The sequence below is a fragment of the Triticum urartu genome, chromosome 7 (genome assembly GCF_003073215.2).
Source record: "Triticum urartu cultivar G1812 chromosome 7, Tu2.1, whole genome shotgun sequence".
NCBI lineage: Eukaryota > Viridiplantae > Streptophyta > Magnoliopsida > Poales > Poaceae > Triticum > Triticum urartu.
In genome coordinates, this window is record NC_053028.1 from 125,007,352 (window position 1) to 125,079,005 (window position 71,654).

Genomic DNA, 71,654 nt, shown 5'->3' on the forward strand with positions numbered 1-71,654 from the left:
TAAACCCTCCGGTTTATATAGACACCAGAGGGGGCTAGGGTTACACAGAGTCGGTTATAAAGAAGAAGATCTACATATTCGTATTGCCAAGCTTGCCTTCCACGCCAAGGAGAGTCCCATCCGTACACAGGATGAAGTATTCAATCTTGTACCTTCATAGTCCAATAGTCCGGCCGTCCGGAGACCGCCTAATCTAGGACTCCCTCAGTAGCCCCTGAACCAGGCTTCAATGACGATGAGTCCGGCGCGCAGATTTGTCTTCGGCATTGCAAGGCGGGTTCTTTCTCTGAATACTCCATGGAAGATTTTGAACACAAGGATAGTGTCCGGCTCTGCAAAACAAGTTCCACATACCACCATAGAGAGAATAATATTTCCACAAATCTAATCTGCTGACACGTTTTGCAACATGACATCATGCCATGGCCCGGTCATTATTCGAACCGTTTTTCTCGACCAGCACTGCACATATCGCGAGGCGGTTTTCTTGACACGTCTTGTCGAAGCAGAGATCATGTCCCCTTATCACGGGATTCTCATCAATACGGGTATGGGTAACCCAACCGTGCCATCAATTACGGCGTTCAGGGAATAAGCGATTTTACCAGGTAAGTGGGGAGGCGCATGTTGGGGAACGTTGCAGAAAACAAAAATTTTCCTACTCGTTTCACCAAGATCATCTAGGAGTTCATCTAGCAACGAGTCATCTAATGCATCTACATACCTTTGTAGATTGCGCACGGAAGCGTTCAAAAGAACGGTGATGATGTAGTCGTACTCGACGTGATCCAAATCACCGATGACCAGCGCCGAACGGACGGCACCTCCGCGTTCAACACACGTACGGGACGGGAGACGTCTCCTCCTTCTTGATCCAGCAAGGGGGGAGGAGAGGTTGACGAAGATCCAGCAGCACGACGGCGTGGTGGTGGATGCAGGGCGTCACAGAAGCAGGGCTTCGCCAAGACTACGAGGGAGAGACGTAACGGGGGAGATGGAGGCGCCAGGGGCTGGTGTGAAATCTCTCCTCTCCCCCCACTATATATAGGGGTGCCATGGGGGGGGCGCCGGCCCTAGTAGATGAGATCTACTAAGGGGGGTGGCGGCCAAGGGGAGGTTTCCCTCCCCCCCAAGGCACCTAGGGGTGCCTTCCACCACATGGACTCTTCCATGGTGGAAACCCTAGGCGCATGGGCCTATAGGGGCTCGCGCCCCAGCCCACTATGGGCTGGGTTCCCTTCTATTTCAGCCCATGGGGCCCTCCGGGATAGGTGGCCCCACCCGGTGGACCCCCGGGACCCTTCCGGTGGTCCCGGTACAATACCGATAACCCCGAAACTTGTCCCGATGCCCGAAACAGCACTTCCTATATATAATTCTTTACCTCCGGACCATTCCGGAACTCCTCGTGACGTCCGGAATCTCATCCGGGACTCCGAACAACATTCGGGTTTCTGCATATACATATCTTCACAACCCTAGCGTCACCGAACCTTAAGTGTGTAGACCCTACGGGTTCGGGAGACAAGCAGACATGACCGAGACGACTCTCCAGTCAATAACCAACAGCGGGATCTGGATACCCATGTTGGCTCCCACATGCTCCACGATGATCTCATCGGATGAACCACGATGTCGAGGATTCAATCAACCACGTATGCAATTCCCTTTGTCAATCGATATGTTACTTGCCCGAGATTCGATCGTCGGTATCCCAATACCTCGTTCAATCTCGTTACCGGCAAGTCACTTTACTCATACCGTAATGCATGATCCCGTGACCAAACACTTGGTCACTTTGAGCTCATTATGATGATGCATTACCGAGTGGGCCCAGCGATACCTCTCCGTCATACGGAGTGACAAATCCCAGTCTCGATCCATGTCAACCCAACAGACACTTTCGGAGATACCCGTAGTCTACCTTTATAGTCACCCAGTTACGTTGTGACGTTTGGTATACCCAAAGCACTCCTACGGTATCCGGGAGTTACACGATCTCATGGTCTAAGGAAAAGATACTTTGACATTGGAAAACTCTAGCAAACGAACTATACGATCTTGTGCTATGTTTAGGTTTGGGTCTTGTCCATCACATCATTCTCCTAATGATGTGATCTCGTTACCAATGACATCCAATGTCCATAGTCAGGAAACCATGACTATCTGTTGATCAACGAGCTAGTCAACTAGAGGCTCACTAGGGACATGTTGATGTCTGTTATTCACACATGTATTACGATTTCCGGATAACACAATTATAGCATGAATAAAGAAAATTATCATGAACAAGGAAATATAATAATAATGCTTTTATTATTGCCTCTAGGGCATATTTCCAACAGCGCATCGCCTCCTCCGCCCTTATAAAGGGACAAAGATTCACCCTTTTTACCCACGCCTTCTTCCTCCTTGCTTATCCATTCTCGCGCACTCGAGCTCCAGCGCCCAAGTTCGCGTCTTTCTTCTCAAACCACTCCAAGCATGTCCGAAGTGGGAGGCAAGTGGATGGTCTCCTCCGTCACGGAGGAGCACATCGCAAAGCTATGGGAAGCCAGATATCTGGCCGCGGACATCGCGCGCCGGCTACCGGATGCGGGGCAGGTCATCCCTACGCCCGCATCCCATGAGAGGGTAGTTTTCCTTACCCACTTTGTCCGCAGACTGGGATTTCCCCTTCACTCGTTTGTCCGCGGGCTCATGTTCTACTACGGGCTATATTTTCATGACCTGGCCCCCAATTTCATCCTCAACATCTCGGTGTTTATCGTCGTGTGCGAGGCCTTCCCCCGCATCAGGCCCCACTTCGGCCTGTGGCTGAAGACCTTCAATGTTAAACCGAAGGTGGTGGTCGGCCAGCAAGCGGAGTGCGGAGGTGCCATGGTGGGAAAAATACCTAACGTCACCTGGCTCGAAGGCTCCTATGTGGAGACCATAAAGGGGTGACAATCGGGGTGGTTCTACATCACCGAGCTGCGCGACACCAACTGGGTGGCGGCCCCCAAATTTCGATCCAGAATCCCCACGCGGCTCACCTCCTGGAAAGAGAAGGGCCTGTCCTGGGGTTCCCCGATAGAGCTGACCGGACTCCAGACCTGCATCAAGAACATGATGAGCAAGAAAATCAAGCTCGTCAACGTGGTCCAGGTCATGCTCTTCCGCCGGATCCTCCCGTGTCAACGACGGGCATTCAATTTGTGGGAGTTCGACCCGGCCAAGCACCAGACGCTGCGAGAGCTCTTCGACACGACGCACAAGGACATCTAGAAGGTGTTGTTCAAGGGCGCCGAGGTACCTCCTCCCCTTACCGAGGACCGTGGACTCAGCGCAAAGTGCCGTGCCAATCTGGTAAGTTTTTATATCTCACAGGATATATATTTGCCCCAGTTCAATCATGTGCGGGATCTAAGCTTCCATGCCATTAACAGGACTAGGTAGAGACAGCGGAGCAACTCAATTGCCCAGCCCCTCTGCCTGAAGATCCTGCAGATGCTCTCCTAACGGAGATGCTGGTTCCGGAGCCTTATGAGGTGCCGGTGAAGAAGGCCCAGAAGAAGGCCCAGGGACCCGGAAGGGTCTCCGGCGCAAGGTTATATCGAACTCATCGTCCGATAACTCCGACGCGCACTCCTCCCACGAAAACGAGGAGGAGGAAGAGGAAAGTTCCCCTCCCCTAGCCGGGGGAGATAAGAAAAGGAAGGCCGCCCTAACCGGGGAGGCCGAAGGGTCCAAGAAGGGAAGGACCCTCCTTCTGGACTGCTCCACGACGGCCGCTTGCAGCGGCGACGAGTGGTTACCCAGGGAGAAGCCCCTGGAGAAGTCGTAAGTATCTGGATACCATAGTAATTCATGGTATGTTTTATTGCACTGCTTCTCCTTATGCCGAATATGATTATGCAGTCTGTACCGAGCCCATCTTGACGTATCTTCGTCGGACGGTTCTTTGGACTCGTCGGATATGAATAGCGATTCACTTCCGACCGCCTCCACCCCTTGCCCTAAGAACAACGTCAAGGTGTTATCTAGAAAGGCACCGAGCCAAGGGGAGGTAGTCCTGGGGGCTCCTCGAGGCGACCTTCCGGACCCTGGGCGCAAAGGGAGCAAGACCCCCGCGGGCTTCAAGTTCGGCCCCCAGCCGAACACTGCGCTGGAACCTTCAGTGGTTCCGGACTCCGCCAAGCGATCCCCCGTTAAGGGGGGCAAGCCGCCCGTGCCGGTGGCTTCTGTCTATCCAGAGGCACCGGACAACTTGCTGGAAGCGCTTCACGGCGCTTCCATCGACGAAGAGCACCGCACTATCATGAGTGCGGTGATCGAGAAATTTCAGTTCGCCAAAAACGGACTAACTGAAGCTTGTGCCAGCCTCCTAACAGGCTTTGAGGTAAGCAATCAAAATATAGGAAAATATCACCGCATAGACAGTAGCCCCTGATGCTCTGTTTGGCGTTCGCAAAGAAAGGCCGAATAGAGGATCAAATAATGACTCGGGAGTCTAATCAGAATATGTCTATGTGCATATGCAGGCTTCACTGCTGGCCGCCGCCGCGCGTACTGCAGAGGTCGCTGTACTGAAGCAGGACCTTGAGCGGTCCGAAGAAGAGCTCGGCCTTACCAAGAGGCAGCTCGAGGAGAGCAAAGGTAAGCAATACCTTGTCTATATATTAAAAAGAAATTTGGTCGTAAAGTAATAGGATCAATGAATTTGCCAGGGGCCACAACCGAGGTGGCGACCCTGAAGAAGGCGTTGTCCGAGGCCGAAGACAAAGCGGCCAAGGAGCGCATTGAGCGGGAAAAGCAAGAAGCCCGGGTAGGCGAGGTGCAGCAAGAGCTCGAGGCTCTTGCCAAAAAACATGAGTCCTTGGAGCTTGACTCTAAGACGCGAGAGTCCAAACTTGCGAAGGCGCTCGAAAGCGCACGGAGCGCCAAGGCTGAAGCCCACAAGGCCATCCAGGAAATGGATGCGGTGAAGAAGATAGCAGCGGGTAAGGCATTCATTATGCAAAGCAAGCATGTGAAGGAAACTTTCCCTTTACTTACCCGAGTTCGGAGCTCTCCAAGAGCGTTCACAGATCTTCCCCGTAGTGTACTGGATGCCGCGGAGTTTTACCGAGCTGAGGAGGCGAGCTCAACGGAAAATTTGTTCTGGTCTCAGTATACTAGGACCGAACACCCAATGCCCTTGAGCGACCAGCTGAAGCAACTGGTCGAGCTTCACAAGGCGGCCGAACAGGCCATGACGGGTCTGATAGTCCGGATGTGGCCTGGCGATCCCCTGCCTAGCAGCTACTTCGGTCTGGTGAGGCGGCTTGTGGACGCCTGCCCACGGCTTGACGTCATAAAGCGGTCCGTCTGCATCGAGGGTGCACGCAGGGCTTTTGCCCAGGCGAAGGTGCACTGGGCGAAGCTGGACGCCGTGAAGCTGGTAAAGGAGGGGTCGTCGGAGGGCAAGGAGCATCGCTGCCCCAAAATGTATTATGACAGTGTCCTGAAGGGTTCCCGCCTTGTGGCGGAGGAATGTGCCAGAGATGTAATTTTTGAATGAACATGCTCATGTGATCCTATAATGTGAAACGAGTTCATTTGCTCTATGCAACGCTTTTTGAATTTAAAATATTACCTTTTGTGCGGCCGTTTATAAAATCTGAGAGTTGGCCAGTCGTCGGCTTCTGCCCCCATGTAACTAGTACTGGGGTGTTCGGGATAAACCTGAGCACTCTTTATCCCAATTTTGGGTCCTTCGAGGGAGGTGTTCAGCACAATGAACTAGGCAATCGGACTATAAGGCTTTATCACTCTCACTTAGCCATAGAAGTCTACAATTTTAAATTTTGGCGAAGCCCCTAGTATTCGGAAAGCCAAATTTGGGGCGCTATATACGCCTAAGTCGGGCAAGGCCGACTCCTCGCCCGAAGCGGAAAAAGTCTTTAAGGACTTCAGACCTCTCGAACAGCCACTAGCTCTCGCCTTATCATGACAGTCAGTTTTTGGCTTTCTCTACTAAGGTGCTCGTCCGGAAGAACCGGGACACAATCGTAGTAGTTCTCCCCGCGCTACCTTAGCCGATATTGCGGAACGTAAGGTACCAAAACATGGGAGCCGGGCAAACCCAACTATTGACCCAAGACATGATTCGGAGCTGATGCATATAATGCTATAAGTTCGGGGTGCCGCACTGTCGAAAGTGTTCGGCCTTCTCACGCCGTATTATGGGGTAAATGAAAGCCCCTGGCGTACTGACCGTACCAGAATGTACTGGTGCAAGTTGTTGTAAATGAACATATTAGAAAAAAGGGATGGATAATGCAATAATAGACTAATGCTATGCATTGTTATTTAAATAATACGTCGAAGCTTACTGATACAAGTAGTGCAATAAGCGAAAAATAGGACTATTTGACATGTCCTATCCAAGGCCAAGCTGCGTAAGGATAGTAAAAAGCGGGTATATCGATTATTATGAGAGACCACCTGGGGGTTCCCTTGTACGTCTTAGTTTCTTGCCTCCTTGGTTGTTCCTTCCTGTAATGTGTCCGTCAATCGTACTGTCGGAAAGGCTTTCAGAGAGTAAGGTCCTGAAAGAGAAAAAATGATAAAGGTATGCAGCCCCTAGGGAGGTTAAGCCGCGTTGCGGGACGTGCCCTGATCATGCCCCAGACTATGCCCATGGTATTTTCAGTGCGTAATTATGTACGCGCGGCACAGATTTCGTCGCCTGACTGGGACTGGGACGGGGGCCGAATTGCTAGGCGAGCTCTGAATGTGCCAGGCGATCCTGTTGCAGTTTAATCCGGATTCACTTGACGGTGTCCAGGGGCTGTATCGCCAAATTGGCGGTTTGCCTTAAAAGGCTACTTTGTGCTTCTGCTGCGAGGGCCGCAGTGTGCTCTTCCGTGCGGAGCGAGCGTTCTGTGTTTCCATTGACTGTTATGACCCCCCTAGGTCCTGGCATCTTTGAGCTTGAGGTATGCGTAATGCGGTACCGCATTGAATTTTGCAAATGCGGTTCGCCCGAGCAGTGCGTGATAGCCACTGCAGAACGGGACGATATCGAAGATTAACTCCTCGCTTCGGAAGTTGTCCGGAGATCCGAAGACCACTTCCAGTGCGATTGAGCCCGTGCAATGGGCCTCTACACCTGGGATGACGCCCTTAAAGGTGGTTTTGGTGGGTTCGATCCTCGAGGGATCTATACCCATTTTGCGTATTGTATCCTGATAGAGCAGGTTCAGGCTGCTGCCGCCGTCCATAAGGACTCGAGTGAGCTGAAATCTGTCGATGATTGGGTCTAGGACCAATGCGGCGGATCCGCCATGACGGATACTAGTGGGGTGGTCCCTGCGATTGAAGGTGATCTGACAAGCGGACCATGGGTTGAACTTTGGGGCGACGGGCTCTATCGCATAGACGTCCCTTAGTGCACGCTTCCGTTCCCTCTTGGGAATGTGGGTTGTGTATATCATGTTCACTGTCTTTACTTGTGGGAGGAACCTCTTCTGTCCTCCCGTGTTCGGCGGTTGGGGCTCCTCCTCGTCATCACTATGCAGCCCCTTGTCCTTGTTTTCGGAATTCAACTTGCCAGCCTGCTTGAACACTCAGCATTCTCTGTTGGTGTGATTGGCTGGCTTATCGGGGGTGCCGTGGATTTGAAATGAGCGATCAAGTATGCGATCCAAACTGGACAGGCCCGGAGTACTTCTTTTGAATGGCTTTTTCCGCTGACCGGATCTAGAGCCTCTGAATCCGGCATTGACCACCGTATCATCGGTGTTATCACCGTTGTTGAAGCGCTTTTGTCTGTTACGACATGGTCTGTCGTTGGCATCTTTGGTATCCGGAGTGCCCGGATTCCTTGATGTGTTGTTGCTGCGAGCCAGCTAGCTATCCTCGCCCGCGCAAAAGCGGGTCATGAGTGTCGTGAGGGCTGCCATAGACTTCGGCTTCTCCTGGCCGAGGTGCCGAGTGAGCCACTCGTCACGGATATTATGCTTGAATGCCATTAAGGCCTCTCCATCCGGACAGTCGACAATTTGATTTTTCTTAGTTAGGAACTGTGTCCAGAATTGTCTGGCCGATTCCCCTGGCTGCTGAGTTATATGGCTCAAGTCATCAGCATCCGGTGGTCACACATAAGTGCCCTAGAAGTTGTCAAGGAATGCGTCTTCCAAATCCTCCCAACTGCCGACGGAGTCTGCTGGCAAGCTATTCAGCCAATGTCGAGCTGGTCCTTTGAGTTTTAGTGGGAGGTACTTGATGGCATGCAGATCATCACCGCGAGCCATGTGGATGTGAAGGAGGAAATCCTCAATCCATACAGCGGGATCTGTTGTACCATCATACGATTCGATATTTACGGGTTTAAAACCCTCCGGGAATTCGTGATCCATAACTTCATCAGTGAAGCATAGGGGGGGGGTGCGGCGCCTCTGTGCCGGGCTATATCACGACGCAGTTCATATGAGTCTTGTCTGCTATATTCGGCCCGGCTGAATTTACTTTTAGTGTATCTAGCGCGACGGTCATCGTCCCGCATTGGCGCGCGCCCCCGTGACCCGTATATCGACCTTGCATGTTTTGCCCTGCTGTCCAATACGTCTCGCAGGTCCCGTGTGTTCCCCCGGGCCTTGGTATTTTTGTTCGAGTGGCGGCAGGGTGCAGGCTGAACTTCAGGCTGAAACACCTCTCTGGCTCGGCCACTAGGTGGCCGGTCAGCCGCATCGTACACTGGTGATGTAGGTTCCAATGCTTCCTACTCGAGGTGAGGTAGCAACCTGTGCTTTGGGTAACTCTTGGAGGGGCGCTCGAGTTCGTATTCCTCGGTCGCAAGGACTTCGGTCCATCTGTCTGCTAGCAGATCTTGATCAGCTTGAAGCTGTTGTTGCTTTTTCTTCAAACTATTTGTTGTGGCCATAAGCCGGCGCTTGAAGCGCTCCTGTTCGACGGGATCGTTAGGCACGATAAATTCTTCGTCGCCGAGGCTCACCTCATCTTCGGAGAGAGGAATGTAATTGTCCTTCTCCGATTCTCCAACTGTTGCCCGCTCTGGGGGGCTAGCTTGTTCGTCCTCCCGATCTAAATCGTGCTGGAGGGAATTATTGTTGTCTTCAGCACTATCCGGAGTGTTATTGTCTCTTGTGCCGATATCACTACTTTTGCTATGGCGGAACTTAGAGCGGCGCCGCTGACGTCGGCGCTTGGGTTGCTTCTTGGAGGGGTCATCCTCCGTTGTCTCGTCGCCATTGCCTTCTTTGGGGGTGTCCACCATGTATATATCATATGATGAGGTGGAGGTCCAGCGCCCTATGGGCGGTGGTTCCTGTTCGTCTCCTGCATCGTCGTCCATACCGTCGATGTCTTCGGAGTCGAAATCGAGCATGTCGGTTAAATCGTCGACAGTGGCTACTAAGTGGGTGGTGGGTGGTGCTACCTCTTGAGCACTGCGTTGGTTTTCCCGAAGAGGAAGGGATGATGCAGCAAAGTAGCGTAACTATTTCCCTAAGTTTTTTAGAACCAAGGTATCAATCCAGTAGGAGGCTACGCGCGAGTCCCTCGTACCTGCACAAAACAAATAAATCCTCGCAACCAACGCAAATAGGGGTTGTCAATCCCTATAAGGCCACTTACGAGAGTGAGATATGATAGATATGATAAGATAATATTTTTGGTGTTTTTGTGATAAAGATGCAAAGTAAAATAAAGGCGAAGTAAAAGCAAAAGGAAATAACTAAGTAGTAGGAGATTAATATGATAAAGATAGACCCGGGGACCATAGGTTTGACTAGTGGCTTCTCTCGAGAGCATAAGTATTCTACGGTGGGTGAACAAATTACTGTTGAGCAATTGACAGAATTGAGCATAGTTTTGAGAATACCTAGGTATGATCATGTATATAGGCATCACGTCCGAGACAAGTAGACCGACTCCTGCCTGCATGTACTACTATTACTCCACTCATCGACCGCTATCCGGCATGCATCTAGAGTATTAACTTAAAAACAGAGTAACGCCTTAAGCAAGATGACATGATGTAGAGGGATAGACTCATGCAATATGAAGAAAACCCCATCTTGTTATCCTCGATGGCAACAATACAATACGTGCCTTGCTGCCCCTACTGTCACTGGGAAAGGACACAGCAAGATTGAACCCAAAGCTAAGCACTTCTCCCATTGCAAGAAAGATCAATCTAGTAGGCCAAACCAAACTAATAATTCGAAGAGACTTGCAAAGATAACCAATCATACATAAAAGAATTCAGAGAAGATTCAAATATTATTCATAGATAGACTTGATCATAAACCCACAATTCATCGGTCTCAACAAACACACCGCAAAAAGAAGATTACATCGAATAGTTCTCCACAAGAGAGGGGGAGAACATTGTATTGGGATCCAAAAAGAGAGAAGAAGCCATCTAGCTACTAACTATGGACCCGTAGGTCTGAAGTAAACTACCCACACTTCATCGGAGGGGCTTGGATGATGATGTAGAAGCCCTCCGTGATCGATGGCCCCTCCGGCAGAGCTCCGGAATAGGCCCCAAGATGGGATCTCATGGATACAGAAAGTTACGGCGGTGGAATTAGGGTTTTGGCTCCGTATCTGATCGTTTGGGGGTACGTAGGTATATATAGGAGGAAGGAGTACGTCGGTGGAGCAACAGGGGGCCTACGAGGGTGGAGGGCGCGCCTGGGGAGGGGGGTAGGCGCGCCCCCTGCCTCGTGGCCTCCTCTTTTCTTTCTTGACATAGGGTCCAAGTCTCCCGGGTCTTGTTCGTTGAGAAAATCACGTTCCCGAAGGTTTCATTCCGTTTGGACTCCGTTTGATATTCCTTTTCTTCGAAACCCTAAAACAGGCAAAAAAACAGCAATTATGGGTTGGGCCTCCGGTTAATAGGTTAGTCCCAAAAATAATATAAAAGTGGATAATAAATCTCAATAATGTCTAAAACAGTAGATAATATAGCATGGAGCAATCAAAAATTATAGATACGTTGGAGACGTATCAAGCATCCCCAAGCTTAATTCCTGCTCGTCCTCGAGTAGGTAAATGATAAAAACAGAATTTTTGATGCGGAGTGCTACTTGGCATAATTTTAATGTAATTCTTCTTAATTGTGGTATGAATATTCAGATCCGAAAGATTCAAGACAAAAGTTCATATTGACATAAAAATAATAATACTTCAAGCATACTAACTAAGCAATTATGTCTTCTCAAAATAACATGGCCAAAGAAAGTTCATCCCTACAAAATCATATGGTTTAGTCATGTTTCATTTTCATCACACAAGAATGCTCTCATCATGCACAACCCCGATGACAAGCCAAGCAATTGTTTCATACTTTAGTAATCTCAAACCTATAAACTTTCACGCAATATATGAGCGCGAGCCATGGACATAGCACTATGGGTGGAATAGAATATAATGAGGGGGGTTATGTGGAGAAGACAAAAAAGGAGAAAGTCTCACATCAACGAGGCTAATCAATGGGCTATGGAGATGCCCACCGATTGATATTAATGCAAGGAGTAGGGATTGCCATGCAACGGATGCACTAGAGCTATAAATGTATGAAAGCTCAACAAAAGAAACTAGTGGGTGTGCATCCAACCTGCTTGCTCACGAAGACCTAGGGCACTTGAGGAGGCCCATTGTTGGAATATACAAGCCAAGTTCTATAATGAAAAATTCCCACTAGTATATGAAAGTGACAAAACAAGAGACTCTCTAACATGAAGATTAAGGTGCTACTTTGAAGCACAAGTGTGGCAAAGGATAGTAACATTGTCCCTTCTCTCTTTTTCTCTCATTATATTCTTTTTGGGCCTTCTCTTTTTTATGGCCTTTCTCTTTTTTTTCTTTTTTGGGCCTTCTCTTTTTTATGGCCTTTTCTCTCTCTTTCTTTTTTCCTCACTTGGGACAATGCTCTAGAAAATGATGATCGTCACACTTCTATTTATTTACAACTCAATGATTACAACTCGATACTAGAACAAAAGATGACTCTATATGAATGCCTCCGGCGGTGTACCGGGATATGCAATGGACCAAGAATGACATGTATGAAAGAATTATGAACGGTGGCTTTGCCACAAATACTATGTCAACTACATGATCATGCTAAGAAATATGACAATAATGAATGTGTCATGATGAACGGAATGATGGAAAGTTGCGTGGCAATATATCTCGGGATGGCTATGGAAATGCCATAATAGGTAGGTATGGTGGCTGTTTTGAGGAAGATATAAGGAGGTTTATGTGTGAAAGAGCGTATCATATCACGGGGTTGGGATGCACCGCGAAGTTCGCGCCAACTCTCAATGTGAGAAAGGGCAATGCACGGTACCGAAGAGGCTAGCAAGGATGGAAGGGTGAGAGTGTGTATAATCCATGGACTCAACATTAGTCATAAAGAACTCACATACTTATTGCAAAAATATACAAGTCATCAAAAACCTTGGTACTACGCGCATGCTCCTAGGGGGATAGATTGGTAGGAAAAGACCATCGCTCGTCCCCGACCGCCACTCATAAGGAAGACAATCAAATAACACCTCATGTTTCAAATTTGTTGCATAACGTTTACCATGCGTGCATGCTACGGGACTTGCAAATTTCAACACAAGTATTCCTCAATTTCACAACTACTCAACTAGCACGACTTTGATATTATTACCTCCATATCTCAAAACAATCATCAAGCATCAAACTTCTCTTAGTATTCAAAACACTCTTAAGAAGATTTTACTAACTTTGAATACCTAGCATATTAGGATTTTAAGAAAATTACCATGCTATTAAGACTCTCAAAATAATCTAAGTGAAGCATGAGAGATCAATAGTTTCTATAAAACAAATCCACCACCGTGCTCTAAAAGATATAAGTGAAGTACTAGAGCAAAAATTATATAACTCAAAAGATATAAGCGAAGCACATAGAGTATTCTAATAAATTTCAAATCATGTATGGCTCTCTCAAAAGGTGTGTACAGCAAGGATGATTGTGGTAAACTAACAAGCAAAGACTCAAATCATACAAGACTCTCCAAGCAAAACACATATCATGTGGCGAATAAAAATATAGCTCCAAGTAAAGTTACCGATAGAAGTAGACGAAAGAGGGGATGCCTTCCGGGGCATCCCCAAGCTTTGGCTTTTAGGTGTCCTTAGATTATCTTGGGAGTGCCATGGGCATCCCCAAGCTTAGGCTCTTGCCACTCCTTGTTCCATAATCCATCAAATCTTTACCCAAAACTTGAAAACTTCATAACACAAAACTTAAAGTAGAAAATCTCGTGAGCTCCGTTAGCGAAAGAAAATAAAAGACCACTTCAAGGTACTGTAATGAACTCATTATTTATTTATATTGGTGTTATACCTAATGTATTCCAACTTCTCTATGGTTTATAAACTATTTTACTAGCCATAGATTCATCAAAATAAGCAAACAACACACTAAAAACAGAATCTGTCAAAAAAAGAACAGTCTGTAGTAATCTGTAGCTAGCGCAAGATCTGGAACCCCAAAAATTCTAAAATAAATTGCTGGACGTGAGGAATTTATCTACTAATCATCTGCAAAAATAATTAACTAAATAGTACTTTCCAAATAAAAATGATAGCAGTTCTTGTGAGCGCTAAAGTTTCTGTTTTTTACAGCAAGTTCAACAAGACTTTCCCCAAGTCTTCCCAACGGTTCTACTTGACACAAACACTAATTAAACACAAAAAACACAACCAAAACAGAGGCTAGATAAATTATTTATTACTAAACAGGACCAAAAAGTAATAAATAAAAATAAAATTGGGTTGCCTCCCAACAAGCACTATCGTTTAACGCCCCTAGCTAGGCATAACAAGCAAGAATGGGTCTAGGTATTGCCATCTTTGGTAGGAAATTCTTCAATTAGGCATCTACCGTCTTCAGGAATTTCTTTCTTTTTATTAATTATCAAACTTTTAGGCACAAGATCGAAAAATTCATTTGTAGCAAATGGTTCCTTAATGGTAGCAAAAAGATTGGGATGAATACTTATAGATTTGGGATACGCATTTTCCTTACTAGAGGGTTCACCCTTATTTTTAGGAACGTACATAAGCTTGGCAACTTTAGTGGAAGGACTTGGAGTATTCTTTACGGAAGAAAAGGCGGTTCCCAAGTTGGTAATAATATCCTCAAGTTTATCGATCCTAGTAGAATCATGATTTATTTTCTCATTAACTATGGGTTCCTTTTCTTTCCGAGGCCAACTTTGGTTGGTTAATCCGATTAGTTCATCGATGGTCAGCAAGTATGATGGAATATTTTTCAAAGTAACTCCTACTTTAGATCCATATTGAGAGATTCGGTTGTGGATATTTTTATCCAAAATTTCAATTAACTCTACGGTAGCAACCTTATTTTCAATAATTTCAAGCATTTGCATTACATGCTCCAAAGTTAATACAGTTCCATTAACCAAGAGAGGGGGTGAGCCAAATAAATCTATCATAGCATTATAAGAATCAAAAGTATGGCTACCCAAGAAGTTCCCTCCGGTAATAGTATCAAGAACATATCTTTGCCAAGGAGTAATGCCTACATAAAAAATGCGAAGGAGAACGGAAGTACATTGCTTCCTAGTAGATCTATTTTGAGCATTGCAAATTCTATACCAAGCATCTTTTAGATTTTCTCCCTCCCTTTGCTTAAAATTTAGAATTTCATTCTGTGGAGACAACGGAGAAGATAAGGGGCTAGCCATAACGACAAGCAAACAAACTAACACACAAGAAAATAAAAAAGCAAGCGGGCAAAAAGAGGCAAATAGAGAAAGAGAGGGAGGATAGGGAGAGAGAGGGTAAATAAAACGGCAAGGGTGAAGTGGGGGAGAGGAAAACATGAGGCAAATGGCAAATAATGTAATGCGGGAGATAAAGGTATGTGATGGGTACTTGGTATGTTGACTTTTGCGTAGACCTCCACGGCAACGGCGCCAGAAATCCTTCTTACTACCTCTTGAGCACTGCGTTGGTTTTCCCCGAAGAGGAAGGAATGATGCAGCAAAGTAGCGTAAGTATTTCCCTCAGTTTTTGAGAACCAAGGTATCAATCCAGTAGGAGGCTACGCGCGAGTCCCTCATACCTGAACAAAACAAATAAATCCTCGCAACCAACGCAAATAGGGGTTGTCAATCCCTATAAGGCCACTTATGAGAGTGAGATCTGATAGATATGATAAGATAATATTTTTGGTATTTTTGTGATAAAGATGCAAAGTAAAATAAAAGCAAAGTAAAATCAAAAGGAAATAACTAAGTAGTTGGAGATTAATATGATAAAGATAGACCCGGGGGCCATAGGTTTCACTAGTGGCTTCTCTCGAGAGCATAAGTATTCTACGGTGGGTAAACAAATTACTGTTGAGCAATTGACAGAATTGAGCATAGTTATGAGAATATCTAGGTATGATCATGTATATAGGCATCATGTCCGAGACAAGTAGACCGACTCCTGCCTGCATCTACTACTATTACTCCACTCATCGACCGCTATCCAGCATGCATCTAGAGTATTAAGTTAAAAACAGAGTAACGCCTTAAGCAAGATGACATGATGTAGAGGGATAGACTCATGCAATATGAATAAAACCCCATCTTGTTATCCTCGATGGCAACAATACAATACGTGCCTTGCTGCCCCTACTGTCACTGGGAAAGGACACCGCAAGATTGAACCCAAAGCTAAGCACTTCTCCCATTGCAAGAAAGATCAATCTAGTAGGCCAAACCAAACTGATAATTCGAAGAGACTTGCAAAGATAACCAATCATACATAAAAGAATTCAGAGAAGATTCAAATATTATTCATAGATAGACTTGATCATAAACCCACAATTCATCGGTCTCAACAAACACACCGCAAAAAGAAGATTACATCGAATAGTTCTCCACAAGAGAGGGGGAGAACATTGTATTGAGATCCAAAAAGAGAGAAGAAGCCATGTAGCTACTAAATATGGACCCGTAGGTCTGAGGTAAACTACCCACACTTCATCGGAGGGGCTATGGTGTTAATGTAGAAGCCCTCCGTGATCGATGCCCCCTCCGGCGGAGCTCCGGAACAGTCCCCAAGATGGGATCTCATGGATACAGAAAGTTACGGCAGTGGAATTAGGGTTTTGGCTCCGTATCTAATCGTTTGGGGGTACGTAGGTATATATAGGAGGAAGGAGTACGTCGGTGGAGCAACAGGGGGCCCCCCATGGGGGGGGGCCCGCCTGGGGGGGGGGGGGTAGGCGCGCTCCCCTACCTCATGGCCTCCTCTTTTCTTTCTTGACGTAGGGTCCAAGTCTCCCGGGTCTTGTTCGTTGAGAAAATCACGTTCCCGAAGGTTTCATTCCGTTTGGACTCCGTTTGATATTCCTTTTCTTCGAAACCCTAAAACAGGCAAAAAACAACAATTCTGGGTTGGGCCTCCGGTTAATAGGTTAGTCCCAAAAATAATATAAAAGTGGATAATAAAGCCCAATAATGTCCAAAACAGTAGATAATATAGCATGGAGCAATCAAAAATTATAGATACGTTGGAGACGTATCAGGTGGGCGGCGAATTTCTTCGTCGTCCGCATCCCATTCTAGCCGAACATAGTTCGACCAAGGTTCTCCTGACAAGGACAGAGACCTTAACGAATTTAGCACGTCGCCGAAAGGTGAGTGCTGGAAGATATCCGTGGAGGTGAACTCCATGATCGGCGCCCAATCGGATTCGATAGGCATGGGCGTAGGCGGCTCGGAGTCCGTGGCCGGGGACGAATCCAGTGGTTCGGCAACACGGCTCTCATAAGGGGTGAAGTCAGTAGTCGGCTCTATCGCCACTGAGAGTGCAGTCACCATGACGGGGTCTATCCACTCGTCCTCGGATGGCGCACTTTACTCCGGATTGAGGGCCGGAGTAGTTGCAGATGCGATCTCCCGAACACTGTCCGACGGTAGAGCTAGATCATGCTCGTCGTGATCGTGCGGCGCACCAAACATGGGCTCGAATCCGTCGCGCTGGCAGTGTAGTTTAAGTTTCCAAACCTGACCTGACGGCCAGGGGCATAGCTCTTGATCTGCTCCAGATGGCCAAGCGAGTTGGCCCGCAGTGCGAAGCCGCCGAATACGAAGATCTGTCCGGGGAGGAAAACCTCACCCTGGACCGCATCGTTACCGATGATCGAAGGAGCCATCAAGCCTTACAGTGACGGCACAATGAAACTCTCAATGAAAGCACCAATGTCGGTGTCAAAACCGGCGGATCTCGGGTAGGGGGTCCCGAACTGTGCGTCTTAGGCGGATGGTAACAGGAGGCAGGGGACACAATGTTTACCCAGGTTTGGGCCCTCTTGATGGAGGTAATACCCTATGTCCTTCTTGATTGATCTTGATGATATGAGTATTACAAGAGTTGATCTACCACGAGATCGTAGAGGCTAAACCCTAAAAGCTAGCCTATGGTATGATTGTTGTTGTCCTACGGACTAAACCCTCCGGTTTATATAGACACCAGAGGGGGCTAGGGTTACACATAGTCAGTTACAAGAAAGAAGATATACATATCCGTATTGCCAAGCTTGCCTTCCACGCTAAGGAGAGTCCCATCCGAACACGGGGCGAAGTCTTCAATCTTGTACCTTCATAGTCCAACAGTCCGGCCAAAGGATATAGTCCGACCGTCCGGAGACCCCCTAATCCAGGACTCCGTCACCCACCATATACGTGAGATGAGAGTTTAGGAAGGAAGACTCGACAGACATAAAGTCAACCCGTTGCATATTGAGTAATAGTGATATGTGTGTTGAGTTTTCTGGTAGTTGCCTTCGATCGATTTTCAATTAATGTTTCAACTATGAACATAGGAAATGTCTGACGACGAAAAGGATTTTGGTATGTGTGAATACTGCAAAGATGAGCGCAGCCCGTGCGATAAAATTTCGGCCTATGCGGATACTGTAAAGAGAGTTCACTTGAGGACCGAACATGGTTATACTTTTGCCGCAAAATTATACAATGCAGACACATACACCTATTTTGAATGCAAAAACTGAAGAGCACTATGCAAGACATGCATTTGAGCCTGATATGCTTATCACCTTTGATATTCGTCCAGAAGATGATATTGAAGGTACTATCGACATCTGGGTCGATATACAGACACCTCCAGTTCTACCATTATGTGAGTTTCTCAACCATATTTATGTATTGGATATTGTTTATTCAAAAATAGTTGACAACTAATTTCTATTGACAGTTTATTTCCATTCAAGCAAACATGTCCGGCGCTGGGTAGACATGACCTACTACTGTCCCGGGGCTGAACTAAACTGTGAGGAGATAAGTCATTATGTTTTATGGCTTGACGATCTTGATACTGTCAAGACAAATTATTTTTCCGGACTTCAAAATCTTAGTACTCAAAACGTGCGACCACTAGCGTGCATATTGAACTATGGTCACATCTATTTAGGAAAGATGGTAAGATTTTTACTATTTGTGCACAGTGCATCTTTTGCATACATTATTTCTTAATCTAAACTTCATTGCTAAGTATGTTACTATGATGTTATTCAATAGGGACTTCCGATGGTAGTTGTGCTTCATTGGATCGAGGCTAAAGGTCGTATGAAAATAGTTAGCTTACGACCAAGACATCCTACATTGCACATGAGTGCATTCAGAATTTCTAAAAGCGGGCAAGTCTTAATAGTCAAAGACTGAAGCAAAATTGTGAAGGATTGCAGAGAAGTACTAGGGGGCAACAATCAGAAGCGCAGCCCACAATTAGGATACAGGTTCATCTGCATACTTCAATATGATGAATCAGGAGTGCTACACATTTTCTATGCTATTTTACCTGAGAGAAAGCATCAGGAGTGATTAGCTAGCTAGAATGAGTTCGAAGATGATGATGTGCTACACTATGACTATGATGATTAAATAGCTAGCGTTGATGGTAATGACTATGATGATTATTATTAACTAGTGTTGGTGGTGATTAGATAGCTACAATATGATGATTAAATAGTGTTGGTGATAAAGACTATGATGATTATTAGCTAGTGTTGTTGGTGATGGTATGATGCAAGAGTTTTTATATCAATAATATGATGATGATGAGTTATTATATCATTGGGTGAAAGAACCGCGGAACTAATCCGCGGTTCTTTTACCTAGTGATTTAATAACTCATTATAATGTAAAAACAATCTCTAAATTGATATTGTATGAAAACTTTTATAAAGTTGTATGAATACGACATAAAATAAAATAAACAGAATACGGAATAATAGTAATAACGTGGGCAGTGAGACGCGGTACTACTAAGTAGATATAGCAGTAGCGCGGGCTAACAAACGCTACTGATAACCTTTAGCTGTAGCGTGGTACCAGTACCCGCGCTATTGATAGACCAAAAATCCGCGCTACTGCTAGGCTTTTCCTTAGTAGTGTACATGGGTTAACGACCAATCGAATTCTAATCAACTAACTTGATACCTTTAATCCATTTCATCCCTTTGGGTACATCATCACACTCCTTGACGTGCCGAGATAGCTCCTCCTTGTTCACCGCCTTCCCCTGACACTTGACATCGGGCGTCATGTGGAAGCACGGCTCCATGGACACGGCGCGCGCGCACGACATCTCGGGCGCCTTGTGGTCCTCGGCGATCATGAGCATGGTGGGACGCAGCCCCGCGAGGCTGCTGCTCATGTAGCCGAACGTGGATACCCCCATGGTGAGCAGCACGTCGGAGAAGCTGAGCAGTGCAACCGCTGCCCCATTGTCTGCCGCTCCTCGTGGCTCGGCTGGAACACCCCCACCCTGCCGCCGCCCTCCGCCGCGTGCTCATAGTACGTCGACTTGATCCTCTCGTAGTACTCGCCCTGCAGCGACGCGGAGATGGCCTTCGATTTGTTGGAGCCGTCGGCCGCGGCGCTCGTCGTGTTCTCCTCGTCACTGTCGACGTCCGGCAGTATGTGCTCCTGTCGGGAGCACGCCATGATCTGGGTGTACATGTCGTTGACGGGGATGGACGCCCAAGAGAACATCCTGATCTGCACGCCGATCCTCTTCGCATGGGCGAGGTATGAGTGGTACTAGCGCGTGATCATGCCCCACACGGAGTTGGACGGGTGGAACAGGTACCGGCCGAGAAGGTGCAACACGCTCTCCATGGCGGGAACAGCGAGGACCCGCTCTAGTGACCGCAAGGGCAAAGGACCAACGAGGAAGTGATGAATTCTTTGATCATATAGTAATTGTACTTTAAATCTATGTTTAAACTTTGTATATTGGTCCAGATTAACATTAACTATGATGTATGCTCGACTCCTCCTTGCCAGTACTAAGTTGGAATGAAAGCTGTAAACTTGAGAGGAAATAGAAAACATCTACCAAAAAGGAAAATTAGCAAACAAGCAAAAACGAAAACAAAAAAAAAAGATAAGCAAACAAGCAAAAACAAAACCAAAAAAGAAATAATCAAATCAAACTTTTGGAGAACCAAATCAAAATCCATACCAAGGCTTTCAAGTTCAAATGAAATTCAAAGTAAACAAACGAAAGAAAACACAAAGAAGAAATTTAAATTTTATATTCAGAATCAGATGGTAAATCACGGGGATGCCCCACTGTCGTAACAGGCTTATTGGGGCGGGCACCCCTCTCGCATAATTAAGCGAGCCTGTACCACTCCTCATTTCCCTTCGCTGCCTGAAGGATCATGATTTTCCCAGTCGCGCGTCGTCCCTTCTTAAAGACCTCCCTTCAACACGCTCACTCCCTCCGGCCGAGGTGGGACTAATATGACCCTCCAACCTCGCTGAACCCTCCACGCTGTACAATTTTTGTGGAGGCCAATGGTTAAATCTGCACGGGCCATCAGGCGTACACAGGTGGGCTGTGGGCCGGTCATCATATGTTAAACATTGGCCCATGGAGGTTAGTCTTCGCGTCGCAGAAGTAGGACCGTGTCTAACTTTTGATTATGGGAATTTACACAGGAAATATGAGCAAGGGGATGTAGCTCAAATGGTAGAGCGCCCGCTTTGCATGCGGGAGGCACGGGGTTCGATCCCCCGCATCTCCATTTACCATATTTACGCAGCCATTAAGGTATTTTTCCCACCTATTCTGTCAATCTATCTCCATACTATGTTTTGCGCCATTATTAAGGTATTTTTCCTTACCTATTCTGTAGTGTCTTTGCATACCACCATTGATTTCTTTTTTCCTATATCCTCTTTATCCTATTTTTTTCATGCCGCTGTTCTATATCAGTTTTCAGTATATACACGTAGGAATTTCCTCCTTATGAGACATAAAATGGTCATTTAATACCACTTAGCTGTATCAAAAACAATAAACAATAAGGTGGTCATTTAATTACCATGGAATATATCAATTATGCATATTCACCTTAATATTACAACAAGCATTTAGAAAAAGCTTGCACGAATCTTAACGTAAAAATCAATGACATAAGACTTAGATGTGCAATAATTAGAGCATATCTAGATGTGCTACAGCAAAACCATTGATTCAAATGGCCGAAGCCATGCTTGATTATTATCCATTGTTTAGCGTGCATTTTTGACTTCCGGCACCAAGACAGTTGATATGCCAGGGAGGGGATTAGTGGCACGCAGGGTCGGGGCACGCAACCTTAATTTTTTTTGGCTTTCGATTTTTAAATTTTCATATCTTTTGAACCAAATCTAAATTAAGTTTCGTTTGTGTATCCGTGTTTATTTTGATGAGGGATTTTAAATAAGTTCTATTTTGAACATGTTTTGATGAATTTTTAAAACGTCGCTAAGTTTCAACTGCTGAAACTTGGTACGAGCAAACGACGAAAATTTAAGTTTCGAAACCTAAAATTTTAGATTAAATGTGCCCCTTCAGAATCCAATGACTTTATTGGTCGCCTTAGTCTATTTTGCCAAGTCTTTCATGTAACCCGAGTGTTTTTCGCCGAATAAGCCGAGTTTTTATATATAAGCCAAGTGTTTTTTGAGCGGGACTTGGTTTATATCTGGATAAGCCGAGTGACCTATGCAATCCGGGTGCTATTTTGCTGATACTCAGTTTACATTTATATTAGGAGTAATGCTAGAGCTACGTAAAAAATGTTACGTGATCTACGCAGTGAGTAACGTGGAAGGTTTTAACTGGATCAATAGAGAGGAAGGGGTCCACCCCCGTTAAAATCAGGGGGGCCGATAGGTTTAGATAGGAAATTTACGTAGGCCTTCGTAGCCTCTTTCGTAGGTGTAGGATTATGGGAGGGGCTACTTCTTTTTGGGTCAGTCGACTGAACCAAACTCGTTTCACGGCTATAGGTTAGTTGATTGACGTGTTTGCTGAATCCCAAGCCCAGCATGCTCCTGTGCGGGTGGACTCCCTGGCCCGTGTATTACCCATGAAGAAGAAAGAATATAAAAAAACGAACATTGACAATACCCTTTAAGAAGAAAGGCAATAAAAACCACGTAATGGCAAAATTTGCACGCAATTTACATAGAAATTGCGTTTTGTTATAATATACAAAAATAAAGGTATTACATTTAAAGAAAGAAAATGAAATAAAATTAAAATTAAATTAAAACAACATAATACATTTTTCTAGAGAAGAATAAAACCCTTTAAAAAGAAAGATGATAAAAATAAAAAATGAAAAAATGAAATGTTCTAGGGAAGATTGAAACCCTCTAAGAAGAAAGAAAATTAAAAAAACAAAAACAAAAACAAAAACAAAAACAAAAACAAAAACAAATAATAAAGTTTTCTAGGAAAGAATGAAACCCTTTAAGAGGAAAGAAGATAAAAAATAAAACAAATACAAAATAATGAAGTTTTCTATGGAAGAATGAAAGCCTTCAAGAAAACAAAATACAAAACTAAAACTAAAACAAAACAATGAAGTTTTCTATGTAAGAATAAAAAAGAAAATATAAAACAAAAACCAACACAAACTAATGAAGTTTGAGAAAATGAAAACCTTTAAGAAGAAATAAAATTCAAAAATAACTTGCACACAAGTATGCCCTAAAATTGCACTTTTCTAATATGCCAAAAATAGGCATATACAGTTTAATTTTTGCATCTACTATAATTTACACACATGGTGTATCGTACCTGCGTGTATACTTGCTTACAAACACACAAAAAATATCTTTCTAAGAAGAAATGAAGTATAGTGGCATTGGTACCCGAAAGTGCTCATGTGAGCCCGGGCTGCAGTGATCCCGAAATCAGTGCCGACAATTCACCTCGTGATAAGTGCACATGCAGGCATTCGCACAGGTACATTGATTCAGCTATATTCTTTTTTATGTGCTATGGCCCACAACTCAGTTGACGCCCTGGTATTTCCGTCAGTTACCATCAACATGGATCAGATTGAGATGGATGAGGTGGGCCGGTAATATGTAGATTCTGGACTAACGTCCACCGGCAAGCCCATTTCAGAGATGGCCGTCGAGTTAGCAGACGCTGGATCGTGATCCGCATGGCCCTCCTCTGCAACTGCATACTCCTGCAGTTGGATCCCATCATTCAGCTTGTTCGCTACCTCTGCGTCGCTACCATCACCTTCACTCATATCCTGAACACCACACAAACTGTTAACACGCAGGCCAAAATGGTTTTGTAATGGTCAGTTACCATGTGCGCACATAATCTGACAGTGAAGAAAGCACCGAGTGTGCACTCCCCGCCGGTTCAGGATCTGCTCGTTGATTGACTGACGCCTCCGAAGATGCAGCAGCCTGCAGTGTTCACCACATCAGTCTACGCGTACTTACAGTTAGCGAATGGATAATCCCTGGACTGGCAATGCATACCTGAATCAAGAAGTCGCTCCCATGTCTGTATTCTTCAGACTTGCTCACTGCAGATGCACCATGTGAGAACGAAGCTCAACCCATCCCAGACACCCTCTGAAGCCACTGATTGAAGCCACGCAGATGCATCTGCTGCATGTACTTGACACGTGGTAATTCAAATAAAAAAGATCATGCAGAATCTTAAATTTGGGCATGAAATCCCTCTGAACATTGCAACCCTGTAGTATCAATACACTCACACTGAACAAGTCTAATTTATGAATACTAGAGTCATTACCAACTATGCCATAGAATCCATTAAACATTATAAACTGTCAAAACAAGGTCTGATGGAAAGCAAATTATTTTATAAGCACATGTCCAACAAACAAGCTACAAATTCTAATTATACAAATAGACCACAAGTTCATGACATTCCCTGGTCACATAGTTCACACATTTACGTCCGTCTCAGCTCACCCGCCTTATGACAATTGTTTCGACGCCACAATTCTTGCATCTTGCCAGCTTTCGTGGTTGTTTCGGTACATCACCACGATCAGGACAAGTTGTTCTCTTGTGGCCTTGTCGCCGACAAATGCTGCAGAATCTGGTCCGTTTACTCAACCCTCCGTATGGTGCCTTATCCATACTTGTGGTAGGCCTCCCTATCTGCTTGCGCTTAGCTGGAGGTAATAAAACCTGCAAGCATATTTCCCAATTTATGTGTTGAATTGTTGCCACCGTTCTCCATATCAACATGTTCACCTACTATTGCAGCCAACACAACGCCTTCTGACTGAACCTGATTCAGAACATCTCCATTCTCAGCCAACCTGTCCTCCAGTCCTAGGCCGTCCCTCATTTCTGTGTATGGTTTCATTTCAGCCTCACAATGCTTGAACAGTTTTATCATGTGCTCATATGCTTCTACACTACTGTCTCGGTGTCTCCCATCTGCACAAGCTCCATTGCGTGCATATACATATTGAAATGCCTGAAACTAAACGGGTTCTCCTGAGCACGGCCGCCGTTGGTACTGAGTTAGGTGCGGCAATCCTGGGTCCATCTCTTAACTATATGCATGTACTTCCTCACGAACTATGCATTAGGCATTCAGGAGGCACATAATTCTTCAACATGTGGTTCGCACTTTCACTCCGCTATGTACTCGTCATTTTAGCACAGAATACACTTTGAAATAAGGCTTCGCCCACTTGTGTTGGATCTCATACAATTACTTCATGTAAGTGTAGTTCTTCAGGTTGTACTTCTCCACAAGATACTTCCAGGCTTCTTCAAATTCATCTATCGTCACCATGTGATTAATAACCTTATGAAATTCAGGAAGGGAGTCACTCTTCTTTAGTACAAAGGACCCAAGGACTCTTTTGCATTCTTCCGCACGTGTCGTTTGCACCATCTGTGAGTTGTGTCTGTCATCAAGATTTTTATTGCTACTACCATTGCTCGATTTTGATATGAAAATCAAACACATCATTTCAGTGTCAGGTCTGTAATGATCTACGGGAGAAAGTTTTAATATGATTCACATAGCAATTCAGATCATGATACCTGTTTGTGGAGCAGTACCGCCCATTATCCTGATAAATTATGCGAAAACCCACTCAAATGTTTCAACCTTCTCATCACGAACCAGCACACCAGCTAGTATAATGCTCTGAAAATGGTTGTTAACAACCACAAAAGACCAAACCGCATGTCATATAGATTGGCCCTGTAGGTTGTATCAAATGTTACTACATCTCGGAAGAAGTTGTACTGCAATTTGCTGCTGCCAGTTGCCCACATTACAGTGTTGATCCTTCCTTCTTTGTTTGCCTGAACTCGACATGTGAACTGTGGATCCTTTGAGCATAGTTCCTGGAAGCAATTATGCTGTACACCTTTGCTTTTGCTTTCCTGGCGTCATCTTCTGCTTGCTCACGACTAATTTTGCCACACAGACTACGCAATGCTCTTTTCGTGAACTGGTACATTTTCCATCCTGCCAAAGAAGCTCCCAGTTATGATGTACACCTTTGCAAGGTTAACTGTTCTGCCACAATTGCTTAACTAGATCCCTGCTGTACATGTTGATATGCTTGTGCGATGGCCAGTGTATTGTGTGTCCATAGGAGGGGGACAACAAATGGTTGTGCTCATCACGATGCTCCGCTATGTACCACCCATTGTCCTTCGAACGCAGCAATCTTGTAAGGGCAGGGCACTCACACCGACAAGTGTGTGTATTTTCAACTATTGGTTTCCCCTGAAAATAGTTTGATCAGCATGATTTCAGTTATTCATGGCAAAAACGATAAATGCCTAAATCAGAAACTTTGAAAAATGAACACAAAAAATTCATACCGTGCAGCCACATACTATCTCTTGCATGCATTGTCCGGTATACGTTCAGCCTGCTCTTCCCATATCTGATTCCGAACCGCCTCTGCCTAGTGCGGCAGCCCCAATTCAGACCTTGCATTGTCGAGAAAGTATGCCAGAAATTTTCAGTTCATTTGTATAGTTCAGTACGCCTTGAAACTACATTCACTAGTAATTTTGTAAATACATATTGTGCAGACTTAGTTATCTTTACCCAAGTGGATATACACTTTGTTGTTTAGACACTAGTATCTATAACAGTATGTCTCCTAATGATGCCACATATAACTTTTCAGTTAATTCGTACCAACAACATATTCAGATTTTTACTACAGTATATATGATTTACTGTCAATATATCATGTGTGGTCAGCACAATGCTTAATGACAGACAAACCTAGTTCCCACCACTAATCTTCGTACCTTTGCGTCCATCCAGATGTTTTTTGGTCAACTTGCTGGATGGAGTGCTCTGAAGCTTGAGGTTTGTCTGCACTGCCTGCCCCTGGATCAGCGCCCTCGGCACAAATCTGGCCATCAGCACTCGACACCGTCCTGGCCGGCAGCTCTACGACCGGCAGCGTCCTCACGGTGCCTCTCCATGATCAGGTTGTTCCCGTTCACCTCTTCTAGCAAAGTCCTGCTGCTTCCAAAGATAGGAGGCAGCCAAATCAGATCTCTGACAAGTTTTCTATAACAAAATGGTGTCCAGTGAGCAGCAGCAGCAAGCAGACCCATACATGCATCAAGAATTCCATGCTTCCCTCAGCTGGTCGTCACCTTGTTGCACCAGATTTCTCCACGGGGTCGCCGCTCTCGGCAATGGAGGAAGCGAGGTCTGGAGGTAGGAGGTAGATGCTGCCAACGACCAACCCCTCTAGCGCATTAACTCCGGTCACTACCGCCGTTACCGGCCAGCGCCGGATCTGATCCACGGATCAGGACGCCGGCGACATGTCGAGCCACGGCTCTGCCTCGTTCCGTCCATGGCGTGCAAACGTCCGTGTAACCAGGGACCCGCAAGGCAGGTGCGTATACAGTTGTATATCTGGATTAATCTGTCCCACATGGCCCCTCGACCTGACGCTACATTGAATTATCCAAATCACAATGCAATACCTGACGTATGAGATTCCGAGCTCCTGTGAGCTCGTGATCACATACTCCACGTCCCATTGATACCACCCTTTAAGAAGAAAGAAATCAAAAAATAATGACATAATTTGCACACAATTTACACATAAGTTCTACATTTGTAGTTATGTAAGAATAAACATATTATAGTGAATTTTACATAAAACAAAAAATTTAAACAATGAACGAATAAGTGGCATTGTTATCGTCCTTAAAAACATGAAATGAATTTAAAACTAAACATAATAAAACAAATAAAGTTTTCTAAGAGAGAATAAATTAGCGACATTGAAATTACTCTTAAGAGGAAAGAAAATAAAGAAAACTTGCACACAACTTTGCACTTTTTAAAATATGCAGCGAATACCCATATAATAATGCAACTTTAGCAGTCTAGTACAATTTACACACATATTGTATTGTACTTTCATGCATACATACACATAATAATAGAAAAATCTATTTAATTAGCAAAAAAGTGCACAAAACAATTAGCATTGGTATCACCCTTAAAGAATAAAGAAAATGAAAAAAGAAAAAAATTTCACACAATTAGCACAAAAATGCACTTCTTATAATATGTAGAATAAATATATAAGAGTGAAGTTTCTGTACTCTGATGTAATTTGTAAACGTAGTACTTGCATGTATACATTCTCACGCACTCAACATCCAAAAATACACGTAAAGAAGAAAAAAACTCAACAGAAAAAAAAATCATAGACATGCAGTAAACAAAAGTAAACACATGAAAAGAAAGCATACACACACCAAAATCCAGCCCAAGAAGAAAATTGACTGACCCAAAATAGGTGTCAATCGAATCTAAACAACCCAATACCACCAGCAAAATTTGACAGAAAAAAGAAAAGCTACACAAATTTTAAAGCACAATCCAAGGGTTAGAAAATCGATCGACCACAAAATTAAAATTCAGCTGACTGAAATCTGTCTAAAGCGTAGGATTATCGATTACGTTAGCCGAGTACATGATAATTTACACTCGGCTTACCTCGCCACACACAGCAACGTGTGATTTTCCTGTCGTCACGAATATAGCATCAACTGAGATTTAGCAATCATGTTTAAAAAAATCGAGTCGACTCATCGGTGGCAAATATACATGATTGGTTTGAGATACACAGGTTGACGACCAGTTAATTTCTAATCAACTAATTTGACACCTTTAATCCATTTCATCCCTTTGGGTACATTCTCACACTCCTTGACGTGTCGAGATAGCTCCTCCTTATTCACCGCCTTCCCGTGGCACTTAACATCGGGCGTCATGTGGAAGCACGGCTCCATGGACACGGCGTGCACGCACGGCGTGTCGGGCACCTTCTGGTCCTTGGCGATCGTGAGCATGGTGGGACGCAGCCCTGCGAGGCTGCTGCTCATGTAGCCGAACGTGGATATCCCCGTGGTGAGCAACACGTCGGAGAAGCTGAGCAGGTAGATCTCCGCCAGCGCCTTCTGGTTGTGCGACCGCTGCCCCATCGTCTGCCGCTCCTCGTGGCTCGGCTGGAACACCCCTACCCTGCCGCCGCCCTCCGCCGCGTGCTCGTAGTACGTCGACTTGATCCTCTCGTAGTACTCGCCCTGCAGCGACGCGATCAAGATGGCCTTGGATTTGTTGGAGCCGTCGGCCGCGGCGCTCATCGTGTTCGCCTCGTCGTTGTCGACGTCCGGCAGTATGTGCTCCTGTCGGGAGCACGCGAGTAAATTGCAAAAAACCACCACAATTAGGGATCCTAATTCACAAAACCGCCATCATTCGTTTTTTTTCAAAAAACCACCAACAATGAGGTAACAGTTTTCAAAAAACGCTAATATGTCGCTTAGAGCCGTTTGACCAAAAATTAACTGCTGGGTCCCACTGTCGGAGGTAACGTGGCCGAGGTGTAGACGGCGCCGGTCACGCAAGTACTAACGGCGCAAGTACTAACAGCGTTTTCTGAAAACTGTCACCTCAATGGTGGTGGTTTTTTGAAAAAAATCCGAATGGTGGTGGTTTTGTGAATTAGGGTTCTCAATTATGGTGGTTTTTTTCAATTTACTCGGAGCACGCCATGATCTGGTTGTATATGTCATGGACGGGGATGGATGCCCAGGAGAACATCCTGATCTGCACGCCGATCCTCTCCTCCGCATGGGCGAGGTACGAGTGGTAGTAGCGCGTGATCATGCCCCACACGGAGTTGGACGGGTGGAACAGGTACCGGCCGAGGAGGTGCGACGCGCTCTCCATGGCCGGGAACAGTCGTCGGAGCTCGCCCTCGAACTCCGCCATGTCGTACAGCGCCGGCACGAAGTAGAAGTCGTTCTGCAGCAGCAGCCAGTTCACCTTGGCCAGCACCAGCTGGTCGTCGTTGCAGTAGAAGCGCCGGTCCGAGCGCCGGAGGTCGTGCGCCAGGTGCAGGTACACGTACGGCGGCACCGACCGCGCTGTCGCCTTGGTCGGGTCGTTGGAGATCCTCTTGCCGTCCAGGAGGTTCCCGTACGACTCGTTGGAGCGCGCCCCGAGCCGGGACATGTCCGCCACGGGGAAGTCCGGCGGGAGCGCCCAGGTCCCGCCGAGGAACGGCTCGCAGAAGAGGTCGGTGAAGTCGTCGGTGGGGTGCACGAGGAGGACGCGACCGGTGAGGAGCGCGTAGAGGAACGTGCTGAGCAGCGACAGCATCCGGTTACCGAGGCCGTTGTAGGGGATCCACACCACGTAGTTGCACTCATCGTCCTCCGTGCTGCTGCCGCCGCCGGAGCGGAGGTGATCGACGGACCTGGCGTACGACAGCGCGCCGGGGCCGCACTTGCTGTGCCGCGCCTCGTAGTCGCGCAGCTTCTGCAGGAGGTGCGGGGAAGGCGCGTGCGGGGAGTGCTTGTAGTAACGCGGGGACTGGTACCGGCTCAGGCACGCGCATCGGTCAGAGCCCGGCGCGAGCAGGCCGCCGAAGAGCTCGTCTGCGCCGCCGCCGGCGCTTGGACGAGAGACGTTCACTAACCCTGAGGGATCGATCATCAAGCACGACAACTTCTTGTAATAAGGTTTACCTCTACGTACGTTGCAAACAAACACGTGTCACACACATTTATTTGCTCACAAGAGAACTTGCTGTGGTAGTGGTACCTGATCCAGCCGTCGCGGTGAGCTTATCGGCGTTGCGCCACACGGCCGGCGCGCCCGCCCGGCCGCCGAAGAGGAAGACCAGGAACGGCAGCGTGCAGAGGCACACGATGAGCACCACGCCCGCCCTGCCCATCCGCTCCTCCTTGGCGTCCCTCCTCCTCGCCGTCGCCGGCCGATCGTCCGACTTCTTCTCCATCGTCTCCGTAGGCCGTAGCACAGACGTTATTACACGATCGAGACGCGAAAGCCCCCATGCATGGTTTTTAACAGGATCCGTAACTTGTCATGGGAGCAAATTAAAAGTGCACGTTGGAGTGCATCTCAAATGAAAGAAGTGGACGTTGGAGTGCGGTGTACGTGTATACGTTAGATCGATCCATTAGAGTTGCGTTGCATAAAAAATATTAATACAGTATAAACATAAGCGCTCATACACACATACACTCACCGCTATGAACGCACACATGCACACCCTACCTCTTTGAGCATCTTTAAAAGACTAAGCCGACATATAATCTTAAAATATACAAAGTCACTGTAAACATCTCGTCATAAACGTGAACGTTTCATCCCACTAATATGCATAGCCGGAAATTCTAAAATAAATCTAAGAATAAATGCGAGCATCAAGACTTGAACCTTGATGGACTAACCATCTAACCATATGTTGATTCTCAGTTGCGTTGCATCATGTCATGCGTGGCGACTTCTTTTGGATGCTACTCTACTTTGCGTCAAGCTGTGGCGGGGATCCAGCGTTGACTCCATTGGGTAGCCGAGCCAACACGTGCTATAGGACAGTCAACGCGTGGAGTATAGGGCACGATGCGATTCTCCTTTTCTTCATTTTTTGCTACTTCTTGATTCCCAGAAGGCCCGTACAAACGTACAAGGACACGATGATGATTCTGCGTTCGGTTTTGCTCAGACTCAGTCGATTGAGACTTAATTAATGTTTGTTGGAAATATTAGCACTTTTCTAATTAGACTTATTCACGAATAAACACTAAGCATGGCATAAAAGGTATGCATCTCATAGCGATACTGTACAGAACATAGAATCGAACCTTCTATGAGCAGCACATATACGGCTAGCATAAGTATGAATAAACGAGGGATGAACAGATCATACCCTTCGGTTGGCCAGGCCAACGCGGCGGCGGCGGCAGCAGCCTCGGCGTCGTCCGTGGCCTTCTTCTTGGAGGCGGCGTCGTCGGCCATGGTGTCGATGCAGGGGAAGTAGTGGAAGTAGAGGCGGACGAAGTTGGGGACGGATCGGGAGCAGTCGCGTCGAGACGCTCCCCAAAAACCTTATTGCCGTTCTCCCGGGCAGGATCTCGAACGATAGGGTTCCGGAGGCACCTGCTCTCCCGACCAGCCGTGCACGCGGTCGTCGAGATGGGATCGCCGAAAGCAGCACAGAGTGAGGAACAGTAGATGACGGCTAGGTCAAGTAAGAGGGAGTGAGTGAACCGAACTTGGTTACTTCACTGGCCAGAGCCTTCTTATATAGTCCGTAAGGAAGAAAGTCGTGGGCCTTGCGGAGGCCCACTCCCGGCAAGGGAGTCGTTGTTCCCGGCAAGCGTCGCACCCCGGCAAGGGGTCAACGAATCACGGCAACGAGGGTCCCGGCAAGGGTCGCACCCCCGGTAAGGGGTAGACGAATCCCGGCAACGCAAGTGAGCCCACAGTCCAACGTCTTGGACAGTGGCCCACATGTTAGTGACTCATTAATTAATCCCTAATTAATTAATTCATTTATGAGCGGCAAAAATAAGCTTCGGGCTCGGCTCATTCCCGCAACCCGCAACCCGCGGCGCGCGCGCGCGTCGTGACGAGGCGAGGCGAGGCGGGCGGCGGCGGAGGAGGAGCGTGCGTGTACCACTCCTCTTCCCAAGCTCCCAATGGCAAGTGGTAGAGCAGCCCTTATAAAGAGGTCTCAGCTCTCCTCAACTAGCAAGGTGGGACTAAACTTCCCACCACCTGCCATCTCATACATGGGCCTCAAGATTAACCAGGAATTAGTGTCTTATATGGGTCTAAGCCCATCCATAATCCAACAATCCCCCACCAGATCTCGAGGCACATAAGTTTATCAACTGTTCCAAACAATGTTTGATATACCAGAATTTTTAGTGGAAACTGTTAAGTTGAACTTCCACCTAGAGCAACAGGATTAGACTTCTTCACAACTGAGCAATGGACTATGCTTTGAATTGTCAGTTTGGCGTGCAGAAGTTTCGCCTATTGTCAGCTGATACATGGCTGCCGAAGGCTAAACCCCACGGGTGGAGCCTATTAGTCATACTCCGTACTTTCTCATGAGCTTACTAGAGATTCCCCAATCTCATAGACTGTGACCAGCAGTCGGGCTCACATAGGTGTGTTCCTCCAAAGAATGCTCTGTAGGTTAGCATCTTGCTTACACAAGCTTTGGAACACATTAAGACAAAAGTCAGCCTGCCTTATAGAATTGAGAGTATTGTGCATCTCCAACGGAGTGGGTTAATTAAGGATACTCTCCTCAGTTGACCGCTAGATTATTTTCCCAGGTCCTAGTTCACGGGATCTCCGATCACATAGGTTGGGTTACCCCTATGGAAACTTACGTGGGTCTCATACCCATCTCCCTCGATGCATTTTCTATCACAATCCGTGATAGCCCTTTCGTAAAAGGGTCTGCCAGATTCTTAGCCGCCTGGATATAATCCAACGCTATTACTTCGGAGTTTCTTGATTTTCTGACAGTTTTCAATCTTCTTCTTATGTGCTTTGTGGATTTCATGTTGTCCTTTGAACTCTTAGCCTTGGCAATCACTGTTTGGTTGTCATAGTTCATAAGGATAGCCGGCACTGGTTTATCAACCACCGACAAATCCATCAAAAGCTCTCGAAGCCATTCTGCTTCGACGCATGATGTGTCTAATGCTGTGAGTTCTGCTTCCATAGTCGATCTGGTTAAGATCGTCTGCTTGCAAGACTTCCAGGAAACAGCACCACCACCAAGTGTGAAGACATGTCCACTTGTGGCTTTCATCTCATCAGCATCAGATATCCAATTCGAATCACTATACCCCTCAAGTACCATCGGGTACCCAGAATAGTGAATTCCATAGTTCGCAGTACCTTGCAAATAGCGCATCACTCGCTCAACAGCATGTCAATGCACATCTCCCGGATTGGAAACAAACCGGCTCAGTTTGCACACAGCAAATGAGATGTCAGGACGAGTAGCACATGCTAGGTACATCAGTGAACCAACCACTTGAGAATATCTCAATTGATCTACAGCCGTGCCTTTGAATTTTCGAATCCGCACGCTAGGATCATATGGTGTTGCAGAAGGTTTGCAGTCCGAATATCCAAAACGGCTCAAAATCTTCTCAACATAGTGGGATTGCAAAAGTGTAATTCCACCCTCAGAATTTCTCAGTAGCTTGATGTTCAGGATAACATCAGCCACACCCAGGTCCTTCATCTCAAAGTTGTGAGATAGAAAAGACTTGACCTCCTCAATGACCTTGAGGTGGGTCCCAAATATCAGTATGTCATCGACATACAGACACAGTATAACTCCTTCGCCCCACCATAGCGATAGTATACACATTTGTCAGCTTCGTTCACAACAAAGCCAGCAGATGTCAGAGTAGTGTTGAACTTCTCATGCCATTGCTTAGGCGCTTGTTTCAGGCCATATAAAGATTTCACTAGCTTACACACATTTCCTTTCTGACCATTTACTACAAAGCCATCCGGCTGTTGCATGTAAATTTCCTCATCTAGCTCTCCGTTAAGGAAAGGCGTCTTAACGTCCATCTGATGAACGCGAAGACCATGCGAGGCAGCCAAAGCGAGTAACACTCGAATGGTTGTTAGTCTAGCCACAGGTGAATAAGTGTCAAAGAAATCCTCTTCTTCTTTCTGGGTATAACCCTTGGCCACAAGCCTAGCCTTGTACTTCTCAACAGTACCATCGGGACTAAGCTTCCTTTTGAACACCCACTTACATCCTAATGGTCGACAACCATAAGGATGATCAGTGATTTCCCATGCCCCGTTAGCCAAGATGGAATCCATCTCGCTGCGGACCGCATCCTTCCAGTAGTCGGCATCCGGAGATGCATAAGCTTCTGAAATGGAACTGTGGGTATCATCATCCATGAGGTACACGAGGAAATCATCACCAAAGGACTTTGCAGTCCTCTGTCTCTTGCTCCTGACAGGAGCTTCCTCGTCATCCTCTGTGAAACTCTTATCACTTTTATGTTCATAATATTCCATCGGAATAGCAGGTTCAGGAGTCTCATCAGATTCCAGTCTAGAATTTCTTTGCATATCTCTCATGGGAAAATATCCTCAAAGAATGTAGCATCCCTAGACTCTATAATTGTACCGACCTTCTGATCAGGTACCTCAGATTTCACCACTAGAAATCTATAGCCAATGCTATGCTTGGCATAGCCAAAAAAAACACAGTCCACGGTCTTTGGTCCCAACTTGCGCTTTTTGATTATCGGTACATTTACTTTCGCCAAACAACCCCAAGTGCGCAAGTAAGAGAGTGTAGTTCTTTTCTTTTCCCATTGCTCATAGGGAGTAGTCTCATTATCCTTTGTGGGAACTTTATTCAGGACATGACAAGATGTCAATACAGCCTCCCCCCACCATGACTTGGATAAACCCGATGTATCTAACATGGCATTAACCAGATCAGTTAGAGTACGGTTTTTCCGTTCGGCAACCCCATTTGACTGGGGTGAGTAGGGAGGCGTCCTCTCATGAATAATACCATGTTCCGCACAGAATAAATCGAACTCATTAGAAAAGTACTCTCCACCACGATCAGACCGGACTCGTTTTATTTTCTTCTCAAGTTGGTTCTCAACTTCAGCCTTATAGACTTTAAAGTAGTGTATAGCCTCATCCTTAGTATTTAACAAATACACATAGCAGAATCTAGTGGAATCATCAATCAGAGTCATGAAGTATTTCTTTCCACCTTTAGTCAACACACCATTCATCTTAGAGAGATCTGAATGTATGAGCTCTAGAGGTGCCATGTGTCTCTCCTTCGCAAGCTTGTGAGGCTTACGAGGTTGCTTAGCTTGCACACACGCATGGCACTTAGAGCCTTTGGCTAAAGTGAAACTCGGGATTAAGTCCATCTTAGCTAGCCGCGTCATACAACCGAAATTTATGTGACAAAGACGTGAGTGCCAAACCTCAGATTCGTTCACATTAGAATGAATTTGGTTCACGACTTTATTACAGAAATCCTCCAGGGAAAGGCAGAACAAACCACCACAATCATATCCTTTTCCAACAAATAGTCCATACCGAGATACGACTACTTTGTTAGACTCAAATACTAACTTAAACCCTTCTTTACATAGAAGGGAGCCACTAACGAGATTCTTCTTTATGGCGGGGACATGCTGCATGTTCTTCAGTTGCACGATCTTTCCCGAAGTAAACTTCAGATCTACCATGCCAACACCATGAACAGAAGCATGCGAGCCATTCCCCATCAGGACGGAACAATCTCGTGCCAGCTGGTAGGAAGAAAACAAAGACACATCAACACACACATGAATATTGGCCCTAGTGTCAATCCACCAATCGGTGAACTGACAAACTGAAAGTATGGTAAACAGATTACCATACCCAGATGCCGCATCATTGTTGCTCAGAGTGACATTCACAGACTTAGAGTCCTGTGCTGGCTTCTTGTACTTGTTTGGACACTTGTTTTCCCAATGTTCATCTGAACCACAAGTAAAGCAGCCGTCTCTCCTTTTGTCTTTCTTCTTACCTTTCTTCTTAAAGGTAGTATTCTGCTGGACAGAGTTCTTTCCCTTGAACTTGTGAAAGTTCTTCTGCACCACATTGGCGCTAGAAGAACCCTCTGCCCCTTTCACGTGTGAGTCCTTTGCTCTCGAGTTCTGCTCAACACTGAGATGACCAATGACATCCTCAACAGAGAATTCACGTCTCAAGTGCTTGAGAGAAGTAGCAAAGTTCCTCCAACTAGGAGGGAGTTTTGCAATAATGCAACCCGTGACAAACTTGTCCGGTAACTCACACTTCAGGAGCTCCAGCTCCTTAGCAATGCACTGTATCTCATGAGCCTGGTCCAATACAGAACGGTTATCAACCATCCTGTAATCATGGAACTGCTCCATGGCATACAACTCACTGCCAGCATCGGTTGCGCCGAATTTGACTTCGAGCGCATCCCACAAGTTTTTGGCAATGCTCATATGAATATAGGCGTCAACCAACTTGTCTCCAATCACACTCAGAACTGCTCCCAGAAAGATTGTGGTTGCCTCTCTAAACGCCTTCTCCTGTTCAGGAGCAATCGTTTCTGTGAGGGACACACCACCAACCCAGAACACGTTCATCGCTGTGAGCCACAAGGTGGTCCTAGTCTGCCAACACTTAAAATGCGTCCCGGTAAACTTTTCTGGTTTCAGAGTAGCAGCAAAGCCTTGAATCAAAAAGTGCCTAAAATAAGGTTTTTGGATTGTTGGAAATATTAGCACTTTTCCGATTAGACTTATCCACGAGTAAGCAGTAAGCATGGCATAAAAGGTATGCATCTCATAGCGATACCTAAGCATACTAGCACGTACAGAACATAGAATCGAACCTTCTATGAGCAGCACATATACGGCTAGCATAAGTATGAGTAAGCGAGGGATGAACAGATCATACCCTCCGGTTGGCCAGGCCAACGCGGCGGCGGCAGCAGCAGGCTCGGCGTCGTCCGTGGCCTTCTTCTTGGAGGCGGCGTCATCGGTCATGGTGTGATGCAGGGGAAGTAGTGGAAGCAGAGGCGGACGAAGTTGGGAACGGATCGGGAGCAGTCGCGTCGAGACACTCCCCAAAAACCTTATTGCCGTTCTCCCGGGCAGGATCTCGAACGACAGGGTTCCGGAGGCACCTGCTCTCCCGACCAGCCGTGCACGCGGTCGTCGGGATGGGATCGCCGAAGGCAGCACAGAGTGAGGAACAGTAGATGACGGCTAGGTCAAGCGAGAGGAAGTGAGTGAACCGAACTTGGTTACTTCACTGGCCAGAGCCTTCTTATATAGTCCGTAAGGAAGAAAGTCGTGGGCCTTGCGGAGGCCCACGACCGAGTCGGCCCACTCCCGGCAAGGGAGTCGTTGTTCCCGGCAAGGGGTCAACGAATCACGGCAACGAGGGTCCCGGCAAGGGTCGTACCCCCGGCAAGGGGTAGACGAATCCCGACAACGCAAGTGAGCCCACAGTCCAACGTCTTGGACAGTGGCCCACATGTTAGCGACTCGTTAATTAATCCCTGATTAATTAATTCATTCTTGAGCGGCAAAAATAAGCTTCGGCACATTCCCCCGGCGCGCGCGTCGAGGCGAGGCGAGGCGAGGCGGGCGGCGGAGGAGGAGGAGCGCGCGTGTACCACTCCTCTTCCCAAACTCCCAATGACAAGTGGTAGAGCAGCCCTTATAAAGGGGTCTCAGCTCTTCTCAACTAGAAAGGTGGGACTAAACTTCCCACCACCTGCCATCTCATACATGGGCCTCAAGATTAACTAAGGATTAGTGTCTTATATGGGCCTAAGCCCATTCATAATCCAACAATGTCTCAGTCAATACTATATTTCTTGCATCTTTTATGATGATTCGTGCAACTTTCTTTCTTCTTTTTCTTACAAACCTAGCAGTACCATTTTGTGATTTTTCAACCGCCTTGACAGCCGTGCCATTGAACCTAGCCAGCGGTCTGAATTTTGCATCACATGGGTGCGGTAAAACACTTGAATCGCTTGGGGTGTTTTCGGCCACACAAAACCACTTTCACACACACACCCATGTACTCATACACAATGGGATACCGAAATGATAAGTACGTGACATCAGTTTTTGAAGATTTCATTCTGAATGTGTTCACTATGGTTTGATTTGCTTTTTAAGAGAGAGTTTCTCTTAGATTTTCATTAACAAAAATCATAGAAAGTCATGACGATTGCGATTGGAGGTCTTTAAGTTTTGGTGGAAAGGTGTATTTGATGTGATAAAGGCTATGTGCCAGGTGGTTGATGACTTGTAACAACGGCCTTGGCAAGCGAGGGGCTGCAGCACCAGAGGACTACATTTTTTGTGGTGCTTCTCAAGTGCGGAGTTTCAATTTCAGGCGTGAAAACCCAAGGTCCAGTCTTTATTGGTTGTATCTTACGATGGTTTTGTTGAAGGCATTGCTTTTTAAGTGAATTCAGATTATTTTTAGGGTAAAAATCTAAGATCTTCGATCGCGTAACGACCACGTTTGTGCATTGTTTTTTTCTTAAAGGCGATGTTTTTGGAGAACTTTTTTTTGACCCGGGTGTTGTCTCTAGTGATGGTTAGAATGTTGCTGCTCGTGGTTGATAATTGAGCCAGGGTCTTTTTTTTTCTGTTCTTTTTATTTTATTTTTTAGCTGTGTGTATCCTTCGTAACTTTAGACAACTTATTTGTAAAGGGGCCAGATATACCTGGTGTCTTCACAATATTAATATGTTCCCTTTGTAAAAAAGAGATAGTCGTTCGACAATGACACTAAAAACATCAGGGTCGTCAGTTATAACAAAAGTAATAATGTTTGTAGTATGGGAGTACGTAGAACTCATCTAGATGAGACGTAATTTGGTCTCATTTACCTAAAAAACAAGAATGGATACAACCCACGTCAGCACACACGCATCTTATAGCATCACATCCAATGTCTATAAAAGATGAATGAGACCAAATTAAATCTAATCTAGATGAGTTTTAGCAAAACTGTTGTAGTATTAGCAAGATACAATCTTGTTGACACAACGCGTCAACATTATCAGCAGCCGAAAGTAATGACGGAGCAGTTTTCGGCTATGTTCTACCCATGAGCGCAACCATCTCTTGTATGTGCATTCAGAGAAATGTTCGTACAACACAGTATGGCTGGATCTCGATACGACGCATGTTCATTCATAATCTTTCATCAAAAGAAAAGAATACGGTCATTGTTGTCTTGTTTCTACCATTCTCTCCGGTCGACTAGCTTCAGTCCCGCGGGCAGGTCACCGCAGTGGCGCACATGCGGCACGATGAGGCCGGCGTCTTCCCGCCGCTTGCAGTCGTACAGCGGCGGGACGTGGAAGCACGGCTCCATGGACACGTCCCTGCTGCACGGCCACCCCACCGTGCCATTGGCGACATGGTGCAGCACCCAGGGCTTGAGCCCGCCGAGCCCCTGCGCCACGTACCCGAACGTCGACTGCCCGGTGGTCACCAGCATGTTCGCCACGCTCAGCAGGTACACCTCCGCCCAGGCCTTGTGCTCGTGCGACCTCACGTTGTAGCGCTGCGTCTCCTCGTGGCTCGGCTGGTCCACCACCACCACCTTGCCGTCCGCCGTCGCGCGCTCCCAGTACATCTCCTTCATCTTGTCGCTGTACCAGCCCTTGAGGGAGGTGACCAGGACGGCCGTCGGTTGTTGGGCACCGGCAGCCGCCGGCTCGTCGTCGTCCTCCTCCTCGTCCAGCACCGCCGGGAGCAGCCTCTCGCTCTGCGTGCACGTCTTGATCTGCTCCAGGATCTCCGGCGACTCCGCCTCCCAGGGGAAGACGCGCACCTGGATGCCCACCACGCGCCGCGCCGACGCGAGGTGCGCGCGGTAGTACCGCGCGATGAGGCCCCACACTGGGTTCGTCGGGTGGAACAGGTAGCGGCCGAGGTGGTGGAACACGGTGTCCGGCTCCGGGAAGAGCATGCCGAGCTCCTCCTGGAACGCCTTCACCAGGAACAGCCCTGGCACGATGTAGCTGTCCGTCCTCATCACCAGCCACTGGATATCCCGGAGAACCCTCTGGTCGTCGTCGCAGAAGAAGAGCTTGTCGTGGTCCGTCTGGTTGTAGTCGAGGTGGATGTACGCGAACGCCGGCAGCTCGGCGGGGGCGGAGCCGTTCGTCTCGCCGGCTCCGAGCACTCCGTCCTCCCGCATTCTCCCAAACCGCTCCGGCGTGTCGAGGTAAAAGCTCTGGTAGTTGAGGAGTGGGAACCCCGGAGGCAGCAGCCACGTCGTGTTTGGGAACGGCTCGCAGAAGAGCTCGTCCATCATGTGGCTGGGGTCGACGAGGAGGACGCGGTCGGTGAGCAGCGCGTAGAAGAACGCCGACGCCGCCGCGAGGATCCGGTTGCCGAGGCCACGGTACGAGATGGAGACCAGGTATCTGCACTCCGGTGACGCGACGCTCTTGCCGGACTTGAGCTGCTCCAGAGCGTTGGCGTAGGCGGCTGTGCCGGGGCCGCACCGTCTTTGCAGAGCTTCGTGGCTTCGCAGTTTGGAGACGAGGTGCTGCGACGGTTGTCTGCCGGCGTTCCGACGGTACACGGCGGATTGGTACCGGCTGTGGCAGGTTTTTTGGTCGAAGCCGTCGGCTAGGAGGCCCCCGAGAAGCCTGTCATTGCCTGGTGTCTTCCGTTGCGGGAACGATACAACTTCTGGACCTGCAGAGGTGGCAGAATGTATATTATCGTCTCCGTATGGTATTCAAAGTCCATCAAACACGCAGGAAAGCGCAGACTTACAATTTTTTTGTGTGGGCGTGGCTGAAACATGTGATTCTATACAGCATATTTTTTCCCCATAAAAGAGATATAGTTGAGATCTCTAAACTGCATAAGGATGTATCTGCATGTTTATTATGTTTCATGATGAAATACATTTTGATGTGTGCTACACAGAAAAAAATAGACAAGAACATGTATTTCATCATGAAACATAATAAACATGCAGAACATGATGAAATACAATTTAATGTTCACTACAAAAGTCCATATTATTTTTTTGTGTGCAGCCCACATCAAAACATATTTCTCATGATAATCTACAAACATGCAATATGCATTCTTATAAATGTGTGTCTTTAAAAGATTTTCTGAAACTTAATAGGTTGACTTTATAATCCTATATTCCTAAGAGAGTGTTTTTCACTAATCGTATTTATCTTAACATGTAAGCATGTCACATCACCATACAATTATGAATAAGATATGACCCATCTCAACGTGCAACCATGCATGAAAAAGACACACCACCACATGCAACCTTGTGTGAGAAAATATTTTTCGTTCTATTATTCTACTTATATTCAATACGTAAATATTTTACAAGTATATATATAATAAGTCATATGTATTTTAAATTTCAACTCACGTGTTATTAATCTAAATATTTATATTATATACAATTAAATCTCATCGAAATATATTGCAACCGATTCCTACAGCAACCCGCAAGGTATCATCTAGTATTTGAATATTTGAGGCTCCCTGTGAGCTAGGAGCCGAAAAACTGCACTGTTCAGTTGACTGTTAGCGTTAAAGTGGGCTTCTTCTACTAACCCTGTTAATTACAACTAACCTATTACTATATAGTTTCACATTTTATAAATTAAATTACATATTGGTCTAAAAAATAAATCGTGCAAAAAATATTTCTCTTGAAGTTGCTGAAAGCTCGAAAAACTTTTGGCAACTTTATTTGTCCTGAATGAACTCCTGATTACTAAACAAACTTCCCCCAAAGGAAAAACTGCAAATTCTCCTAACCAATTAAGCTGCAGCTCCCCTGGGTTACTACTAGTAGCGTCTATACGACGCAGTACTGGACAGGAGCTAGTTTGGTAGTAGTTTTACCTCTGGCTCTGCCGGGCATTGCCGCCTCGATCTCGACCACCGGCTGCTCGCCATTGCGCCCACCAAGGAAGACGATGAGTGATGGCACCGTGAGCAGGAAGGCGACGAGCTTGGTGTCGATTCCCGGGCACCATCGCTTGCCTTCTGCAGCAGGCCTCGTCTTCATCACCGCTCTCTCTTCCTTTCCTCGAGCAGGTGCCACTGCCAACGGTGTGCGAACTTTCCTTGGGTTGGTGCTTCAGCCTTGGGAGTCGCCACGCCGGTGTCTTCTTGAAGAGCAGATCAACGGCTCAATTGCGGATCGCAGGTCAACGGCACCGCACCACGCAGATGCGGGAGTCGGGCTTTAGACAAACTGCGAGTGCACCGTCATTTCTGTACTTTAGTCGTAGCCGTCTGACACATCTAGCTAGGGATCTTTGGTTCAGCTAGCTATTGCACAAAGTCAGCTATCGTGAAACAAGGGAGCGCGAATCGTCGGTCCTTACTTCCAGATCCAGTAACAGAGTACTGTATTGGACAAGTGTAGGTCACAAAACTTGAGCAGGCTGACACTTAAGTACCACTACTTTAAAATACCCGAAATACAGTCCATCTACTTGCGCATGGGGGTTCACTTTGGTCCGTATATACGATTGGAGCTACGTATTTACTGACTTGGCCGAGTCAGCCGTTGCCAGCTGTGCTTTGACCGCCACTTGTGCAGCACCTGTCGGGGAGGGGGGGGGGGTGTTAATACTAGATGGCTAGAGGTTCTTTTTGCAAATGCGCGCACCTGGTCGGACCGCACCGGGTCGCTCCTGTCTCCTCCCTCCCGCAACCCACCTGGTCGCCCTGCCTTATCCCCTCTCGCCAACCCTAGCCAACTCTTGTCCGCGCCGCCGCAGCCATTGCCGACGCCCTCCTCCGCCTCCTCTGTCTCCTCCTTCATGTCGTCTTCCAGCTCCATCCGCTCAGCGCTGCGTGGCCGCTCCGTTGCTGTACCACTGACCGGGTGCCCGGATTGCAGCGAGCAGGTGAGGTTCTATCGGTCTAGCACCGGTGAGCACGATGGATGGATCTTCTACAAGTGCGTGAACCACCATGTAAGTGCCAGTTCAGTAGATTCATGCCGTGTCAGCTCACTTTAGTAATGAAGCAGAGCAGCTGGTTAACTAATGCAGTAGTTTAGAGCAATGCAGTAGTTGAATCATTAAATCTGTAATTTTCTAGAGTTGGTTAACTAATTTTGCCACTGATTAATCAGGTCACTTGTGATTTCTGGCACTGGGAGCTTGAGTATGTGCAACATCTGGTTGAAACAAGCGTCTGGTTGGTGATGCTGCTGTAGATGCAATTGGTGCTGTTGAGGACAAGAGGGAAGAGCTTGAGAGGCAGAGGACTAAATCAATGGCAGGCAGAGGCACAGCTGGAAGGGTCATGGCTGGGAGAGGCAGGGCTGGAAGAGATAATTATGGCAGCTCCAGTGAGAATAAGTATGCTACCAAGCAGCAAATTGCTATGCTTTTAGGGTTAGGCAGAGAGATTTTGATGCTGCTAAAGCTGATGATTGGTTTTCTTATAGTGCTTTGTGTGATGTGTTTCACCTTAATTATGAAGAAGTGAAGTGTTGTTAATTCAGTAGGTGCGGGTGTGTAAACTGAGCATACTAAAATGGTTGCTTTTGTTTGCTCAATAATGCTTAGTTGTAATGGTTGTTGTAATGGATAATATGTCAGTAATGTGAAGCCTGCTTGACCTACTTGCTTTGAAATGCTAGACCTAATTGCTTTGAAAAAACTGACAGATGTATTTCATGTCAGAAGTGTAGTTAAACTAATTCTGAAAGAATGTTTGCAGTTCACTGAATTTTTATAGTTAACTGGATTTAGTTTGCAAAGTTAACCTCATTGCTTTCAAATTAATTGTTGTACTGAACTAACTTTGCAAACTAATTGCTGTACTAAATGAAGTAAGTGAATCTCAGCACAACTGAACTCAAAAGTAAGCATGTACTTGCACCTGCTGCAAACACCCACCCAGCAACTTGCACTCTACATGTAGCTTTGGTCCACCAGTCGACCACCACCACCAGATCCCCTTCTTCTTCCTCATCTTTCATCTTCAAGTTCGTGCACCACCAGATCCCTTCTCTCCTCTGTCCAATAGCCCCAACAGATCCCCTTGTCATCTTCAGCTAGCAGCAACCATGGTGTCCTGGGATGATCTTCCCAGTTCTTCTGAAGATGACTCTGTGACCAGCAAGATTAGTGTGCTCCTCAATCTCACACAAATCCAGTCTAGGGTTTCTCTCTCAATTGATTCCAAATGTCTCTCTTTTGTTTAGCCACCTGCCACAATATCCTGTAAGGAATGGAGTGGCTTGGCTACAGATCTGCCTAGCTTTAGATGTGGGCATGGATCTTTGTGTGAGAAGAATGTGGCATTTGAATCTGTTGATACTGGCAGAAGGTTTCTAGCTTGTGCACAAAAGGTTAGTAATTTTTTTGCATTTGGCATTGTTAAACATTTTTCTCTTTGTAGTATGTCTTAAGTTCCATCATCAGGAACAGTATTGAATACTGGCAGTTAACTGAATCTCTTTTTTGTATGTTCTAAATTGTTAGGAAGTACCCAAATGCAGATATGTTGAGTGGGTTGACCCTGAGTGGCCTGATGCTCTGAAGATGAGCCTAGCTACTATATGGACCATGTATGAAGAGGAGAAAAAACAGAGGCTCAGACAGAATGTTGTGAGTGCTGAAGAAAATTTGAAGGTTCTTGAAGAGAAGAAGAAGATGGAGAATGAGTTGAGGCATTTCAAGCTTGATTTTGCTAAGATGGTGGCTGAGAAGGAGCAGGCAATGAGCCAACTAGGCAGCACACAACTTACTCTGACTGATCTAAAGGAAGAACTTGAGAAGAAGAAGATTGCAGACAAGTCAGTAACCAACATTCATCAGGTATTCAGGGTTAAAGCAGAGAAAGAGAGGGACCAAGCAGTGCAAGAGAGGGATGACTTGAAGCATGAGAAAAGGAAGCTTGAGAACATGATTGGTGACCTATTCAAACACAAAGAGGCCACGAAGGAGAAGATAAGGAAGCTGAAGGGCATGCTGAATGAATTTGATTGAATCCGTGTCATTGTAAAAAAACCACTTTGTATCTTTCCTCCTGGATTTGTGTCAACTAAATTGTGTTAAGATAAGATATTGAAGTTGAAGTGGGTTAAGATAAGAAACTGAAGTTGGTTCAGATAAGAAAATGAAGTTAACTGTCTCTGTCTTGTATGACTGAATTTGCCTGAATTTATATGCCTGCAGTTGCTGTTTTATATGACTGAATTTGTCTGAATTTATATGTCTGCAGTAGCTGTTTTATATGACTGAATTTGTATGCCTGTAACAAATTTTTCTTAAAGAAAAAAATTACACAAAAATAGTTTTGCCTAGGTCTCGAACCCAAGACCTGTGGTATTGAACATTGGTGGCAATGCCAATGTGGTAAGTAGTAGTTCTTTGATCAGGGGCAGGTACTAACCTACCTATTTAGCAGTTGCTAGTGGCCCAATGGCTCACGCCTCTTCCGTTTCCTTGTCTGATCTTTAAGCCCACCCACCCACCGCTCCACTCTCCACTCTTCACTCAGTCCACCGCGTCGCCTCGATTACCCCGCACCAAACCCCCACGAAGTCGTCAAGAAAACCCTCGCCGCCGACCACCACACCGCCGCCGCAGACATGGAGAACAGTCCCGCCTGGAAGCGGGTCATCGATGACCTCGCAGGCGACGACAAGGCGATGCGCGCAGACCTGACGGAGATCGGGAAGTGGTTCTCCAGCATTGGGATGCTGCGTCGCCATGCGCGTGGCCTCCTGAAGGTGATGACCGACGACGAGCTGGACCGCGCCTGCGACGACCCCCAAGGTATCCCTCCTGCGCTCGTCCTCCGCTTCACGATGCAGGAGACGCGCTCCGACGACCCGGGGCAGCGAGCCCGGTGGTGGATGTACCGGTCCGCCACTGCGCCGCGCTAGCCGGATCCGTTGCGCGTTGGCTCGCGAACGGAGCGCGTCCACAACATCGACCTGGCCGTCCCCGCGCCTATCAACACGGCGTACTGGGACCACTACCAGCCCGACCACCTCAGGCGTGATGACGTCTTAGAGTACATCTACCCCGAGTCGGAGTACGACTCTGGCTCCGACGAAGACTCTGGCTACGCCGCCGACTCGTCCTGGTCGACTGGCTGGGAGGAGCCGGAGGTGATTGTCCTCTCTGACGACGAGCCAGAGGTCAAGGTCGCGGCGCCCGTCGTCCCCGAGCAGGAGGTCCAGATGGTGGTGCCCGTCGCCAGGGAGGGTGACAAGCACCACCCCATTGACGTCGAGCTTCTTCCAGATGTTCTTGACATCGTCAAGCAGGAGGTGGAGGTGGTGTTGGCCCTTCAAGAACAGGTGGACGTCGCAGCGCAGCAAGAAAGGAAGAAGAAGAGGAAGGTGGCAGCTGACATAGAGGTTCGCCGCTCGGAGCGCCTCCAGAAGTTGAAGAACTGAAGATGATGCAGTTGCAGTAGAAGGCATGAAGAAGATGCAGTTGCAGTAGTTAGGTATGCTGAAATATACAGATTTTCAGCATATAAGTTATAAAATATTAGTTTGTTAGGTGTGCTTGTATATTAAGCACATAAGTTATTTGTAATTTCTGTCTATTGAACTCTGTTGAACTGGTTGTTGATGCTATATAAGTGTTGAACTGGCTGTGATGCTATATATGTGTTGAACTGTGTTGATGCAAAAGTGGCAGTAATCCAAAAGTGTTTTGTTGGTATGTAATGGTGTTGATGCAGTCTTGTTGCTATATAAGGCAACAATCCAAAATTCTCTTGTTCCTATATAAGGCAATAATTCCAAAAGAAGTAGCTGCTAAGGTTTTGAATCTTAACTGAATTCAGACAACTATTAAGATTCAGTTAACTATAATCAAATCAGTTAGCTTTTCAAACTCAATTCAGACAACTGTAAAAAATCCGTTAGCTTTTCAAACTAAATTCAGATATCTTTGCAAACTACATTCGGTCAACTGTAAAAATTCAGATAACTTTGAATTCAGTGAACTGTAAAAATTCAGTTAAGTAGGTTGGAGGGGAGTGTAAATATACTAAGTAGGTTGTCAAGTAACACTTGAGCAAAGCATCGTTCCTATCACACTAGCATTGCACCCTGTTTATCACACCACAGGTCCTGGGTTCGACACCAGGCCAACCTTTTTTGTTTTAATTTTTTAATTTTATGCAGTTAATTATCTATACTCCAACAGTGAATAAATCAATGAACTCCAACTGGATAATAAAGCCACTGAACTCCAACAGTTTTCATTTGAGTTCTCTTTTCGTTTTAAACTCCAACAGTTTAACTTTTGAATGGCAGTATGAAGCCACTGAATCTTCACATTTCCAACAGTTCAAAGAGTCTCATTGTAGTTTTCGCCAAAATATTACAAGTGCAAAAGCACTGAATCATCCCAACTCCAACAGTTTCAAAGAGTCTCATTCAAGTTTTTTGTCAAAAAATTACAAGTGCAAAAGCACGGAATCATCTAAATTCATCAAACATGTTCACTCTCTTCGGCTTCTTGGGCACATGTCCACTTGGTCCTGCCTGCTTCCTCTGCTCAGCTCTTAATCTCTTGGCCTCTTCTTACTGTATCTTCTTTGCTTCTTGATCTTCTTTTCTCTTCAGTGCTGCCATAGCTCTCTTTGCTTCTTGATCTTCTTTTCTCTTCAGTGCTGCCTCTGCTTTAGCTGCCATTGCTTCAAGGGCTCTGGCCTCCTTCTCTTCTTGCAATGCAGCTTTTCTTGCTGCTGCAGCTTCCTTCCTTGCTGCAGACTCCAAAGCTTTCTTCTCTTGTGCTGCTCTTCTTCTTCTTCTTTGTGAAGACTCTACTTTCCTCCTTGCAATTTCTTGCCTTTTTGCTTCTGCCTCCTCTGCTTTCTTCTCTGCCATCTCATTCATGGCCTCAAGTGCTGCATCTCTCCTGGCTGCCATCTGTCTTTCTTTGTCTCTCTTCATCTTCAGCAACTTCATGGTCAGGTTGCCTTCATTTGTAGCTGTTGTTGTCTGTGCTGTAGTGTGAGAACTGGCTGCATTTGAGATGAATGAGGAATCTGGCAAAATGATTTCAGGTTCTTCTCTAGGAACATGTCTGGATTGTTGCATCCTATGAAGCATTGTAAATCCAAAGTCCTGCACCTGTACAAAACAAACATCACATGAAAACATCAGTACAACAAAAATGACTGGACAAAAGAGGTCAAAATTAAGGGACAAAAGTGGAGAATTTGCCTGAAAAACAATTGGTGCATCTGCTCCATCATCTTGTGTGACAATGACCTCATCATCTTGTGTGACAATGACCTCCTCATGTGTATCATGGCCATCAACATGGGCCTCCTAATGCGTAACTTGGCCATCAACATGGACCTCCTCCTGTGTAAGTTGACCATCCTCTTGTGTGACCCGAACCTCCTCCTGTGTACCTTGGCCATCATCTTGTTGTGCCAAAACAATTTCATCATCTGACACATCATCAGGAATGGCCCTTGGACCCCTTCTTGTTGTTCTCTCTGCTAGATTTGGCAAAATGCCAGCCTTTTTGAGATTACATCATTTGATGTTGTGGCCTGTTTCATGACAGTATGAACATGTTATTGTGATTCCATGTCTGCTCATCACCTTGGTTTCATTTTTCTTTTCAATCTCATAAGGCTGCTTTCTCCTACTTTTGTTTGAAGGCCTCCCTACTTTTTTTTCAAAGACAGGTGGCTTGATTTCACAGCCATTCATCTTCTGCCACTCACTCCTATCTCTGCAAGGCTTTATAATGGGTTTGTATGCTAGCTTGAATGCTTCTATACTGTAACAGGAGTGCACCAAACTCTCAGGATCAATCCTCTCATGTCTGCAGAATGCAATTGCATGGTGACATGGAACTCCACTAAGATCCCACATTTTGCATGTACAACTTTCTTCCTTCAGGTCAATAATGTATGTCCTGTTCCTGTTGTCAACCTGAAAGATGCCATCACCAGCCCCTGAAACCATGCATGTAGCTGACAGCTCTATATTCTTCTCAATTCTTTTCCTAATTTTTGGGCATATTGAGCCAGGCTAGGTCTCTGCCTCTTTTCTTTTGTTGTAGAACCTGACCATGAGCTGTGTTTTGATCTTGTCAATCATTGATCTGAGATGCATCTCCCTAGCCTCAAGAATATATTTGTTGAAAACCTCACAGTTGTTATTCAGAAGGATATCACACTTGACCAATTCTCTTTGGAAGCCCCTAACCCAAGTGTTGGGTGGTAGCTGCTCAAGCCACTTGTATGCTTCTAGGCTTATGACCTTCATTTCCTCCATGCTTGCAGCCCACAGTTCTGCTATTGTGCTCCTTGCACACTTCCATATCTGGTTTTTAAGAACATCTCCTTTGTGTGTTTGCTGAAAATTCTGCCATATATGCCTAACACAGTGTCTGTGCTTTGCATCTCGAAAGTGCTGCCTCACTCCCTTGATCAGGCCCTTTTGCTTGTCTGACATTATAGTCCATGGGTCTGTGTTTACAATTCCCAAGTCACTCTTCAGATTTGATAGAAACCATTTCCATGTGTCAGTGTTCTCTACCTCAACAACTGCAAAAGCTAGAGGGTAAATGCAGTCATTAGGATCCATGCCAACAGCACACAGCATAACACCTCCATACTTTGTCTTCAGGTGGCATCCATTCAAACAAATGACAGGCCTACAAGCTTGCATGAAACCCCTTTTGCAGGCATCCAGAGAGAAATAACAACTTGCAAATATGCCATTACTGACACCCACATAGAAAGAACTCCCTGGGTTTGATCTTCTGAATTCTTGTGCATAATCCCACATGCTGTTGTATTGCTCCAACTCATCTCCTTCAATAACTTTCTTCACTAACCTCTTAGCCCTTCTAAGCTTGCTTCTTGTTGCTATCGTGTTCCAATCTTTCTGAACCACCCTTGCAAAAAATTTCATGTTCATGTTTTCATCTGCTCTGAAAGAATCAAGATATTTTCCAGCCATAAAAGGAGCAGTGAATGACTTAACACACCATTTCCTTATGCATGTATGCTTTGGGTTGTATTTCTTGATCATGAAGCAGTTGATTCTCCCATCAAATGATGCAGACAAGGTCCAAGGGCACCCATCTTCACAAATGGCATTCGGTCTTTTCCTATCATTTCTAGGGCACCTAATGTCAACTCTCTCCTGACAGCTATACTCTTTGATAGCTTTCCTAAGGAACTCAACAGATCCAAAGGTCTGGCCAACTTGAAACTGTGGTTTAGTCAGGTCTTCCTCTCTAAAACTTTTGAAATTCAGCTTCACCTTATCTTCATCAGAGGATGGCAGACAAATATCCACATCTTCAGTAGGATCATCAACTTCTTCTTGGACTGCTGGTCCTTTGCCCTTCTCACAATCAACATGTTTGTCAAACAAGTCATCATCATCCTGCAGATCAATGTCTGAATCAACAATTTGTGGAATATAATCTTCATCTGAATCCTGCACTACTGTGTCTGCTGCATCCATGTTCAAAAACCTACAGGATTTCCTTGCCCTAAACCCAAACTGAGATGAAAGGTAAGTAGTTCCAGGTTGGGGTGGACTTGGTATGAAATCATCTTCTTCTGACTCTGCTCCACTTTCTGACTCTGCCTCATCTTGCTCATGCTCTTGATTAGAATCATGCTCTTGATCATGCTGAGCCAGCTCATGTTCCACTAGAGTGAGCTGATCCTGCTCCTCTTGCAACTGTTGTGTCTGCTCTGCTTGCTGCTGGTGGGCATTCTCCTTCTTTACCCTAATGCCACTGAACCTGACAATTGTTGGATCCTCATCATCAGAGTGGACTTGAACAACAGAAATATATGATCTCATGCTCTCATCATGATCAAGAAATATCTGTTGGAAGTGGTTGCCATTTAGAACACAATTCTTCATGTTTTCTGTCATAGTGTTGTCCCCTATCTTGATCTCTCTTAATCCATTCTTATACACTGTCAATCCAGGAACACACCAATAAGCCTTGATCCTGCCCTCAAACTCATATCCAATTTCCTCCACTAGACTGGCAACAACATTAGGTGTCCAATTATCTATGTCACAATAATCATACCAAATGGAGTGACCTTTGTGATAACCCCTATGCTTGCCAGCACACAGAAAGTAGCCACCATGTATGACCTCAATAGAGAAGTGGTTGCTTAAGTGACCTGCAAAACAATCAAGTTGAAAAAGTTCAGACATTTCAGACTACAGAGAGATTCAGACATTTCAGACTACAGTTCAAAGATTCAGACTTTTTTACTTTTTCAGAAAGAAAATCAGAGATTCATGGCTCCAATTAACAAATGTATGATCTTACAGGTCGAAAAGCAACCATCTTTGGTCAATCTGACACAATGTAATTGCAAATTACAACAATTTTTGGTCCAATTAATACTCTGACACTAAGAGCAAACTTTACTGCTTAAACCCTAGACCCTTGGACCGATGAAAAATTAGGGGGAGAAAGAACCATAATCACTCCAGATCTCTGCAAACATGGCCAAACCCTAGCTCCTACTGCAAATCCCCCATGAAGCAGCCCTATTTTTGGCCTGTCAGAAAGATCTTCACAAACTGCTAAAACCCTACCACCCCACACCCAATCCGTCACAGAGTAGAACGAACGGCCAAACCCTAGCTCCTACACGCAATTGATGCGACCAAGAACTCTTTACGGGAGCTAAATTGCACAGATCGAGCAAAGGAGCTGCTGGCGACGGCGACGTACCGTACCGGGGCGGCGAGGCATCATCACGGCGACGCGAAGGAGCAAGAGGCACGTCGCGCAGGCCCCTCCCGAACGACGCGGACGGCGGCGGCTCAGCGTCCGACGACGTGCTCATGGAGCCGTCGTCGACGCCAACGACGTCTGACCTCGGTAGCGACGATGAGCAGAGAGGGTGCAGGAGCAGAGAGGTTGCGGGAGGAAGGAGAAAGGAGCGACCCGGTGCGGTCCGACCAGGTGCGGTCCGTTTAATGACCATGTGGGGTGTGGTCCAACCAGGTGCACGCATTTGCAAAAAAAACCTCCAGCCATCTAGTATTAACGCCCCCCGACAGGTGCTGCACAAGTGGCAGTCAAAGCACAGCTGGCAACGGCTGACTCGGCCAAGTCAGCAAATACGCAACTCCAATCGTATATACGGACCAAAGTGAACCCCTGTGCAAGTAGATGGACTGTATTTCGGGTATTTTAAAGTAGTGGTACTTAAGTGTCAGCCAACTCAAGTTTTGTGACCTATGGTGAATTTTTCTCTACTTTTTCATTTATCAGTTGCGTGCTTGAACGCACTAGCACCGGCTCCACCCGCCTATGTGGGAAGAGCAACTCTAGCAGCTGTTTTTATTTTCTCAATAGAGTGAATATATTACTACTCCATCTGTCTCATAATATACACTCTCTCCATCCACTTTTGTAAGTCATTTCAGACAGCTTAAAATGGACTGTTTGTACATTGTCTGAAATGTTTTCAAGGTCTTATAAAAGTGAACAGAGGGAGTATAATTTTTTTGACATTAGTGTAGTGTCAAAAACGCTCTTAAGGTATCTTCAACGGCAACCCGTAAATTTCCTGCCGCATCTGTCCGCAAACACGGGGACCAGTCCGCGGTCACGGATGCGGGAGGACGCCATCCAACCGTAGCCGCGTATATTTCAAACTCCTTTTCAACAAACCAGATGAGATTCATGCAAACATGAGCGGATTTCATATAAACATGGCGGATTTCATACAAACACGATGGATTTTTATCACATTTTAAACAGTTAGAACAAAAAAAAATGACCCGACCCTAAACCTATCCTATGGTGGCGGCGCCCGGCGTCCAAGCCCGTGTCTTTCTCCATCCGCCGTCTCCATGAGCATCGGCGATAAGACCCGTGAAGTGAAGGTGCGGTCTCCGACGAGGAAGAGTTCAACACGGGAGACGGACCGTCCTACATGGGACATAAGGAACTGCCGCCTCTCGTGGCCTACTCGTCCTCGGAGGAGTCCGCGACCTGTCCGTCGCCCGTGGATGTGAGGTCCATGATGGAAATAGTGGCATCGGCGCTTCGTCGTCGCACAAGGCTGCCTGATGGTTCGCCGACAGCGCGTCAACTGGCGTGTTGTTCTCTGTGATCGCTTGCAGTGCACCTCCGGGGCTACCCGCTTCCTGGCGAGCGGCGGCTTGAGCGTGGGCGGCATCGTAGATGGCACGCTGCTGCGCGATGAAGTTCGGGTTCGCCACGGCCATGGCCGCCATGGACTCCTTGCTCGCACACTCGCCTTAGATCTGGCCCTCCACCAGCCGGTGCTACTCCAGGAGGAACATGTTGTACCGCTGTTCCTCCTGCGTCTGCTGTAATGCCGACAAAGGCGCCGACGCAAGCTGCACCTCCGCCATGGCGACGTTGTAGTCTGCCCGCGTCTGCTCCTTGGTGAAGCCGGCGTGCATAGGAGGCGCCAAAGCCGGGGCGGTGTCGTCAGAGTCTGTCTCCATCGTGATGTCGTCCTAGTCGTCGAAGACCTTGGGCGAGTTAGCTGGCAAGCCAGCCTCGATCCGGCTGACACGGCGGCTGTGCCAGACAGCGGCAAGGGCGGCCACGGCGCCAGGCGTCCAGATGTGTCAATGCGCGGCGCCGGAGTGGGTTTCTGGGCCGGCGAGCCTACTTTATGGCGGCATACGGATGGATGGGGCATTGAACGAGCATGAGAGATATCCGCTCCGTCCCGTCTAGTCACGTGTCTTGGGTATTGAACAGGTGCGGACGCTAGAGATGCGTCGCGGGAGTATTTTGTGGACCAAACGAACGGACGACTCTACATTGGGTCATGTGAAAGCTACACCTACAGAGGTCAACTGTGCTTGCTAAATTTACATTTTTCCATTCATGTGAAGTTTACAAGTGGCATCTGTGATCGGTGATCCCCTGGCCATCCCGATCGACGCGGTGCAAAATTGTACTAGTGGAGAACAAGTAGCTAGGCCGACCGTTTTTTCCGGATCGAAAACTCTACGTTCGAGTTTCACTCTTGATTACAGGTCTATCTTCCCACACTAATCAAAATCCAAGTTGTGTCAGACGAGGAATATGAGATCAAAAACTAGTGGCAGACACTGGCTCCAACTCGAGGAATATCGATCGGGAAACGGATAGGCACTGAGAGGAGCTGCACTAGACGCGCGGCGCACAGGAGATTGATCAGCCAACCCCGGATCGCTCACGCCGCCGCATGCCATGAAGAACACGACGACGCATGTTGAGCCTGAGGGCTGCAAGCGATGGGCCCCGGCAATCAACGCCGCGCTCGTTGCCTTCGTACTGATCGTGCTGCCTCTCTTCGTTCTCCTTGGCGGCCGCAATGGCGAGAAGCCAGCGGTTTGGATCAAGACGGCCGTGGGCGACTTACGGCGAGGTTGTTTCATTTCTTATGTTTCCTCCTTCCTTTGTTTTTTGCATGGTCTGTTAGCTCGATCGGTGAATGGCTACTCCCTTCATTCCAATGAATAAGACAAGCATACGACACCTTAAAATTCAACTTTAATCATTCAGTCAAATGTGGATCATATGTGATAAAAATTATACCATTCAATTCCTATTGAAAAGAAGTTTTTAGTAGTATAATTTTTAAGTTACTAAAATATATAGTATTAATCTAATTTATGATTAAAGTTGAATTTTAGGATGTGTGCTGAATTTTTTCGGTATTAGGGCATCTCCAACGTTGACCCCTAAAACGAACACAATATTTGTTCAGTCTCGGGACACTGACACGGGAGCCAGCCATCCAACCATGCCCCCTGTTCATCTATGCATATGCATGCCGCGGTTGAGAAGAAAGGGGATGTCAGGATGTCTAATGTGGTGGCTTCTAGTTTGCTGGAATTTGGCCGTTCGGACCAGTCCACAAATGCTTTGAGGGATAGCATTGGATGGCAAAAAAATATCCGGACTCCTGCAAAAGACATATAGGGGCTATTTGAGAGTTTGCGTTGGAGATGCCCATAACCCATGGGTATTATTTTTCATCATAATTATGTTGTTTTCGATACCGATGAGGTGTCATATAAATACCGCATTAACTATGCATCAGTTGCCTGAAAATAGCAACGAAAATTTTCAAGCAGAAGGAGGGGAGGGGCGTATAGTAACAACGCCGAGACAGGAGAGATGAGGCCTAACCAGGACTGCCCCGGAGATGGGAATGACGCGGCTGACCACGACGTCGCCTACGGAGAAAAGATTTTCCGCTGCGGGTGTGGTGCGGTTAGGGGGGTCGCCAATGCCAGAGAATAGAGAAGGGGGGATAGAGGGATGGCCGAGGGTGGCGGTAAACCAGCATCCGTGGGGGCTTGGGCAGCGCTGCCAGCCGCGGGTGGCATCACGAAGAAGAAGCTAAACAGGAAAAATCAATTGACGCTCGTAATTTTTTCAGGCAACTAATAAATAGCATGTCCCAAACGATACATGCATGATTGTATTCACCGGAAGATGTAGAGGCTCAAAGAAGATCCTATAATTCCGAGAAAAACCAGTAAATGAGATTTGCAGTAAGCACGAAAAATTGAACCACAGGTCTCTACCACATCCGTAACAACTTTGAGTAAGTCAAGATTTCTCTTTAGAGGAAACTATCTTTGAATAGGGTTATTACTAACCCACGTGGCAGTTTTTTTAGTTTTTCTTTGTTCAGTGTTCTTTCAGCAAATTTGTGTCAGGTCTCGGACATTTTTGTTGAGTTTCAGTCACTTTTGTGAAGTTTTGGTCTCTTGCAAAGTTCTCAGTCATTGTTGTGAAGTGTTTTTTCCTTTTGTTATATCAGATTCCTTAGGCAGCAAGTCTTGGCTACAATGTTTTATGTTAGGGATCTTCTAAACTTAAAAGGAGAGAGAGTACATTTCTTCTTTTTTATTTGTTGCAATTGCAAATTGCACTATCGCCTTTTCTTGTTATTTATTTATGTATTTGCGCAATTTTTGCAGCTTAATGGTGGAGAATAGAAGTGGTTGAAACTTTTGAAGTTTTCAGTATTCTCCGCCCTACGCCCTAGCGGCACTCTCTTTAGTAGATGGAACAACTTTCGGATGCCCTTCATCTCAGTATGCATTACAACTTTCAAAAAAATTGAAGACATGACTTTGATTAACATGTGTTCGGTGAGTATGAAACTCCGGCCCATTGGTAAAATAAGATTCTGGTTGTTCAATTGAGTAGCATGCTGCCTCGATGTGGTTGGTTGGGGCATCGCCGACGGAGGACAAGAAGGTCGAGGGCGGGATAGACCGGTAGAGGTGGTGAGGCGCATCTGGCAGTGGCGTGTCGACCGCTGGTGGCAGGAGGAAGAAGAAGTTACAATAGATAAATCAATTGACGCTCAACTTTTTTTAGGCAACTCCGATGTTGTGTTCACCATATGATGTAGAGGTTCTGTGTACACCATATGATGTAGAGGTTCGAAGAGGATGTGTTCACCATATGATGTAGATGTTCCAAGAAGATCTTGCAAACCCAAGCAAACCCAGTAAATGAGATTTTCAGTACACATTAGAAAATGTACCACATGTCTCCACCACATCCATAGCAACTTTGACAAAATCGAGGTTTCACTTTAGATTTAGAGTAAACTATCGTTTCATAGGATTATTGCTAACCGGCACGACTGATTTATTTTCTTCAAACTTCAGTCTTTTTTGTTCAATGTTGTTTCAGCCACTTTGTGCGAGGTTTCAGAAAATCCGCTAGTTTGATTGAGTACCATCTGCGCCAACTGAAGAACAAATATTTCTGCAACTTCTGCAGGTTCTGACGAAGTATCTTTACCTAACGAGAACGCACCAACACACGCTGACAAGCTTCTTGGCGGACTCTTGGTCGAAGGCTTCGACCAAGAATCCTGCCGCAGCCGGTACCAGTCCGCCATGTACCGTCGGAACGCCGGCCGGCAACCTTCACAGCACCTCGTCTCCAAATTGCGGAGCCACGAAGCCCTGCAAAGGCGGTGCGGCCCGGGCACGGCCGCCTACACCAACGCCCTGGAGCAGCTCAAGTCCGGCAAGAGCGTCGTGTCACCGGAGTGCAGGTACCTGGTCTCCATCTCGTACCGCGGCCTCGGCAACCGGATCATCGCCGCCGCGTCGGCGTTCCTGTACGCGGTGCTCACCGACCGCGTCTTCCTCGTCGACCCCAGCAACGGGATGGACGAGCTCTTTTGCGAGCCCTTCCCCAACACGACGTGGCTGCTGCCTCCGGGCTTCCCGCTCGTGAGCTATCAGGGCTTTTACCTCTCCACGCCGGAGCGGTACGGGAAGATGCGAGAGGACGGTGTGCTCAGAACCGGCGAGATAAACGGGTCCGCCGCCGGAGACCTGCCGGCGTTCGCGTACATCCATCTCGACCACAACCAGACGGACGCCGACAAACTCTTCTTCTGCGATGACGACCAGCGGCTCATGTCCAGCATCCAGTGGCTGGTGATGAGGACGGACGGCTACATCGCGCCAGGCCTGTTCCTCGTGAGGGCGTTCCAGTCAGAGCTCGACGCTCTGTTCCCGGAGCGCGACGCCGTGTTCCACCACCTCGGCCGGTACCTGTTCCATCCGACCAACCGCGTTTGGGGCCTCATCACGCGGTACTACGACGCGCACCTCGCGCGGGCACGGCGCGTGGTCAGCATCCAGGTGCGCGTCTTCCCGTGGCAGGCCGACTCGCCGGAGCTCCTGGAGCAGATCAAGACGTGCACGCAGAGCCAGAAGCTGCTCCCGGCGGTGCTGGGCGAGGAAGACGACGGGCCGCCGGCGGCCGCGCCCGGTGGCGCGGCCAAACCCACCGCTGTCCTGATCACCTCCCTCAAGGCCTGGTACTACGACAAGATCAAGGGGGCGTACTGGGAGCGCGCGACGGCGAACGGCGAGGTGGTGGTGGTGGACCAGCCGAGCCACGAGGAGGCCCAGCGCTACCATGTCAAGTCGCATGAACGCAAGGCTTGGGCAGAGGTGTACCTGCTGAGCACGGCGGACACGCTGGTCACCACCGCCGAGTCGACGTTCGGGTACGTGGCGCAGGGGCTCGGCGGGATGAGGCCGTGGGTGCTGAGGATGGGGATGATCAACACCACCGTGAGCTGGCCGTGCAGCAGGGACGTGTCCATGGAGCCGTGCTACCACGTCGCGCCGGTGTACGACTGCCGGCGACGGGAAGATGCCGGCAAGATCGTGCCGCATGTGCGGCACTGCGAGGACTGGCCCACGGGGTTGAAGCTAGTTGATCTAAAGGATTAGTGAAATAAAGGTTATAATAAGAACATTATCGAATTATCACACATTGTTGGAGCATCTAGTTCGAAGTGTATCCAGATATCGTTATTTCTAACTTGCGTAGGGCTAACCCTAAAAAAAAACTTGATCTGATTACCTTGGAAAATGAGAACCATCTTTTTATTCATAATGAAGGTATTGTACTGTTATAATATCTCGGTCATTGGTTGTGCATTTTAGTTGAATATATAGTTGAACTGAATAGTGTATCAATAAGCTAAAGTCAGGCTCTTCACTTCAATTGTAGCGACCCCGACCAAATTCATCCATGACTACTGAACAGGTTAGTGCTCTTACTGCCAAGCTGGACCATTGATTGTTTGTCTGATTTATGTCATCCGCCCTGCAAGCACAATTGTTTTTTTTTCTTCCGAGAGAAACTCCGGGTAGTAAGCCTTCTACATTCTTTGTTGAATGGAATTCACAAAAAAAATTGATATCCTATTTAAGAAAAATAGCAATCTATGTTAGTCTAGGAACAACATGATGCTTATGGATATTCTTCTCTTGATTATGCCCATCTTATCTGACATCGACAACTCTATTTCATTAGGAATTTAATTTGGTCAGATGGGCATCTTTTAATGGTTCTGTAATGTAAATTAACAGATTCAGTCTACATGTTGTAAATAAATTATAATCTAAAGGACATCTGTTTCCTTATAATATACTTGATATTGTTAGAGTTATAATATATATCATGTACCCCTTTGTATTTATCCCGTTGTATAAGGGGTTTCCTGCATATGTTCCACACCTGTACATGTATATATATATCGGCCTATGACCTCATGGGAATACAAGTTGCCTATTCCTAACATGGTATTAGAGCTAGGTTAATTTTTTCGCACGCTGCAACTCGTGCGTTCGGTCTCTCCTCCCCCGCACGCTCCTCCCGTCCCGATCCCCCTCTGCCGTCGCCGTCGCCGGCCGATTCCGGCCAGCTCCGGCGCCTCCCTGCGCCGTCGCTTACCGGCCCGCCCCCCCTCGGCTTCCCACCCCCGCGCGCGCCCCCGAGGCAAACCCTAGCTTGCCGGCGCGGCGGTGTGGTGCTCCTCTTCCGCTCCTCCCGAAGATCGCAGGACTCCATCGATCGAAGGCTCTCAGCATCGCTCGAAGGCTGCCTCTGCTCGTCTTGCTCGCAGACTCCATCGATCGTCCTCGTCTCGCTCGCAGTAGGCAGGCTCGATCCCAGCCGGCCCCCATCGAGCCGGCCTGATCTCCTGCAGGATCGCTCCCAGCCGGCTCCAATCGAAGCCAGCCTGATCTCCTGCTCCCGGCCTCAATCAACGCAGCTCCCGTCGGCCCTTGCCCCTGCGGTTCTTCAGCCGCCGACTGCCAGCTGCCCCTTGATCGATCTCCAAAAAAAATGTCTGCTGCATCGGGCTATGTTGCTGTCCCTCGCTGTCCGGTGATCTTTGATGGTACTAACTACACCGAGTTTACTGGCTTCATGCGCATTCACATGCGTGGCATCCGTCTTTGGGGTGTTCTTTCTGGCGAGGTCTGCTGTCCGCCACGTCCAGTTCCTCCGGTGGCCCCTACTCCGCCAACTCCATCGGTTCTTCCTACGGATGCTAATCAGGCCGCCAAGGATGCGGCTAAGGTTGCTGATGAGGCTGCTGATCGTGCTTATGATGAGAGGGTTTTGGCTTATGAGGAGGCTCTTCAGACGTATCATGGTGCTCTGTCTGTTTACACCCAGTGGCTTGATGATGATGCTCGTGCTGCAGCTGTTCTCACTGCTAGTGTTCTGCCTCAGTTTGCTTCTGAATTTCTGGGTCTTTCTACTGTCTTTGAGATGTGGACCCGTCTTCGTGAGCGCTATCAGCCCTCTGGTGATGCCTTATACCTCTCTGTGATCCGTCAGGAGCATGCTCTTCAGCAGGGTGACTCTACTGTTGATGACTTCTGTGCACAGAGTTCTGCTATCTGGCGCCAGCTTGATTCTCTCCGTAGTGCTGGGTGTCGTACCTGCCCCTGTTGCCAGGCTGTCCAGGCCAATTTGGAGTTTCATCGCGTCTATGAGTTCCTGTCTCGGCTCCGTAAGGAGTTTGAGCCCCGGCGTGCTCAGTTGTTTGCTCGTGGCCGTATTTCTCTCATGGAGGCGCTTTCTGAGATTCGTGCTGAGGAGACTCGCTTATGTGGTGCTGGTTTGCTGGAGGTTCCCTCTGTGCTCGCTACTCGTGCTCCTACGCCACTTGCTCCACCGACCCCTTCTCGCTCGAGTGCTCCGTCGCTCTTGCCCACTCCTTCTGGAGGCTCAGGTCGCCCCCGTCCACATTGCGCCTATTGTAACAATGATGGTCATCTTGAGTCTCAGTGCTACACGAAGAAGAAACACCTGCGCAAGGCTCGATCATCATCTTCCGGGACTTCGTCATCTACCTCGACAGCTTCAGCCATTGCTTTGACTGAGCAGGATATTCTGAGACTTAAGCGTCTGCTCGCGGCTTCAGGTTCTTCCTCGACGGGTACTGCCGGTTCTGTGACTGATGCTTCCCGCACTGAGCAATCACCCTCTACACAGTCAGGTACATCCCCCTGGGTTCTGGACTCTGGAGCTTCTTTTCATATGTCTTCTCATTCTTCCACTTTGTCCTCTCTTCGATCACTGGATTCTCCTATTCATGTCTTCACTGCTGATGGTACTCCACTTTCTGTTGCTAGTAGAGGCAATCTTACTACTCCTTCTTATTCTGTTCCTGATGTTGCCCATCTTCCTCGACTTTTTCAGTGCAGGATATCTCTTTCCTCACTTTTCCTGACTCACCTATCACTCCCGCCGAGACTGTACCTCTCCGTTCCACTTCCTCTCCTTCTCCACATCTAGTTGATTTGCAGCCACCATCATCCCCGGTCTCCTCGCCTAGCATGTCACCGGGTTCTCCACCTTCATCTCCGGTGACTTCCTCCTCGGTCTCCTCTCCCAGCTTGTCACCGGATTCTACACCTTCATCTCCGGTGACTTCTTCGTCGCCACCTCCTGATTCTACCTTGCCGATTCCTCCTTCTATTGTTCCATCTTTTCCTCAGCATTACACTCGTCGTCCACGACCTGTTGATGCCTCTGTGGATGGGTCGTCATCTTCCTCTCAGCCTACTTATGGCTTGCGTTCTCGTCCTCGTCCGCCTGTTGATCGCTTTGGATTTCCCACCGCTGGTGCTGCTGTTCTTGAGCCGACTTCTTATCGTCAGGCTGTTGTTCATCCTGAATGGCAGTTTGCGATGGCAGAGGAGATTGCTGCTCTTGAACGCACTGGTACATGGGATCTTGTTTCTCTTCCTCCCGGAGTTCGTCCGATCACTTGTAAGTGGGTCTACAAGGTTAAGACTCGCTCCGATGGTTCTCTTGAGCGTCACAAAGCTCGTCTTGTGGCTCGTGGTTTTCAGCAGGAGCATGGTCGTGATTATGATGAGACTTTTGCTCCTGTGGCTCATATGACCACTGTTCGTACACTTCTTGCCGTTGCCTCTGCACGCCACTGGTCTATATCTCAGCTTGATGTTAAGAATGCCTTTCTTAATGGTGAGCTGCGTGAGGAGGTGTACATGCAGCCACCACCTGGGTATTCTGTTCCTGATGGCATGGTATGTCGTCTTCGTCGCTCTCTCTATGGCCTTAAGCAAGCCCCCCGCGCCTGGTTTGAGCGCTTTGCCTCTGTGATCACTGCTGCTGGTTTTTTAGTCAGTGCTCATGATCCAGCATTGTTTATTCACCTTTCTCCTCGTGGACGGACTCTTCTTCTTCTTTATGTTGATGACATGATCATCACGGGGGATGACCCCGAGTATATTGCCTTTGTAAAGGCCCGTCTTAGTGAGCAGTTTCTTATGTCTGATCTTGGACCTCTTCGCTTCTTTCTTGGGATTGAAGTCTCTTCTACCTCTGATGGCTTTTTTATCTCCCAGGAAAAGTATATCCAGGATCTTCTTGCTCGTGCTGCTCTTACTGACGAGCGCGTTGTTGAGACTCCTATGGAGCTCAATGTTCATCTCCGTGCTACTGATGGTGATCCTCTCCCTGATCCGACGCGTTATCGTCATCTTGTTGGCAGTCTTATCTATCTAGCTGTCACTCGTCCGGACATCTCTTATCCGGTTCATATTCTTAGTCAGTTTGTCTCTGCCCCCACCTCGGTTCACTATAGTCATCTCCTTCGTGTTCTTCGATATCTTCGAGGCACGATCTCTCACCGTCTATTCTTTCCTCGCTCCAGTTCTTTACAGCTCCAGGCCTATTCGGATGCTACGTGGGCTAGTGATCCTTCCGATCGCCGTTCACTTTCTGCTTACTGTGTTTTTCTTGGTGGTTCTCTCATTGCCTGGAAGACGAAGAAACAGCTTGCAGTTTCTCGTTCGAGTGCCGAGGCTGAGTTGCGAGCAATGGCTCTTTTGACGGCAGAGGTGACTTGGTTACGGTGGTTACTTCAGGATTTTGGTGTTTCTGTCACTACACCGACTCTGCTTCTATCTGACAGTACAGGTGCTATCAGCATTGCACGCGATCCTGTGAAGCATGAGCTCACCAAGCATATTGGTGTTGATGCGTTCTATGTACGCGCTACTGTGCAAGATCAGGTTATTGCTCTTCAGTATGTGCCTTCCGAGTTACAGTTGGCGGATTTCCTGACGAAGGCTCAGACTAGGGCACAACATGGCTTTTATCTCTCCAAACTCAGTGTTGTTCATCCACCATGAGTTTGAGGGGGGTGTTAGAGTTATAATATATGTCATGTACCCCTTTGTATTTATCCCGTTGTATAAGGGGTTTCCTGCATATGTTCCACACCTGTACATGTATATATATATATCGGCCTATGGCCTCATGGGAATACAAGTTGCCTATTCCTAACAGATATAACACTGAGGTACGTACCCCTGTTTCCATACATGTACCTTGTGTACGTAGACTATTATGATACAGCTCTGGCCATGGATGCATAAATATTACATTAGTCTATTAATTCAAGAGATAAACAGTTACCATGAAAGGTTATATTGGTGCTGAATGGGAAAAAAATAGTCAATAAATAAATATAGGATGTGCTCTGATTTAAATAAATTCCTTTGGATGCATCAATTAGCTGCTCTTCGTTTGGACGCAATAGGTGGTCGGATCTGGTTGGATCTTTGGGATTTTTGTTGCTATGCGGGAGATGGTGCGGCATGCCTAGATTCACACCGGTTTTTTGTTGCCTTTCCTATTTTGGGTTAGGCGTGGGTTGCTATTGTTGGATCCTGCCAGTCAAAACTATTTCATTGGCACGTCTATTAGTTTGCGTTAGAGTCCCTGTTTTAGGTGTTTGTCTTGAGGATTAGACGATGGATTAGTCAAATATATTTCTCTATTGCTTTGGGTTGGTGCCTGCTTTAGTTCTTTGGCTTGATGATTAATTAAATGGATGCTTAGTTTTAGGGATTATGCCTGTCATAGTTGCAGTTCTTAGATGCTTGATTGATGCATGTTGTCATAGTTGCAGTTCTTTGATGCTTGATTGATGCCTGTCAGAGGGGATGAGATGGGTTGTGCATGGCCTTGTGTTTCTGAAAGTTGTCTACCTGAGGTGATTAGATGGTGCATTGGTTTGGTTGTAAATATAGTGAAGGATGTGTTCATGTAGTGGGTGTTGCCTTGTTAATCAAAAAGAGCTTCTCAAGGGTTGAATTTGTTTGTGTTGGATTGAGGATTCTGAAGGAGAGGGGAAGGAGCAGCCTATGCTTGTTTAGATGGTGGCACTGTTGATATAACGCTGATGCCCAGTCCGACGTGCCTCCTCCGGCCCAGAACCCTATTTTGTGGCTCTGCACACTCGAGATAGGTGGCGGCGCCATTGCCGGCGGGGACTTTAGCGGCCGTCGCCTCTTGTCCTGTCCACCCAGCCAGGCCAAATCCAACCCGCCCCAATCTCTTGGCGCCCCCAACAATTTTTGGAACACCCGTTGAAAAGCACATTCTGAAGCTTTTTTGGGGGGGGGAGGGGGGGGGGGGGGGGGGGGGGGTCAGGGATGATGTATTTGTTCTTCCTTGACCCCTTATGCTAATTGACTCCTTGACAAAATGAGGTACACCTGTGTGATCTTTTTGCATCTTGTGACATTACAGGTTGAATCATCGAGGAGGCCGAGGGATGACTATAGAGGGGTCAGGGATGATGTATTTGTTCTTCCTTGACCCCTTATGCTAATTGACTCCTTGACAAAATGAGGTACACCTGTGTGATCTTTTTGCATCTTGTGACATTACAGGTTGAATCATCGAGGAGGCCGAGGGATGACTATAGAGGGGTCAGGGATGATGTATTTGTTCTTCCTTGACCCCTTATGCTAATTGACTCCTTGACAAAATGAGGTACACCTGTGTGATCTTTTTGCATCTTGTGACATTACAGGTTGAATCATCGAGGAGGCCGAGGGATGACTATAGAGGGGTCGTGGTGGATCGGCTGATGGATGTGGTTGACGAGTTCAAACTTCTGGCTCACACACTTTACCTTCAGATTCATATATTGGCCAATACCTCACATCGGGACAAGTTGAGTTTCTTTGTGTCGCTTCATTACTTGTTGTTGTGTATGGCCTAAACTTTCTTTTATCTCTTTTTGTGTGTCTCTTTACTGTCCAACTAGCATGACTGTGGTACTATAGGAAGTACAGAGAGATTCATCTTGGTAAACTGAAAAAAATCAATGACATTACTGACGGCACATACACGAATCATCAGGTAACCTTCTTCTAAGTGGCCATTTCATTGGTAAAATCTCTTTGACTGGTGTGAATGACGAAGACACATTTGTAATCTGTATGCACTGTAGATAGTGAAGATATGGAGGCTGAATTTATACAGTAAGTCTGTTCCAGCACCTGCTTTTAATCATATGAAACTAAAAAGAGAGAAGGTACTTCCCATGCAAGATCTTATCCTATGCAAAGTTATTTGCGAGTTATGTAAGACATTTATGAGCAGTTTGCCAATGTTGCAAGATCTTAGGACCTCTCATGTTTGGGATTCTTCCTTTCTACTTTGTTAGAATACAATTGCAGGAATCACAGGTGATGAGACAGCCCAGCTCTCATGTCTGGTGAGAGGCGCCATCGGCAGCAAGTCAGCGTAGGGGATCATACACCCAGCGTCCGATGTCTGGTGCGTGGCACCATCTTTTGCCTTCTCCCCCTCCTCTATCTGCTTCCTCTCCCTTCTCTTCTATCCTTATCTGCTTGCCCTCTTTCTTTCCCTTCTCTCCACCCCTCGTACTTGTGAAGTCTCAGCACAAGTTGATCCCTCCTTTCTTGTCTTTTTCCCCTTTGACAATTACTAGATTTTTATAGTGCCTTTGCGCGCTGTTCTGCAAAATGACGATGAATAGTTGAATTTTTTGCATTTGGATAAATTCAGTCAAAACATGTACTGTTAAAGAAGCAATAAAGTTGGCCAAATAATGCATAAGCCAAGTAAAAATCAGGATTACAGTAATATAATTGATGCATTGATCAGCGAGCAGGACTACGTAGTTGTCCGGCAAGACCGGCCGCAGAGGTGAAACAGAGCAGCACTGGTCGTAACCTACAGAGCGCCGGTGTCCAGCACAATGTATCCGGCTGCAATTTTACTGTCGTAAATTTGGTGTAGGCTCATTCTGTGAAGCTGTAACTCCTCCTAATTGGTGTTCTACAAAATTTCCTCTCTGATGTGTAATAAGCTTTCTTTCTATACACCTTGGTGTTTGTTCCCTTTACATTTCTATGCATATTATCTTGCAAGGCTGCTACACTCTGGTTAAGCATATTATTATCTCAGGAGAAGAGTGCAACCGAGATTAGTGTATCTATTAGGACCAAGAGCATTCAATGAGCTTTTTTGACTAAATCAATGATTTATTTACTTTATCCTTCTGGTGATGCAACTAGAATAACAGTTTTTTTGTGCTGTTTATTTCTCAAGGATCCTAGCCCCTGTGCTCCTTTTGCTGAAGTGGAAACATTTTTGACAAGACAAGAAGAGCTCCTGTGAATATTAGGTGGTGCTATGTGCTTCATTTTTTATTCAACTACTTCTATTGTATTCATGGACTACGTTTTTTTGCCATTAATACAATTCATATAATTCTGCAAAATGATAGGTACTTTGGCATTGTTAAGCTTAGGAATCAGAATTTGGACCTAGCTTATACTGCCTTGTCATATTAATTAATGGACTGCATACATGAACTCTAGGTTATGCTTTCGACAGTTCCAACTTCCAACTAATTATATCGTAATTTCTATGCAAATATCTGCAGTTTTAATCATGGCCCACTAATTCATTCTCCGACTTGGATGATAAATATAGTGTCAAGTTAGTTTCCTACCATGTCGATCCGTTAAGTATATTAAAGCTTTGTGAGTTCTAATTATATCGGCAAGTTCTAATTATATCGGCAAGAACTTGCGGACGATTCTTTTCTTCTTGGGATCTTAAAAGAACACAATGATTGTTCATCTTGAACTGTAATCTGTTTGACAAATTTTCTCTAATTGCCTAGGAAATTGGAGTGACTTTCGTGCTTGCAGACACACTCTCTAGGTAAATAATGAACTTTTCTCCTTTTCTACCCCTTGCCAGGGAGATCCAGGAAGGAGGTGAGTCTCTCCCACGGCGTCGTTGTCCAGGAACATTAAGGGAGCTCCATGTCTTGGTTTGCCGCACATACATTTACCACACAGGAGCACATGTGATCCTCGTAATAGCAAGTTTGTAATGAATTCTGGAACCCATCGGAAGGTTAAATTCACAAAGCATATTCACCTATAGACAAATCACTTTTGGTGTATAAGTGTGCCATCAAAGATCAATCTAGACCCACCAATGTGCATAAGCTAGATAAGTGCGCACATGAACGCTCAAGAGGCGTGCCAATGGCACGCCCCAACCACTAGTTAGTTAGCATTGATCCAAAGGTTCAGACAACACTACTGAAATATGAAACTTTGCCCAGTAGTGCCAGGTTGTTTGCCAAGTGCATTTCATCGGGTGTTAGTCAAATATGATCTTTGTCGACTTTCATGCCCCCCAAAAAAACTTGACAAAAAGGGCACTTAATCACACGTGTTCTAGGTTCCTGCAACGTGACACTCATCAAACACATCCTTTGCCGAGTTCCTGCCATGTGGCACTCGGCAAAAACATGCTTTGCCGAGTTCTTGCCATGTGGCATTAGGCGAGCACAATTTTTTTTACTCCCTTTTCTTGTTTCATTTCTTATGTACATCTTTTTTGCATTTTATGCTATGTTTTTTTGACATTATTATTTAAATTTTGTTTCCCCTTTCTATTTTCTTTTGTAGAAATTTGTGTGTATTTAGGCATCTAGTGCATATAATTTAAATTTGAACCATAAATGCATGAAAAAGGGAAATTTTGGGTTGGCAAATTCTATTTGTATACTTTACTCTACGCTTAGCCGTTAGGCAATAAAAGTAAAGGAATTCCAAACATCTGGTTGCCGGGAGTAGACCCCAAACATGGAGTTCATTGGTTTTTTAATTCTAAATAATGCAAACATAGTGTGCAAAAAGAATGAAACTTGCCGTAGTGCCCCATATGGCATCGAAATGTTGTGGTGAAATTTTGAGAAGGTTATGTGTGACGCCCCCGATTTAATCGTACACTAATCATACACGCAAACGTGTACGATCAAGATCAGGGACTCACGGGAAGATATCACAACACAACTCTACAAATAAAATAAGTCATACAAGCATCATATTACAAGCGCAGGGACAGGTGATACTGGCGAACGAGGAAAACATCCGGGAAAGTATTCCCGATGTTCTGCGTTTCCGGACAGACGACCGGTGGGGGAAAGTTGCGTGTTTTCTATACTAGGGATGTGTGACGGACGAACGGGTTGTGTATTCAGATTCGTCTCGTTGTTCTGAGCAACTTTCATGTACAAAATATTTCCATCCGGGCTACGGATTATTTTATATTATCTTTCAAAGTGTTAAACATTTTCTGAAATTATTATTAATTCGAAAATTTGGAATTATGACGTCAGCCTGACGTCATCATGATGTCAGCAGTCAACAGAGCATTGACTGGTCAAACTGATGTGTGGGTCCCGCTGTCATAGTCATAGTTTAATTAACAGGTATTAATTAACTAAACCAGTTAATTAGGTAAATTAAACAGAAGTAATTAAGTTAAGTTATTAATTAAATTAGTTAATTAATTAACATTATTATTATTATTAATGTTATATATATATATATTTATTTTAACAGGGGCATGGGCCCCTAATGTCAGTCGCCCAGGGGGCCTTAGCGGGACGGGCGGAACGGGTGCGGGCGTGGGCGCCCGTGTGCGCCCGAGGCCACCAGAGGGGCACCGGCCACGACAGCTGGCGGAGTAGGGCGGCGCGGCGACTGCCGTAGAGGCACGGGTGAGCGGAGCGCGAGCCGCATCAGCGCTAGGCGGCAGCGGGTAGAGCGTGCGCGGGACGACCACGGGCGCGTGGCAGGGCGACTAACGCGTGCCGCGGGCACGTCAGTACGACGGTGAGCGCGAGCGCTCGAGGGATAGGGCGTGGGGTGACTGCGTGAGCAGCGACAACCGGGACCGCGGGGCGTGCACGGCGATGACAGGAACAAGGGGGAGATAGGAGGGGTTCTCACCCCTGTTTGCAGGGGATCAGGGTCGGCGAGGCTCGATGGAGCCGTCGAGGGAGAGGTGGGGAGGCGACGCCGACGAGGTGGTGACGAGTGGCGACGACGTGACGGGTGGCGAAGGCGTCGCGGTCCGGCAACGGCAAGCGGCGAAGCTGGGGCGGCGCCAGGGGGCAGCGGCTTTGGGGTGTCGCCGCGAGGGAGGGCTTCGAGGGAAGAGGGGCGAGGCGACGGCGTGCGGCGGCGTCAGGAGGCTCCGGCGAGGGGGGGCCTGAGCGACGGTGCCGTCGGGGACGCGGCAGGGGAAGGGGGGAACGGCCCGATCCAGATCCACTCGGGGCGGGGTGGGGAGACGAGGTGGATCGAGGGAGGAGTGGGGGGTTACGGGCGACGTGGGTTAGGGTTTGGAGGGGTTATGGGGGCGCTGGTCGGGCCGGCGGGCGGGTGCCAGGGGCCGCCCGCGGGGGGGGGGGCTTTTCCTTTCTTTCTTTTTGTTCTGTTTACTTTTCTTCTTTTTATTTTTATTTTTATGTTCCTGTTTTATTTTAGATACACATTATTTTTAGTTTAAAAAAATGATAACAACTCTTAAATTAATGTTTGAGAACCACCCACCGCCATAAATGTTTTACCCTGAAATAAATTAGTTTAGAATTTTATTAATTGAAAAAGGTATTCACTTAATTGTTTTTGTTGCTGTTTTAATCACTTTAGAGTAATTAATTATTTTATAAAAATGTTATTTCTCCACCAATACTATCCATGATTTATTTGTCACAATAAGAACATTTTAGTTTCGAGTATCGAAAACTTTTATTGCTTGACTTTAATTCGAATTTGAATTTGGATCGGTTCTGCACTAACGCGAGATTAACAACAGTAATCGTGGTGATGTGGCATCATTAACGTGTGATTACTGTAGCCTAATTATCCGGGCGTCACAATTCTCCTCCACTACAAGAAATCTCGTCCCGAGATTTAAGAGGGGAGTAAGGGGGAAGTTCTGCTTACTAAATTCTAATGAATCTTCTTGGTCTTAGTTGCGCTTCTCGAAGAGGTCGATCCATTACGTTGATGTCTTCATTTCTCTGCTTCAGGTCATCATGATGAAGTCAACATCCTTTCCTCGCGTACCCCATCGTACTTACGGAAGAATAAAGGGTGGGTATGTTCTGGGAGAACGGACCTTGCAAGGTTGACTACCTGGTAGCTAACATCGGGGGAAGGTGGCAGAAAGTAACTCTCGAACTAAACTTAAGAAAAATTCGAGAGCAAAGTAAGGAGGTACCATGAGAAGTTTAAGTGGGTAGGCAATCGTTCGATGCCTGAACATGGTGTGAAAGGGGTCCAGAGCAACGAGAATAAGTATTGCGTCTGATACCAAAGTAGATTACTAGGAAGATGACCCATGAATTACATATGAAATCAAGCGCGAGGAATAACTTTGGCAACATGGGTGTACAGGAGAGTCAGGTTTCGATCCTGGGAACTGTGGGTTATGGGCCCACCATGTGGTTAAAAGTAGGAAAGGCGTTGACATCTTGCACGGTCATGATAGCAAGTCAAGTCAGAGGATAGTATGTTGGTTATGTCGGCAACAACATCGGTACCAAGGGCGAGGGACAAAGAGAACCATTTTCCTGCTCGTTTGAACGAGGCGGACCAATAGGCAAAGTTCTCGTCCATCGGCGGTTACCGGAATGTCATCAACAGTAGAAACAGGGTCTTACAGATAGGTTGTACACCGAGGTGCTTACAAAAGCAGTGACTTATTACTGCTTAGATCATATAAACCTCAAGAAGGTTAAACAAAACAATGGGAAGGAAAATGTGTTTAAACACATAATTCAAGGGTATATCCTTTCCAAGGACAAGCGGAGCATGATATCCATGACATGATAGAAAGTAGAAAACCATTTAAGTATTGGGAGAGGACTTTTCATGGCATTATCCATACAGCAGTGTTTGGATAATTGAGCAGGAAACATGTAGCATTGGGCTTCAAATGTTCTTGTTGAAAATTAGAGTACCATAGACATGCTTCGGGATAGCATTGATATGGTCATCAGGTAAAGGTTAGACTTTGGAAACACAAAGGATCCATCAGGAATCACTTGTAGAATAAGTCTTACGATTTCCTCATGGAAGAATGGATAACCTTGCTGAAAAGGAATCTATAACAATAGGGCCCCCGGCCAGGTGTGCTAGGCACGACATCACCTTACCGGGTCTTATAAAGACCAGAGTTATGACTCTTGGAAGAAGGTCCCAACCATCATATCTGACCGAGATCCAGATCTGATTGGTGTCAGGATACCTCAGGCTCAGGATGCTTGAGAAGAAAAGGTGCAACACCAACTGACGAGATGACATTGTAAGATTCTCGGGAAATGACTATGGAAGT

At 46.7% G+C, this 71,654-nt stretch overlaps 3 protein-coding genes and 2 non-coding genes across 5 annotated transcripts; 2 read left to right on the top strand and 3 right to left on the bottom strand.

Annotated features, from left to right (window-relative positions):
* Positions 1-20,622: 20,622 nt before the first annotated feature.
* Positions 20,623-20,728, bottom strand: LOC125526111. Its single transcript, XR_007291571.1, has one exon. It is a non-coding gene; the product is annotated as a small nucleolar RNA Z279/snoR105/snoR108 (small nucleolar RNA).
* A 311-nt stretch (positions 20,729-21,039) lies between these two features.
* On the top strand, positions 21,040-21,112 carry TRNAA-UGC. The gene has a single exon. It is a non-coding gene; the product is annotated as a tRNA-Ala (tRNA).
* Positions 21,113-28,390: 7,278 nt separating this feature from the next.
* On the bottom strand, positions 28,391-30,706 carry LOC125523487 (galactoside 2-alpha-L-fucosyltransferase-like). The gene is made up of 3 exons (XM_048688522.1): positions 30,499-30,706; positions 29,443-30,374; positions 28,391-29,090 (listed from the first exon to the last, which is right to left on the bottom strand). Exons 1-3 carry the CDS (start codon positions 30,692-30,694, stop codon positions 28,536-28,538), a joined length of 1,683 nt encoding a protein of 560 aa, XP_048544479.1. The 5' UTR covers positions 30,695-30,706; the 3' UTR covers positions 28,391-28,535.
* Positions 30,707-39,325: 8,619 nt separating this feature from the next.
* Positions 39,326-42,491, bottom strand: LOC125522683 (galactoside 2-alpha-L-fucosyltransferase-like). The gene is made up of 2 exons (XM_048687724.1): positions 42,196-42,491; positions 39,326-41,004 (listed from the first exon to the last, which is right to left on the bottom strand). The coding sequence occupies exons 1-2, from the start codon at positions 42,359-42,361 to the stop codon at positions 39,533-39,535; spliced, it is 1,638 nt and encodes a 545-aa protein (XP_048543681.1). The 5' UTR covers positions 42,362-42,491; the 3' UTR covers positions 39,326-39,532.
* A 12,114-nt stretch (positions 42,492-54,605) lies between these two features.
* Positions 54,606-58,570, top strand: LOC125520401 (galactoside 2-alpha-L-fucosyltransferase-like). Its single transcript, XM_048685319.1, has 3 exons — positions 54,606-54,725; positions 55,689-55,701; positions 57,129-58,570. Exon 3 carries the CDS (start codon positions 57,212-57,214, stop codon positions 58,568-58,570), a length of 1,359 nt encoding a protein of 452 aa, XP_048541276.1. The 5' UTR covers positions 54,606-54,725; positions 55,689-55,701; positions 57,129-57,211.
* Positions 58,571-71,654: the final 13,084 nt, after the last annotated feature.

Coding starts and splice junctions, on each gene's coding strand:
- LOC125523487 (XM_048688522.1), bottom strand. CDS start 30,694: ATGGAGAAGAAGTCGGACGATCGGCCGGCGACGGCGAGGAGGAGGGAC. Junction 30,375..30,498: donor CACCGCGACGGCTGGATCAG/GTACCACTACCA, acceptor TCGATCCCTCAG/GGTTAGTGAACGTCTCTCGT. Junction 29,091..29,442: donor ACATATACAACCAGATCATG/GCGTGCTCCGAG, acceptor TGCAATTTACTC/GCGTGCTCCCGACAGGAGCA.
- LOC125520401 (XM_048685319.1), top strand. CDS start 57,212: ATGTACCGTCGGAACGCCGGCCGGCAACCTTCACAGCACCTCGTCTCC.
- LOC125522683 (XM_048687724.1), bottom strand. CDS start 42,361: ATGAAGACGAGGCCTGCTGCAGAAGGCAAGCGATGGTGCCCGGGAATC. Junction 41,005..42,195: donor AATGCCCGGCAGAGCCAGAG/GTAAAACTACTA, acceptor CCACCTCTGCAG/GTCCAGAAGTTGTATCGTTC.